Source organism: Aythya fuligula, chromosome 8 (assembly GCF_009819795.1).
Source record: "Aythya fuligula isolate bAytFul2 chromosome 8, bAytFul2.pri, whole genome shotgun sequence".
NCBI lineage: Eukaryota > Metazoa > Chordata > Aves > Anseriformes > Anatidae > Aythya > Aythya fuligula.
In genome coordinates this window covers 4,756,182-4,827,880 of record NC_045566.1, presented here as the reverse complement: position 1 = coordinate 4,827,880, position 71,699 = coordinate 4,756,182, and the positions used below count along the sequence as shown (strand labels likewise).

General features: G+C 47.2%; 1 protein-coding gene across 1 annotated transcript; it reads right to left on the bottom strand.

Annotated features, from left to right (window-relative positions):
• Positions 1 to 30,271: 30,271 nt before the first annotated feature.
• PLPP3 (phospholipid phosphatase 3) lies at positions 30,272 to 71,306 on the bottom strand. The gene is made up of 6 exons (XM_032192534.1): positions 70,955 to 71,306; positions 47,578 to 47,735; positions 42,183 to 42,466; positions 41,361 to 41,418; positions 34,741 to 34,917; positions 30,272 to 30,843 (listed from the first exon to the last, which is right to left on the bottom strand). The coding sequence occupies exons 1-6, from the start codon at positions 71,091 to 71,093 to the stop codon at positions 30,718 to 30,720; spliced, it is 942 nt and encodes a 313-aa protein (XP_032048425.1). The 5' UTR covers positions 71,094 to 71,306; the 3' UTR covers positions 30,272 to 30,717.
• Between the last annotated feature and the right edge of the window lie 393 nt (positions 71,307 to 71,699).

Genomic DNA, 71,699 nt, shown 5'->3' with positions numbered 1-71,699 from the left:
AGTCACCTCACCTACTGCCTGCATTAGTTAGGTTCCATTTTAGTCAACAAAGAGATGCTGGTTCCTCAGGAAGGCAGGTCATGGATGTCCACAATGCTCTGGAGATATCTCGATGTCTTTGCTGAGTATAGATGTATGCAGGGGGTAGTGAGATGAAATCTGCCTTAGCTAAGGGACCACATCAAATATTTACAGTGTATAAAGGTATTAAATACTCCTCTCCCACACTTCTGCGTTTCATAGTCATTTCTTCAGAGCCCCAGAACTTTCCTTTGAGACTCAGAACTCGGTAAGGAAGAGATCCTTGAGACACCTGTGGAGAAACATTTGCAGAACAGAGGTCAAAGTGTTATATACCATGAGAATAAAGGTTCTCAAGGTTTCACTGGAGGAACAAACAAACAAACAAACAAAACCACACAGATCAAGAAAGAATAACTTAAAGTTGAAAGTACTTCAAGGATGATTACTACTAGGACTACTGCTGTACTAGGATATGCCTCTTCTATTTCATAAAGCAGGGCATATTATGCAGCTCTGAAGCGTACAACTAGCAATCACCCTCCTGAGTCAGCAAGCCATTGCTCTATGGAAAGACACATGGCACTTTTTAAGGATTAGTAATCACAAATCAGTTGATTTCTTCTGGTCCTATCCAGGGTTCATCTAGAAAACTAAAGATTATAAGAAACTTCTTTGAAAAAGCACTTACAGTTTTTCTTTTGTGAAGGAGAAGGGGGAGAGATTTACAGTCTTTTATAGCTCCTCTAAGGCAATCTCCAGCTCAGCCATGCAATCTCCAACAAAAGAGGGAGACCCATGGTGCTTGGTGTGCTTTGTCTCGGGGATGTTGATTCAATTTGCATCTTGGCAAATGAATTTCATTTCTGCAAAGTCAGAAAAACCCCATTTAAGAGCGTTTCTGAAGAAGACTGGATCCACAGGAGTGCAAAGGAGGGTTAGATATCAGGTCTGCATCCAAACCTCCGTCAGTGGAAAAAGGATGACATCTCCATGATTACATTTCTCCAGCCGGTTAGTTAATCCCTTTGCCACATGGACGTAAAGTGCTACTTCCTCCTTCCTCTGGAGAATTCAATCATCTGGTTTGTGCACCAACGGTGATAAAAAATGTACTGTTCAAGCTAGACTCAGGATGAAGATATTCAAAGATCAGCAGGCTGGCTAAGGCAAAGGCAGTTGGTTATGGGAGACTGCTCAGGGCCCACGGGGAGAGGCTCATTATCTTGAGACTCAGTGTGAATAATGTTTCAGGGTTTGTTTGTTGGAGCTGATTTTCTGAATGGCCCCAATGCATGCTTTTGTGTACACACAGGCACAGTTGTGTTCTGTCTCACTGGGGCAGCTCCTGGCATTTTTCTTCCAATGCATTGCACACAAGACAGCATTTTGAGGCTACTGGGACCTAGGAAATCATTTCTCATCCAGACCATAACTGAAGAAAATTCACAGCCAAATCACTGCAGCTGACTCCATTTGGCAGTGTAGACAAAGACGAATATTAGGCCAGGGTGGTGGGAATGGAGAATGGTGGTACTGGTAAACTAAGAAGAGTTATGCTTAACATGACACCATGCTATGCCAAGTTTTGCTGAATGCAAATATCCATGAACAGGAAAAGGGAAATAATAGGCTTGAGAACTCAAATAATGTGAAGAGTTTCCAACTTGGTGCTGGAGAAGCTGGTTAGTTCTGCACCATTTGGACATGTTGTTGAGTATAGGAGATGCCATCCATTTGAAGGCACACACCTGAGAATTTCCTTTAACACAATTTAAATGAGCTGCTCAAACCATCAGGGAAAAACAAACCAAGCAGAAAAGCTAGGAAGCAAACTCTCCTTCCAAGACAAAGCAGCAAAGTCATCCCTGAAATATGAGCAGCAGACATCAAAGACAGGATGATGTGATTTTCAACACACCTGGATGTCACTTCTCCCCCTTTTCCCCCCTCCACATTCAATGTACCATGTCAGCTGAAATACGTTGGACCCCTCCAAAGCAATAGCATAGACTTGGGAACAGATCCAGCACTCAGTGAGAGCCTTTCAATAACTGCAGTGATCATGAGCTCAGGCCCAGTGTGATATTGTATTGGTTTGCTCATTTGGATTTGGTTTCTCAGGTAAAACTTTTCACCTCCCCGTTTGGTGAGAACAAGTCATTCGACATTTTTAGGATCTTGACTTGCTTGCGTGAGTTGACAGCCCAAGAGTATTTGCCAAAAGTTGGGAAAATGCCAAGTTTTCATTAAACCTCTTGTAAACCCCAAACTGCCGTCCTGCGAGGCTGCATCTGGCAAGGAAGCCATCTGCGATTCGTATAGTCTTGCTCCAACAAAACGACAACAGTGTGAAAAACTCTTTTCTCTGGTCGGCAGTGAACTGTAAAAGTAACATTAGTAATAGCTTCTGCAGGCTCAGTAATGACATAATTGACATTGGCTGAAAGCACAAGCCCCAGCCGCGGGGTCCTGCCAAGGCTCTGGATTGATTCATATCATCCTTCAAAAATACAGGTCATAGTCAATAGCCCTCTTGGACGCCACTTCTCAAGTTGGTGTTGAGACTGCTCTCCTTTGGAGCGGTGTCTGCAGTGAAGTCTCGCAAACAGAGTACGAGCCTCCTGACCCCAGCCCTAGCCAAAAAAAAAAAAAAGCAGCTGTTCTGCTTGACTGAAGCCATTTGCTTGATCCATAAACAAGGTCTGTATTTCCAATTGTTTAAAAACCTGCAGTTTCACAGAGAAGTGCACATTGCACCTAGTAATCTCTTATATCTGTAGCAACATGACCCGGTGCATTTTATTTAATGCAGAGCCCTAGTAAGGAGACTGGGCTCTAAGCCATCTGCACATATGTTTCTTGGATGCCTGATATTTTCATTTTACTTCAGATGAGCTGCACTGTTAGGGGGCTCCCATTTATAGCATCCGGGATTTTTTCCAGAATAAGTTGTGCTCACCCCGTCTGCAAACCTCTCTTTCCCCCTCTACCCCCTTCACCCCCACGGCTCAAAAAATACAAACCCCAGCAGATGTCCATTAAAAAAAAAAAAAAAAAGGAAAAAAAAAAAGTGAGACAAAAAGCACTGATTTGCTCAAATCTCTTGCTAAAGAAACCATTCCCCAGCTCCCTTTGTGTTTAAAAGCTTGAGGCCCCTGGTTTAGAGAAATCCTAGAAATATGATTTTAAAGACCTCAGTGGGACTGTGCAGCACTGAGAGGCTGCCTGCTTACTGATGGGGAATGTTTAGAAAAACAACACCTAATGCCACCAAGGTTTCCATTCGCACCTCTCCTGTTCTACACATTTTGTGGAGAGCCTGGCCTGAAATGCAGGAGCTTTCTGTGCCTTATTTAGATAACTAAGTGACAAAAAAACACTGGATCATAGCCTGAACATTTTACTAAGTCTTTAGGTCTTCCTGGTTCAGATGAAAAAGATTTTTTTTTTTAATTTTTTTAAAAAGGTAGAAAAGAACTATCAGGTTACACAGACCTTAGTGCCTGGTTGTGACTCGCCCCTGTGGGTGAATCCACATTTGTGAAGATCAGAGGGGACTCTTTGCTGAGTGATGTGCTCCAGGATGTGGGAGCTAGGACAGAGCAGGACCAAAGACCACTGATAATGTCATTTTTGTTTTAAAACATGTCAGGACCAACTGGCCAGATCCAGAACTGGTGTCAAGGGGTACAGCTGTCTCAGATTCCTTCCTGCTCAGAATGCCCAGGAGTTTGACCAGGAAAAAAGTGAAAAAATCAAAGCCTGTGCCTGAGCTGAAACCTTGTGGGCCAACTCTTCTTGCTGGTGAAATTAATGAGGGCTGGGCTGTGGGAATTCTCTCACTACCCTGCTCCACATCCTCTTGGGGTCACCTCTGCTCCTTCTCTGCAGCCACCTCATCGCAGCCTAGGGCTTTGTCCCCACGCTTGCAAGGCTCCCAGGGCCAGATCAGCCAAGGAATTTCTCTGAGCTTTTACCTCCTCCTGCCAGCCCAATGCCAGAGGCAGAGCCCACACAGACTGCCAGACAGTATTTCCAAAGCCAGCACTTGAAACCAAGGTCAGGATGCTGGGAACCGGCCCTGAATATGCCCTTCTATGGCTATAGGGTCCACTGGCTCTTGCCTTTGGCGTGGTTTGAAGCTCCCATGGGCCGTAATCTGTGGTCTCTTTTTTGTTTTACACTGACTCTTCAACATGGGCCTTCAGGGTATGTTCCTGACCAGCTTGTTGGGTGGGAGACACGGAGTTCATAAGCTTGCTGGGGTTTGTCTGCCAGAGCTCCCGGCTGTGGCAATGCAGCGCTGCTCCACAAAGGGAAGGTCGTGGTCCCTTTTCAACACGAATGCTGCTGGACGGTTACACAAGCCCATCACGAGGCAGGGATGGGTCCCCAACATGGTTTTGTAACATGGGTATGCCAGGACAATAGAGCTCGACTGACGCCTTCCCAAAATAAAGCCATCCTCTCCCACGTGCGGCCTGCAGGACACAGTATTGCAAGGCTCCGGCTCCTCCAGCACAGCTGCTGGCTGCTGAACACCGTGTCTCTGCTGACTGAAGCCAGCAGGAAGGGCAGACCCCGTTCATATAGTTGGGACTACCTGAGGACAGTGCTTCTTGGTGTTCTCAGGAGAGCCTGGAGCTTTGGGGCACCACCGGTTGGATTTCCCCAGGCCCCCCCAGGAGGCTGCCACCCCAGAGGGGCCTTTCTGGCCCTCCAGAGACCCCAGAGCCTCCAGAGGCACTGCAGATTTATCAGATTTATTGCTGCTGGATGACACCCTGTGCCCCACTCTTCAGGAAGACCCCATCCCCTCCAGACCCCTGCTCTCACGGGTTGGTGGAGCATTAACGCACCAGCCCAGCTAAAGCGGGATCGGAACCGATTGCAAAAGGGAAAAATGCGTAATGCAGGCAGGGAAGCTGGCTAAATGAGCAGAAATCTGGTCAAGGGTGGTCACTTCCTCCATTTGTATGAGGATTCAGGAAGTCCATTACAAACTACTTCATCACTGTCACTTCATTCCAGCTAGATTACAAAAGATTAATGGGTCGGCTCCTCCTACCCTCTGCTGGTGTGTCACAGAGGGTGGTATTATCAGCCCCTCGGTGTGTGCCAGGTAGAGTTTCCCAGGATTTCAAGGAGCTTTCTTTTGCTCTCTAATACCTTAATAATCTGAGCCTGATCATCGCGGGAGCCATTAAAATCCTTCCAGGCACAGAGATGGAGGAAACATACGGTGGAAACAGCAGACGACCAACGTCGTGTCTTTGGGAGGCAGCACTGAGGCTGCGATGTCTACGAGCGACCTGGCTCTGCTGTCTGGAGCAGGGAGCCTCTTTTATTAGGCTGCTCCTCAAGCTCGTGTTACTGTCACAGCACGCCAGAGCCCATTAATAACTCCTGGATACAGCACCAGGGTGATAAGCAAGTCCATTACACGCTGCATTCCTGTGTTTGCCCCCAGCCTCGTGGTCCCAAGGAATTCAACCTGATCTCCAGAAGTCTTAAGATGATTTATGGCCTCTTCTTTTGCTGTTCTCCTAATCTTTTCCCAGGTAACCTGACTGATGTGAATTAGCTTTGAGTAGGAAAGCCTTATCCCAAACCTAAGCAAGCACAAACAGAAGCGGGCATTTGCCAAAGCCCTCACACTTCTACTACCTATTTATACATGCTGGACTCAAGCATCAGGTAGCCTGCTGTTATTATCTGGGCATACATTTACTCTTCAGATGACACACATCATTTCTGCTGCTCCTCCACTTTCCCCCAGGACTACCATGTACTGCATCTGGCAACTCACCAGGTAAATCCAGGTAGCCTGGGTGGGGTGTTGGGATGAAGGGGAGGCAGACCCATGGGATATGTGGAGGTCCATGGCAGACCCATGGGGCTCAGCTATATCTGCTCCCTGACTGGGGCAATTGAAACTATCCAGAATTGGGGTAAGTTTCTGCAAAAGTTCATCCCTCAAAATGGGGCTCTGGGGAGAGAAAGACTGTGAGTGGGTTCAGATCTGGTAAATAGTTTCTGTGACAAGAGGGAGTGCTGGACCTGGAAAATATTCTTACTTTTATATCAGTTTCTTAAGTGTAAATATTGGCCATGGAAAAGCTGCAATGTTTCCTTTTTTTTTTTTGTCTTCAGACTTGAACCATAAGAATAAGATACCTAAAATGATTTTATAGGCACTAAATTAAGTAAGACATATCTCACATTTAGCAAGAAGTTTTAATTAACGCACTATTATTTATTTTTTTTTCCTAGGGTCTCCTCGTCTATTTTCAGTGCTAAAACAAGGCAGATCTGATTTCTGGGCTGGACACAAACTGTTATTCCCTCCCCAGTGACTGGCAGACTGAAGAACCTAAAGGATAAGAAACATAAACCAAGAAGATATATTATTAATATAATTAATAGTACTGCTGGTGTAGTAACTACTGGTCCTTGGCTGTGCAGGCAAATCTTAGTGGTGGTAAAGATGGATGCTCCCTGCTTTGGGAATCCAGTGGCGTGGACCTACCTCTATCTGTTCCTTCAAGTCTGGTCTGACTGCGGATGCCAAAATACCTTGTGGCCCCTTCTGCTCTGTCTGCTTGGCTCCCACTCAGGACTGCGAGCAGACAGATAATGAAAAAAAGGGTTAGATAGCTGGGAGAGAAAAATGTTAGACCAAAGATCTTGGACGCAAATGTGCAGGTTGTTCTGATCAACCTCCTTTCAGAAATTGTCTGCTGAAAGATTTGGGCGCTTCTGTGCCTTATAGTTCACACATAATAATTTATGTATATTGTTCAGGCTTTTTTCATTGTCAAAATCATATAAAGGGTCTTGGATAGCCACTGAATTTGGATTTTGTGGTCATAGCAAAAGCAAGGATAAGCCCCCCACTGTAACAGAAGAGCATGATCACAGAGCCATTCCCATATGCTTCCTCAGGGCTGGACCTTAGCTCACCACTGGCCAAAAAAACCCCACGAAGATTTTTTTTCTTCTTCTTCCAGAGTTTCGTATTCCACTAAGGACATATTATTATTTTAAACTTAATGGGAATTTAATCAGAAAGGAGTGACGCAGCGACTAGTCACCAGCTGAGCTCTGCAGAGCCCTGATGGATGGGGCCAAGCCCACGTCCAGCCCGCCAGCGCTCCCTCATCGTGTGAACACTTGCCCTTTGCCAGGCTTTTGGGTTTGGAAATCATTACCACTGCCTCCCGCGGCTGTGGCAGCTGATTACAGTAATGGGGGAATTAAAACCCTTCACCTGCTGTGGCTCTTGCTCAGCTCCCCTCCCTGCCAAGTGCTATCTTTGTCCATAACAGCCTGCGAAAGCCCACCACATCTTAAAACAGCAGCAGATGTTTTGTTTTAATAGGGGGGAAAAAAGGGGGGAGGAAAGGGAATCGGTGACAGGCCGTGAAAAATAAAAATGGGAGGAAAAATAGCAAAATGGAACTGTCCTGTCTGCCTTTATTCCTCCATTAGCTGGCACAATAAATAAGGTGGACTGGTTTATCTGGGAGTGATGCTGCTGCGAGCAAAGCAATCTGCAGGTGTCCATCGGGTGCTTCTTGCTGAGTTAGACAGAGTACTTCCAAAAATTAAAAAAAAATAATCCAGAAAAGCCAGGAAGGTACCCAAATTTGACCTTGAGGCGAACTTCATCCCACGTAGTGCCTCAGTAATATCAACACAATTTTCTGTCTTGTTGTCATGCATGGTGCTAGGCCTCTGAGTTCAGTTTGAGGTTTTGTTTTAAATGCCTCTGAAATTTGCAGATGTTCAGGTCATGGGGTTTGCTTTGCCACTCACTTAACTTATTGTTCCTGTGCCACAGGGGTCTGAGAGTATTTCCAGGTTTAGCAGGATCGTTTCTTCTGAAAGTTGCTCTCCTAACCCAGCATTTTTGTGTGCATTGCTGATAACCTATGCCTAAAATAATGGCATGACTGAGCGCTTGGCTGGGATCCACCTGCCTGTAAAAATACATGTCAGAATTGCCCATTTTTGCCATCTATATTTCCACCAAGGAGGCTTCTGAGTTAATAAAGACCTATAGAAGTAAGTAAGCAAATCCCCAGTGAAGTGCTAGGGAGCTTCAGACCCAGAGTCTTGCAGCAGAGGTTGTTTTGCTGAACATTTCTCGTTTCCTCCTACATCCTCAGGTGTCTCTTTTCAGCCAGCGACGTACCATTCTTCTGGTTGCCTGCCCCCATCGACATCTCTGAAGACATCCTCTCTGTGTTCTTTGGCTTTGACACTCCCAAGCCAGCAGCAACATCAAAGAAATATGCAGAAATTCCCATGTTAGCAGCAATGGAAAGGAAATGTGGGATGCCAAGGTTGCAGTGGTATGGTAGGAAAGTAGGAAAGTTTTGTCAATCCACTTAGAAGAAACTGCAGACACAAAAAGCCAGCGCAGGCACCAAAGAACACTTCCTAGAGATCTCCTGCTTACAGGACTCTTTTAGAAGACATACCAATTCTGTTGCTTTTATTTATTTTATTTTTAAAAAGAGAACAAAGATGTAGCCTATTTGTTCTTGTGCAGAAGAAGCAACTTGATGTGGAGAAAAACCACCTGCTTTCCATTTTTAGGGCGTTTTTCCATTCTTGGGAGAGACTGTGGACAATTGTTTAACTATATAAAAGCTGTTTTATTTCCCCTCGATTAAAAAAAAAAAAATGATATTCAGGATTTGCAACTGTTCTGAGGACAAATTGTGTGACAAGAATGAATGACTCCTTTTCACTAATATGTATGTCTTTTAGCTAAGCTTTTAGTGGAAAAACTGCTCTGAAGAAGCATAAATGTGACTTGAAGTCTGATGCTCTGCTAACTTGGCAAATACCAGAGGATAAAGTATGGAGAAGAGCTAACCTATAAAGTATCCTGTATTTTAACAGCCTGTTTCTCCATTAAGCATTTTTAGACATCAATAGAACAAATCGTCCTGTATTGTATGTTACATGTCTGTGCGCTGTAAAAACATTAAAGCTTTTGTCAGCTTGCTACTTTAACCCTTAAAGACGTTACCGATGACTGGTGCTCCTGCAGTCATTGCCTTCTGGATTTTTTTGGAAAGCTGCTGTTGATTTTATGGCTGTGCAGCCACGTCATCATTAGTTTTCACCCTCAAGACAATCCAGAAACTGGTGGTGATTTTATTATAGTTGCTGTCGTTATTTGCCTGTGAGCTGCTCCATGGACGAGGATATTCTCAGATAAAGAAATGCGTAAACATGAAGCAAAAAGACCCCAGAGGCTTTTTGTGGGGGTAAGTTCAGCCTCACCAGAGTTGGTTCTACAGGGCAGGGACTTCTGTGCAAAAAGTTGGTGAAAAGGCATCCATAGACCATTACAATAACATGCTTGTCCACAGTAAAACGCAAAGCACTGCAAATGTAATTCTAACCTTGGCAGCTGAAGGTATAGGAAGGGCATAGGGGAAGGTGGGGTGGTGTTAAGAGGAAGCAGTGTGGATTTAGGACTCACACTAGGGTACGCTTGGGGCAGGCATCGATGCAGCCCTGGCCTCCCCTTGCTGACGGGGGTCATTTGCACTGGCCGGGCTTTGAACCTTCCCACCAGGATTTTCGGCGCCATCTTCATTTCTTCCTGCTTCGTCCTGAGCTTGGGCAACTCCCTGCTTGTCCTGCTGACCTGGGAAGCTCTGATAGCCCCGCCAGCAGCTCCCACTCACACAATATTCACGGCGTCCTGGTGGCTTCCTGCACGCCTGACCTTGAGATAACCACCGATCAGCCCGGCGGTGGGGACGGAGTCCCAGGCAGGTTCCCACCGTGCACTGACAGCACTCATGGCTTGCACGGTGGCTGCTCTGCTGTAATTGTCCATGTGCTCCTGTTAATCTGCAACAAGTGCACGCTAACTTGCTCTAGTTTCATTGAGTTTGAGGACCTTCAGGTCCCAACACTGTTACTCTGGGACCGTTCGGAGGCAGGGCTGTCACACTGGAGAACCCTTCAGCTCAACCCTATGACCATGTCTGCCACACAGCGTGACTGTGAAATACATGTTTTCAATCACTGAGTATGATTTCATGATATGATGGCTCTGCTAGCAAATAAAAATGAACAAACAAGCAAATAAGCAAATAAAAATAGTCAAAACACCAACAAAAACAACAAATTAAGAAACACTTTCCTGCTGCTTCCCAGTGCCTATGGATTGCATGCTCTCCACAGCTGTGTGTGTCACTGTGAAGAAATGTTCATCACTGAAATTAATTAATTCTTTCTTCCCCTAACAATACTGTTTATAGCACAGATCATCTCTAAGATCTGGCTCCTAAGCTGTATAATTCAGACAAGGGGGATGGCGGAGGCAGCACTGTTGTGAAGATGCAGAAGGTGGTTAAGCTGAGGTTATATCACAGCACATCGTTCACTTTAATGATTTAATTATTCATGATAGCCACTGGGGAGAAGGCAGAAAGCAAGAGCCTTAGGCAGGTCTCCCTTTACCACCCACCCAGCAGTCCTCGGGCTGTGCCTGTGGGTCGTTGGGGCCCTAAGACGTGGGGAGAAGGGCTGCAAAATGACTGCAGCCTTGCCTCCCCATGCTGGACCACCAAACATGAAATCTCCTCCAGGCCTATGTTCTCAGGAGAGCAAGCAAAGAGCTAAAAGAAAACAAACTAGAATTTTTTCAGGGGAAAATAAAATAAAATAAAAAAGGTGCAATAAATGAATATGCATGTTAGCTTTGTTGCTTACTACTCTTATTTTTAAAAAGGGGAATCATGATGGCATCTGCATCAGATGGACTCTGGATCTTCCTCAAAAAGGCCCTGTGATCCTTTAGGTGACAAAAATATTGAGGCAAACGGAATTGCTCTGGTACTTATGCCAAGCTTTTAACAAGCAAGGGGCAGCAGCTGCAAGAACAACCAGGAAATCGCTGAGGAGCCGGTGCTTGACCAGCTTGTGGAAGGTGTTTGTGAGGAGCCGGTGACTGAGCCCCGTGACGCAGGTGGTCCCTTCCAGTCCTACGTGCCTGGGAATGGTCATGGCTCCCTCCCAGGCGCCATCGGCACTGATGTATTTATGTTCCTTGCCGCGGTATGTGAAGCAGCTTCTCTGGAGCCAAAAAGTTTTATACCTGGAAGTTGCGCAGGAGACTCCCACACAGATCTGAAGAATGCACATAAGGATCGAGAAGGCAATGATGGCAGCGAGGGCTGCAGACAGTGCCACTGTGCCATTTGGTGGGGAGAAACCCAGCTTACACCCCTCTGCCCCAGTCCTTGGTGGGTATTTTGCTCTTTAGCTCCAGGAGCTCTCTCTGCCTGCTGAGGAGCGTTGAGCATAGGAGTGAACGGGTCCACCTCTCTCTTTGTGCTCAAACATGGGAGTTCACATCCTCTGCCTCTTCCTCTCCGCCACTGGCCCCCTACAAGAGCAGAAGCACACCCCAGGGACCGCACAACAAACAAGGGTGAGGGGCAGCAGGGCGAGAACAAAGCCCTGCGGCCCTGTGAAAAGCTCATCCTGGAAAAGGGAGTCGATTCCAAGGCAGTACCGGTAAGGGAATTGAAAAAGCACCAGGAAAGCAGAACAAAAGCAAAGATAACAAGGCTTCAATGGTCTTCTCGTGCATGTCTTAGGCTTCATGCGTACGTGGGTTTCCATATATATATTTCCAGAAGGGAAATAGGAGCCTTGTTTATAAAAATTATGGGCTTGCTTCAGAGTTAAACCTCTACCCTTTAAACAGCAGCCTAAACCTCGGGACTGCTTCATGCAGGGTGAAGTGTTCCTAGCCCACTTTGGTTTTGAAAAGAATATGCAATTCAAGACATTCTCACCCTCCTGCTACCTTCTTTTGCCTTTGCTTTAGTGAAAGAAGGGACAAAAAGCTTCAGGAGTTGCTGTGATTGCATCATTCCTGTGTAGGAGGCCCCATACCTGCTCCTCTTCCTGTGCCCTTCACTCTCAAAGTGCCAAGAGCCTGATAACTACCTCCGTTATGTACCCTTGTAGCTACCTCTTGTAGTTCCCCTTGTGACTACGTCTTGTAGCTATTTCTTGTAACTACACTTTGGTTACCCTTGTCTTGCTGTAGTAGACACAGCTCCCAAAAAACACTTTGCCCCAGGCACTTATCCCACTGAGTGCTCCAGTTTCCAGTTTCCCTTTAAGAAAACCTTTCCTCTTATTAAATACTAAATTGAGTTATTAAGAGGTGCGGTGGTAAGCACTTGAAGGTATGAGGATTCAAAATTCTCCTTTGCTTTTCATCTGCCTCATCGGATATCACAGGGTAGTGCAAATTAGCACCCTACCCAGCCTGGGATGTAAGCCCTCACCCAGGGGCTCTGGTTTGGCACCACCATGAGACCCCACCCCAGACTTAAGGAGGATCAACATCATTAAAATTCATCAACGCTCTTAACTGAAAGAAATCAGTTGTTGCAATAGTGGTCACTGCTCTTCTCTCAGGCAAAAATCCTGCTGGGAGCACCCAAAGGTTTGCCCAATCTTATATTGCAGCATCTGGGTGCCCTCTAACAAAAGAATCAAACCAGAGAGTTGCATAAATGTGAGTTTTCTTGCCCTGAATCTGTTGTTTCAGTTCACATGATTCATCAAATAATTCCATTGGAGCCTGTAAATAACTCCCCCCCCCATTATTACCCTAATAATTATCCTGAGATCGAAAATGTGTTTATTTTGACTCGGAGATTGTAAAACCACAGGAATAAAACAAGTTTAGGCTGCCAGCACTTTATTTAATTTCTTGTTCTTTTGCTGAAGCTCTGAGAATAACTTCTGTTTCCTGCTGAAGAAGGAAACAGTGTTTTCCTTGACTTATATAAATACGACTTCCCTGCTCGTGCATTTTCCCAGTGCTGGAAATAGGCAGAAATCTTCCCGGCAGCCCACGTTTGCAGCCTGCTTATAAAATTTTGGCCTGCACCAGCTCACTTTGGGCTGGCTTGGCGGGTTGGGGTTTCCCCCTGGAGGTTAAGCATCTGCTGAGTCCTTATGGGCACAGGGAGGCTCAGCAGAGCGAGGGGAGGTGCCACCAGCCCTCCATAAGGACCTGCCTCCCAACTGGAGCGCTCTGACTTCATTTTGACCTCATTTTGCTCTTCTGCGTACATTTTTTTCTGTGATTTAAGTCATTCAGCCATAACATATAATCAAGACTTCCCTTACCAAGAAGAGCTGCAGCAAGAACAGAGGGAGTAAAATATAGGCTAGCCATGTAATGGGAGCGTGTGAATGTGGGATGGGAAACGCAGACGGGAGGACAGGAAGGCAGAGCTGCAGTATAAAAGCAGCACTGACATTGGGACTTATTTCTCTGGCATGTATATAATCATATGGTAATACCAAGTTGGGAGAACGTGGTAGAGTGTTTCAAACAAAGGACATGGCTGATGCCTGGAGCTCCTCTGCATATTTATTACATCAACATAATGATATAGAGAAATAAAAGAGAGACAGAGGCTGGCGTTATGAGTGTGGCTACTACCCTATATAGCGCTGCTGGGAACATGCCCGGCTGGGGCTTGGCGTGGAGGCTGGGCTTTGGGGAGGATCCTGGTGAATTAGTGAGAGTTCAGGAAAACACTTCTGAAAACAGCTGTTTGAAAACCTTGTTGTGGGCTGAGCATCTCAGGAATCCAAACCATTGAGCTTCCCAAGGAGGATGGTGAGAGGCTGGTTCATTGCAACCAGCTGGTCCCCAAAGCAGGGAGAGGAAAGGGAAAGGGCTGCTGGTGGGAAATTGATCTTTCACCAACCCAGCAGAAGTGATGGAAGAAATAGTAAACCCTTTCCAGTTGTGGCCCTTCCTAATGGCAACCGCAGCGATTGCCAAGGGAGGTGAGCACTTCTCAGGGTGCTCAGGTGGGGGCTTCTTCTCAAAGTCATACCCTAACACAAGCAGGGAATTACAGGCTTGATGCAAAGATTATAAAATTTAATTATCTAGCTTCTGTTATGCAAGAGGCCAAGAAAGATAACCTTCCTGCCAGGCCTTTAATCAATGATGTGCCTATTTACAGTAGCACTGAGTGATCTGAGGCTCCCTTGGTTTTAAGGGGTTCTGCGGCAAGATGCCCAGATTTCCAAGGCTAAAGATGATGTTCCCTTCATGTCATAGACAAGTGAACTGCAGATCTAGAAACTTTAAGCCCCTTGGAAGCCCTGAACCCCAACATTTTCATAAATACAACTACTTTCCTATGGCTTGACTCTTTCATATGAAGATTTCCCAGTGTTGTCCCCATAAACAAACATTTACATCTGAAGAGGACATCTGTCTATTTCCCTACCAGGGCCATTTTTTCCTTCCAGTGTACTCCCAGCTATCTCACAGATACTTATCTATTTTTCAACTTTTTTTTTTTTTTTCTAATTTTATTTTTAATTTCTATTACTGCTGAGGTGATGGCAATACCCTGTAACAATATTATTCTATGCAATTTATCATGATAAGTCTGTTCCACTAATGCAATGGAGTTCTTGTTTGCTAGAAAATAAATAAATAAATAGAATTCACAGGCAAGAAAAATCAGTGCAAGCCATACAGAACTTGCACACTACTGCGGCAAGAGAGCTGACGGGGAACAGCTCGCCTGCTGCTCATAATCAGTGCAATGCATCACTGCTGTGGTCTACTCATAACCCTTGAAATGAGGTTTTAATTCCTGAAGTCTTGCACAAACAACAGAGTTGCAGAGAGGGATACACTGGGGTGGGGAGAGAGGAGCAGTGACCTTTACAAGGGAACACCCAGGGAAATGACACACCTCAGCCCAATCCTGATTTTTATTCTCAAAATTTGGCTGTTGGACACCCAACAGTGCTAGCTGTCAGACACCAGCCAGATCCAGCAAGCTTGGCTATTTGAGCACTTAAATCCAAATGAGGCCTAGTAGCACCCAAGTTTTAGGGATGGCACTGCATCTTTTGGCTTCTGAAGCTCCATCTACCCAGAGATCCCCTGTACTCAAGAAATTGAAGAAGGTGACCAAAGTGATGAATAGGTTTTATGGCTGGAGTTAATCTTGCCCAAAGTCTGGGCCTGGTGCCTTTGGGCACTGCACTGATTTATTTACAGGATCTGTTTTGTACAGAAGACTACAGATCAGAACATCCAGAAAGAAAAACAATGAGGCATGCAGCCAATTTATATTACATAACTTATACTTTCTGTACGATGCATACAGTATTAAGATGCCCACTATTTTGATGGTGATAATCCATGAAAAATAATGAAGAAAAAAATAGGATCCCCCAGTTTCTGTGCATCTTCTCCAACTTCTCTTTTTTTTTTTTCTCCCTTGCTTAGGAAATGAAACAAAACTGTGGTGGGCCGAGGCTCCAAACTGGGGGTTGTTTTCCCATCATTTTGCTTTTTCCCTCTTCTAAAAAGCCATTAATTTCCCCCTTGCTGCCTTTTGTCTAGGCTTCCCAGCAGGAGCACCAGGCACTCTTGCCCAATGTGCCTCCCTCTGCGGAGAAGCTGCTGTGTGCTGCTGCCATCACCGTGCATCTGAAGCAAGCAGAAACACCCAAGTTGCCACCTCGTTGCTTTCTCCATCAGCTCCTTGTCTCTGTTGAGAGAGCTCCACTGCAGAGTTCCTCGGGGTGAGGCTGTGAGTGCCGGGAAAGACACATGTTTCCCATTAGGCGCCTAAGTCTTCGCAGAGCCCTGGTGACAAGAGATTTTACAAAATAGCGCTTGGTGGAGAGGGGCCACAGGTGGGGGAGGGTTCTCCTGTTGCAGGGGAAGATTTGCAGGGGCTTCTGTTAATTATAAAATAGGGGAGGTGGGGAGAAGGTGACAGAGCCACAAAGGAACCCAGACTTGCAGTGTTCATTTTATCCCCAAGAAGCAAACAAAAAGAATTAACTTAATAAAAAGCTCTCCCACGCTGGCCAGGTCCAATGATGTGCTGTCCAAATCCATGCTGTATCACTCGAAGCTGCTGCAGGAAAGAAAAAAAAAAAAAAAAAAAAAAAAAAAAAAAAAGAAATAAACCACCCTCTGTTTATATAAATCACTTCATTTCACCAAAGAGTCACTCTCAGCACTGCTCTCACGCGCCGCTGTCCTGTTCCCTCGCCCTGCTTGGAAGCACTCCCTTGTTTCCAGGGTTGTATTACAATCCCATTTGTTTTTCACTATAAAACCAGCTCATTACGTGGCTCTTCCCATCCCTGCTGTTACAATACAGTATGCAATTTTGCATTTGCTTATGACACATCATGATCCGAGCAATATAAATATCTTGGCCGATCTGGTGTTAATCATCTCGTTACCGTCTGATGGGAGGGCAATTGAAAATACACGACGGCTCTGCAGGTTATTCATAGCATCAGCTCACTAATTTTTACTGGAATACATTCGCATGTGAATGACATGTTTATTGGAACTTCTTCTGCAGTCAAAGAGAGTTATTGTGGGCACGGGCTAAACGTATTTAGCCATTATATTCTGCAAGCCGCAGCTAAATGCCAGACTAGGGTTGTGCTGAGTTTGAACAGCCTATCTATAAAGTCTCCTCCAAGTGTCACTGAAACAGTCTTGCAAAAGAGTCCACAGGCTACCAGCTGCATATTAGCCTAATTCATTAGCTCTTAGCCCAATAATGAAATAATAATAATTGTCAGCGGTATAAACGTTGCGGCCAGGCAAAGAGTACATGGAAAACGCAGCCCTCAAAGAGAGCGGGTCATCGGCCAAGAGAAATAAATTCCCTCCAGCTCCCAGCACGCCAGCTGTGTCTGAATCAGCTGAAACGTGCAATGTCCGCAGACGGGTTTTATCTGCTTGGAAGGCGAAGGAAGGTTTGCTCGATGGTGGATGACGATAACGGGTGAGGCTGGAGCGCCCTCACGCCCCTCCAGCCTCCTGGCTGGGCTCTCCCTTATCTCCCAAGGAAATCTGCCTCCTCTTCCAGTTCTTGGCTCCATATCTGATCCTAAAGCACGTGGAGGTTGCTTTGCGTGACAAAGTCCTCCCCGTGGCGTGCCCAGCTCCTGAGCCCGTCCCTGGGGTGGGTGATGAAGTAGGTATTTGTGAAGTTAAATAAAAGCAAAAATCCTCTTCTTTGAGGGTTTTTATAGCCCAAATGTGTGTTGCCATGGTGAATTGCTATTTAGATGGCTTCCATGAGAAAAAGACATTCCCATCAGGATGGTTTTATTGGGAATATTCACACCTCTGCACCATGGTTTAATTTCTCTCCCTACCCTGGGGAGCTGTGGACAGCAGAAAACAACAGGCACTGCAGGTTGCCTGGGGATTTGCAACCCGGCAAGCCTGGCACAGAACTTGGTGGGGACACAAATCTGTCCTGAAGCTTCCAGCAAGCTCAGCCCTGGCCCCCCAGAATAATCACCATTTTTCCTCGCAATAAAACGGTCTGGTGCTGCTGCAGGACACAAGGGCTTTTAACCTCCGTTGTGGGATTTGGGAATTTACTTCTGAGTTTGTGAGCCTCACAGTAGGCCAACTATTTTGGGGAAAAAAAATCACTATCCTGCCTTTTCACAAACCAGTGCACCTGGTTCTTCTGCCTCTCCTCATATGCAAAATGGAATGAATGGAAACCAACCTAAAAAATTAAAGTTGCAAAGTGCATCTTTCTTATTTAAAAGAACCTGGGATGCCAGCTTTTTTTTTTTTTTTTTTTTTTTTTTTTTTTTTTTTTTTTTCCCCTCTTATTTACAAACTACCTATTTTTAGGATATGCCTGTTTTAGTGAAGGAAGCCAGGACAATAATAGCCATACAAGTTTTCATGGAGTTGATTCAGACAACTATTAAATCAAACTGCAGACTTGCAAAATTATGACAGAGAACTTCATTCCATCCTTGAGATCTCAGCCCCTTTCTGACACCAAAATGTGAATCAAAAACTGAAATAACTCTTGGTGGGTTATTTTTGCTGAAACTTTGCACAACTGCAGGCAGAAGCCCAAAGCATTGAAAAATGCAAAGCACAAAGGACTTCATGCATTGTAAACCACTCCAGCTCAAGTATTAGAAGAGCTGTTCAGAAAGAATCAAGAGGAGTTTTGTTGTTGTTGTTGTTGTTTTCTTCAAGAAGGCAATATTTCTTAATAAAAGAAAAAAGAAAAAAAAAAAAAAAAAAAAGCTGTTTTTCCCAGTGCTTAATTTTGGAATGAAACCAGAGTCTGATTAGAAGTGATGTGAAATGAAAATTGGATCTTAAGAGGACACAGCAGACGACATTTTCGCAGGCTCGTCTTTTTGTTTTTGCTCTCTTTTGTTTGCAGCCCTCTTGTCACGGGGAACAACAGCAGAAAGAGGCCACGCAAGGCTTAAATATGGGCAGGAAATTTCCCACATGGGGACAGGCAGAAAAATTTGCTGAGATGTCAAAATGTAGCCCCGCTCGCCTGGAAGTGGATGTGAGACCAACACCTTTGAAAGCTGTTAGATAGGAAGAGCGCTCGTGTCTCGTCTCACAACTGGTCGCAATCCAGACATGAGGGGATATAAGGGATTTAAATCCTTTTTGGAGAAACAGTTAAAGCAGGAGTCTGCTGGTGTGTGAGATGGCTAACAGCTAGCATTTGGGCTGGATGAACCATGCATTTTGAGAAACCCCGACCAGCTGCACCACACCAGTGAGACCGCAACCAGAATCTCATCAGGGACTGGGGAGATTTGGCCATGGAGGTCTGACTCAGACACAGGTGGGACTCAGGTCTGGGGTTCCCACATCCCCACCACGGCCCGTCATGGCTAAACACACGTGTTTCCTGACCACAAAATGCCTTGTGATATCAAAAAAAAAACCTTCCCCAGGAACGCTTTGTTAGAAAGTGCTCTTTCCTATGAAACCTTCCATTTTGAAGATAAAGTAAAAATAAAGAATGAAGCAGAAGTTTTTCATCCAAAACTTCCCAGACATCTCCTTGCCAGGGGGTTTTGGCCAATCCCATGCTAATCCATGGTCAGAAGCTAGGGTTTGTCCTTTCAATAAGGACCACAAGGCTCCTATTTCCTGCCACCCCATCACCTGATGTCTGGTTTGGGACAAACAAGGTGTTTCCCTCCCCTGCACCTCATTTTCTCTACTGGTAATGATGGGCAGTGGTGATTGCAGCCTGCTTTGATGAAGCATCCTGTGATCTACAAACGAAATGCTCCGTGTAAATGCGAGGAACATAATTATTGTTATCAAAAAACAAGCTGCCCGGTCACCTCAGAGCTGGTTTATATGTTCGTGATTGGTTTAGATCAAAAAGGTGATAAAGCAACGTGTTTAAACATGCCATCACATTCCCGATATACCCAATCCAGTCTTGGGGGACAGTAAATATTGCAAGCGTGGTTAACCCCTGTTTCAGGACACTGCAATACCTTTGCCTTTGATAATCTTCTGAGCTCCAGCCGCCCTGCTGATGCTGGGATTTGGAAATTCCCAGTCGATACTCACTCTGCCATACAAGTCAGGTTAGTTTTCAGCCCATGTTTTGCTAGAACGAATTGTGTGCAGACCTCAGGAATGAGAACCAAATACTACTTGACATTTACAGTGGGTATTTAATTTCAGAAAGAGCCTTTGTGTAGAGCAGAATCACACAGCAATGAAGAGCCCCTTCCAGCCTGAAAAACAGCTGCTATTTAGTGTTTTATAATCACTTTATGCCGCCCTCTAAAACAGAGGGTGAGGATTCGAATGCTGCATCCTGTTAAAATTACAGAAGTCTCAATAGACTGAAAGCCATTTTCCAAATTGGAGTTTAGCTGTAATTATGGGTCAAACATCTCCTCTTAAGTAAAAAGCCCCCTTATTTAATGATGTGACACAACATCGCTGCAGGGGCTTTGCTTTTCAGCCGTTTTCCTACCTCTCATTTATTATATTAATCTGGCCAGAAGGAGAAAACAACACAGCCATGGGAGGGCTATAAATCTGCCTGTTTTTGAGCATAACTCAAGCCCTAAATAAAGAGAGGTTGGGAAGCCACTTCCTCCATCGACAGGTTATTCCATAATTATCCTCTCCTGTGCTCTCTCCGCCTTCCCCTGCAGCCTGGAGCCAGGATGGGGCCGGGATGCTCGGCACAGTGGACACAGGGCCAAGCCCCACACTCCCCAGCCTTGTGCAAGGCAGCCTCTGTTATCAGCGTCCACAGCATCTTCCCACAGCTCAGACAAAAGCTCTGCGGTTATTTGTAGATGTCTGTAATTTGTGGGGTCCTCCCATCATCTTATTTGCTCGTAAATATAGGACTGGGAACTCCTGCACTCAGTCGTCCTCTTATTGCTTGATGTTTCCTGTGTACCGAGCGTGCTGGCCAAACAAATATTCCCCTACCCTTGTTTACTGCACTCAGCTCTTTGGCATGTCATACATCAGGCCCAGCTTCCTCCCCTGCTCCTTATAATTGTGATTACCTGAATTGGAGCTATTAAAGGCTTTTAGCAGTCCTTTTCCTCCCAAGAAAATGAACCCAAATCTCCAGAATGTCACGTTCCGCTTCGTTTGTACAAACGGTGGTCAGAAATCCTCTCGGGAATATTGGGATCATCTGTCATTATCACCCAGCCCATCTCGCTGTAGCCAAGCTGGCTCCTGGCTGGTTTCCTCCACAGATATTTAAAGGCTATCACAGTATTTATCTCTCTTTCCTTTGCTATTTGTGTGCTAGAAGATCCTCAGGCTTACGTTTCTTTGCTATTTTCATCGCTTTTCCCCTGTTTCAGGAATAGACAGTGCTTGCTCTGGAAGTGGAGGGTAGGCGACCTGAGGACAGGCTATGCGTGGCAGGGCTGGGATTGCTGCACCCTGCAAACTGCTCCCGAGGGCTTCGCAGGGTACAACCCACACACATGGCCCGTGTGCCATCTGTCCCACACCATGCATAGCCTCTGACATGGAAACTAGTGAGGGAGCTGAGCTCGGGGGGAGTTTTCCCCACTTTAGGGCCACTGGCTATTCTGGACCTGTGAGCTGCAAGGGGACGAACCTGTTGATTTTTCCACTAAGCTGCATAGGCCCCTCAAACAGCTCCGTAATGCAAAACATGTGCTGCTGAGCTCCGGCAGCCAGTTCTCACTTCGGCTTAGCCCATGTTTGTTCAAACTCTGAGTGCCATCAGACAACAGAGAATTTGGGGTGAGGAAAGCAACATTCCTGGAAATCTTGTTCCTGTAAGAACGTGCTCCAGCTGGACACAGGACCCTTACCTGGAAGGTTATTTAGCCCCCTTGCTGCCATTTAGCACCAGCTCCTGTTAAAACCTGCCCCTAAATAAACATGTAGAGCAACGCCGAGGTTCACAGGGACTTTAGGTGCCTAGCATGTGCTGCACAGCAAAGTGCATGGGGAGCATCACTTCACCATCATTGGCAGGTTACCTTCCACATTGCCTGAAATGTGCCCTTACAGCCAATATCACCATCTCCAGAGGTCTCAGTATGGGGAAGGCTGCATCATTTTCCACTACACACTTAGGAAAGATTGGCTCTGGGGGAAGGAGAGAGGCTACCCCTGCCAATGGACCCAGCAGCTATGCCAGGAGCATCTCATTTTGCTGAGCTTGGGGGCCATGCTCCAGGCAACACCTCACAGGCTGGTGAGCCACGTGCTTGCACGGCTGTCCCTCGGTGAGCATGAGTGGAGCTCACCACGTTCCTCCTGCCACCCCAGCCAAAGGGCTTCCCAGGAGCAAGCCTTGCAGCCACGCTTTGTTAAAAATAATGAGTCTTCTCTTGCTGTTTGCATTGTGTCTTGAGGTACAAAAGAAAAGGAAAACACTCCTCAAGCACTTTGAGATTGTAAGTGATTTTGGAGATAAGGAGTTTTTTTGTGTGTGTTCTTGGTGCCTGCAACTATGTAGATCTGCATTGTAACTGGGAAAACAGATTTGAAAAAAATTGTTTAACATTTCCTAATGGGGATTCGTATTTTGACTTTCTGCCTCAATTCAAGAGGAAAATAGTAAAATATCTGAATTTCTCAAGGGATAGAAACCCCACATTCAAAACTGCCTTAATAAAGTGGGGAATGGCTAGCAGAACCCGCCAGTATTTTTGGCAACTATAAATACCAGCAGATCTTCTTGCTGATTATGTACCTTGGCTGATGGAGTAGCTGGTGGGACATACCATACAAATGTGCCTTTAGGATGTCCTTCCCTTCTGACTCGTGACATCTGCCTCAGTTTCCTGGAGTCACTAAACCCAAATGTGAAAGGTTTTCCTTGGACCAAGAAGGGTGAGTGCCTTAGAGCCAAAGCCATCTCAGTGCAGCAACCTCACCTCACTCCTGTCCGCCTTGGCACCACACAATATGTAGATATAGAGGTTGTATTTGCCTGTTGTGTTCTTAAGCTCATTTTTTGTTTAATAAACCTCTTGATTGCATGGCTGTTATGTGCAAAAAATGCACAGTTTTCCCTGTGCAAGGAAAGATAATGCACAGCATCTCATGTATGGACATGACCCACCCCAAAAGATCTCCCCGTGTCCATGTAGATGCCCCAAGGGCTGCAGCAGTGTGTGCAGGGGCAAGTGGAGCTAAATCTGTGCCATTTTTCCCCCTTTCCTTACTTAAACAGAAATAGCTGCTCATAAATATAATCAAATTGGGAGAAAACGTCTCGAGGCAAACTCAAAGCTCATTACAGGTCCCATGCTGGAAATGTTTGTGTTATGTTGCCCATAAAGCACAACGGGTATTTTGGTAGCTTGGCTCCAAGCAGCCTGCTCCTGATCGAACCCTCTGGCTGCTTGCAGAGGTGCCAGCTTGTCGTCAGCAGTACCGCTATGTGCTAATATCTTCTCCCAGAGAGGTCTGGCGGGTGGTTCATTAGCTTAAGCACTAATCCTCGCTGCCTTGGATGTATTTGTACAGAGACCTGCTCTGCAAGAGAGCTGCTTTCCATGCTCTTTCCTCTGAACTGTTAATCCACCTGCTCGGTGCCTAGCCTGGCCCACTTCCGCGGGGAGCTGCTCTCTTCTTTGCAAGATGAGACATGCATGGCTTAATGCCTCGAGTGAGCTTGCCTGTACTATTCAAATCTTCCTGCAAGGGCTTAGAAATACAATTGCCGCCTTATTTTCAGTGCCAGTTCAGACAAGGAGCAGGCACACAATTATTTGAATATTTTGTCCTTAATAAACAAGACTGAAGCTGTAACCCCAGCCTGGCATCCCTCCCCTTGCCCCTCTGGCCTATTTAGCATACAGTGGGTGGAAAGTCTTATGCAGGCTTTTGTTCGGCTCTTGTTCGTCGGTGTCTGTGCAGATAACTGTTATCAGCCCCATGTGCCGCTGTTTACTTTCAGCAAGGTCACATCTGCATAAGTCAGTTGCACTGCAAGAATGTAGCATAGAGGTAACCTCTGGTTCCTTCGTAGCTCCTCTGGAAAGCTGAAATGACTATAGGAATTTCTGCTGTGTGAATTTTAAGGTAAAGGTCAATATGTGGCAAAGCTGTCTTTCCGAATATATCTTAACCCTCCAGCTTTGCGTCAACCAAAGAATCATCTCCAAACCTCTCAAGGTCTTTTGCCATGTGTACCTTAGGTCATGGGGCCTGGTTCACACCCTTAACAGCATCACACCTGATTTATACTGAGTATAAATGAGCACGAAGTAACTTAGCCCCCCACTCCAAGCTTGGAAATGCAACCAACCTCGCCAGCATCACCTGACGAATTGCATCTTACACATTGGCATGGAAGTCACTAATGCTCATCTTGCAAAGAGGCCTCTTCTGCAGCTATGGACAACCCAACAAGAGTGCAGTTATCCTTTCCCCAGAGCACCCCAAGGTCAAGCAGATAAGGTGCCTGACAGAAGCAGGCATGAAGGAGGGCAAATGCCATCAAGCGGTGACTCTCCCGGGGCCTGGTAGGGGTTAGGACCTGATAAGGGATCTCCTCTTTGACAGTGTCAGATAAAATCTGACCTACAGGCAGAAGGTGCTCCTCTCTAATTGCTTCTAAAAAGGAAAATTGGTCCTCAGCTATTCACTTCCCCACCGGTTTTGTGTTAACTTGCAGCCTTTCTGACATTTTTGAAAAGCGAGGAAAAACCTGAACAGAAAGTGAGCAGGCTTTAAACTTAGAAGCATTATTTACAAGCAAGGCCCATGAAAAGCTAACTAGGGGACTTAGCTATGGGAAAATGGTGTGATTTAATAAGATTTTTTTTTTTTTTGATAAATAAAAACAAAGGGATATGGTACTTGAGAATACAGAGGCAGTTAGTAATGAAAAATAAGGGAGTTAACAGCACATTTTTAACAGTGAGGCCCAGGAGCCAGTGGGATAGCTGGCCAAGGCATGTGGTAAATCCTACGCAATTTGGCACCTTTGCATCAATCCTGGATGACTTCCTAAAGGCCATGCAGTACCTTAGCCATTGCTATCAGGCTAAACACAAAAGCTGTGGGACGATTTCTGAGCAAAGGATGGAGTGTTGGTGTACTGTTGGCCTCAGCATCAGTTAATTTGTTTGCCATCCATGTTGACGACTCCTGGAAATCCATGAGTTGAAAATGCCATGTCCAACCAGCCTGCACCCGTTCAGGGGAACCCTAGGCTGGGTGTGCTGAAAAGCACTGCCTCTCTTCAATTAAGCAGTGTTTTTTCAGCTGCTATTGTCTCATCATTTACAAGCAGAACTTCCATAGACTTTTTCTAGTTTTTATTATTTTCCCATGGCAAGAAATACTTCATAAAGAAAAAAATATCAAAGCAAAGCCCATTTTTTGTTTTAAGGAAAAGCTTCAATGGTATTTCCCCCCACCCCCCAAGCCTTGGTAGTTATTCTTGCTTTAATTTGAGCAAGGCTTATATCAGTTGAAGTTATACTTGTGCTTACTTGACTTCAGGTAAACAGGACTAATCCTGCTTAAAACTAAACTAAGAATATCTACACAGTTTAATGAAATGGATTAAAATTTTACCTCATATTAAACATTAACAATCTTTCTTGTTCAGACAAGCCCTGGGAGGCTGGAGAAACATTATTTATTTGCCTTCTACGTCACTGAAATTTCCTTGAAAAGAAGCAAATTATGCACTTGTGTAGAGGGCCAGGCCCTTTGATATAATGGTGTTACATCGGCTTGTGCTCATGGGAGATCTGGCTCCCTTCCTCTGTCGGATGAAAAGAGTGTTTCTTTTCTTTTTTAGATTTTATTTTATTTCTGAGTTCCTTATTAAAACAGCACAGTTCTTCCTGTTCCATTTGTGAGGTTTCTTTAGGGAAAAGATCAGCCTAGCACGTATTAAATGCTCTTTGATTTAATTTATATCTCCAAATGACCTCAGCTGGCACGCACCCACACCACACACCTGGAGATGGAGATGTCAAAGTTTGGGTGGAAAGCCAAGATTTTCACACCGGTTCCTGTACAAAGTGATGGCTTTGTTTCACTTCTCTCTTTTTCAGGGTAAGTGAAGTCACATTATTTCAAGTTTTGGTGTAGCTTTAATTACTTCAAAGACTGCAGGAGCAGGCTGAATTCCCATTAATTCCCATTTTTCCCATCTGTGTATATGTATGTGTACGTATATTTTGGTGTTTGGTGGTTCTTATCCTCAAATTCCTGCTGACACGTGAGAACACTAAAAGACGTTTTTCTTAAATCACAACCCATTGTTCCTGTTGGTTGTGAATCCTCAGTACAAAGCAAGATCAAACCCTGCAGAGCTCGTGCCTTTGCACACCGCAGATGCTGGTGCCTTTGCTACCAGCAGAGAATTAGCCGGCGGCCTCACACTTCACGTGTCCCAAAAACACAGCACGGAGAGTCACCTGATTAGCGATGGAAAAAATGAAACACACCAACAAACAAACAAACAACAACAGCAGCAAAACACCAAACACCAACACAAAGACGGTCATATTCTGGGGGAAGAACAAAAATTAAACGTTTCACGCAGCCGCGCCTGTATATATTAAAAGCAGCGCTGCCTGCGAGCTACCGCCGCGGTCGCAGTCGGCGGCTCTCGAGCAGGGCAGGAACAGGCCGAACGAGACTTTCTAAGGAAACCGAAGGGCACTGGGAGATTTTTCCTCGTGACTGCACTCCCTTCTAGCTACAGATAGGACGGGCTAGGTATTCGTCGCAACCAGTCTGATCACTGCTACCCAAACACATGCATAGGTGTAGTCTGTGCCCCGAGGAAATCATAACTTAAGACAAGCTCACGCAGGCACTCCCACGCCGGCTGGTGCCAGCGGGGGTGGCGTGCAAAGGTGATAATTGAAAGTTGTTGGGTTCGAGGGTTGTTTTGTGTGTGTTATTTCCCCCCCCCCGCTGAGTCAACAGGTTGTTGTTTTGGACCTCCTGCTTCCTTCAGTGAAGGTGGCGACTTGTCTTCAGGCTCACAGGTCTGAGCCCAGGCCTGGCAGGCCCCTGGCACCCCGTCAGCAAGTGTCAGGAGGTGTGCAGGGCTGGGCAGCAGCCCAGGTCTGTAAGGAGGCCCCCAGCCTGTGTTTACAGATGGCAGGAGCCAGGTGATTCACCTCATTCATAAAATCTGCCTCTCCGATCTCGGCCCCAGAGGTGAGGCTGAGCACCAGGCCTGCCTTTTGGGAGGGGAGCGGTGGGTGAAGCCGAGGGTGCGGCAAGAGAAAGGGGACGTGGGGTGAGAAATGCAGCAAACACGGGGTGCTGTCTCCTGAGGTGTCCATGGTGTGGTCGGGAGGCTGAAACCAGCTTCCAGCACCGAGCTGGAGGAGCTCAGCCTCACAGGTCCTGTGGCCCTGTGGCTGGCTGCTTGCTGGGTCGCTGCAAACAGCTGGATGAAACCTCCGGCCACCCAAACGAGCCAGGTTTGGAGCAGAGCACAGCAGGTCCCTGCTTGCAGGAAGGATCTCCTCCCTCTCCCTCCCTTGATTGAAAACTTCATATCCAAAAAATCATCAAGCAGAAGTTCAACAGCTTCAGCGTCTGAAGGCTGCCAAGCATTCTTGCTGAGGGAAGCTGTTTGGGTACACCGAAACACGGCCGAACCTGGGGCTTGCGTAAACCTTTCTTACCTTGGAACAAAAGATCTGCTCCCATAGCAGTCAGGTGCACTGCATGAATCGTGTGAAAACACGCCGAACCGGTCTCTGTGCAAAAAAAGACAGGTTTGACTGGAACAGCCCCTTGTGCAGAAAGGACCTGCCAGCATCAAAGGCAGATGTGTGCTGGGTGCTCCACAGCCTCCGATTAGCATCTGCAGGAGCAGAGCCCACGTTTTGCAGCACTGAAGGCCACAACGGGCACCCAGCCTCGGGCTCCAGCAACGTGCCTGGTTTGCATAAATGTGTTTGAGTCTTTTCATCCATCAAACTCACTGGGAGAGCTGCAGCATGAAAACCACCGTGCTGCCCAACCCAGCCAGCCACAGTCTCGTGGCTGCTCCCCATCCCCGCTGATGTGCATGAAGGACCAAACCTGGCACGGTGCTTGCTCCAGCAGCATGCACAAACTCTGCTCAGGGACTGCCTGCAGAAGTGGTTGCCTTCAGATCCTAGAGCATTTATGGTTTGGTTTTAAAAGTGTTTTTTTTTTTTTTTTTTTTTCTTTTTTCTTTTTCCATTTCACTCTTTTCTCTTTCACTTCCTTCCTGCCCCGCAGGAAGCGATGATAACAGATATGCCCCATTGCTGTTCTCATGGCTCACACTGCCTGCTCAGATCCAGCCACCCCATTCAGTCTCCCCTCCACACTTGCGGTGGTGCCTGTGATGTGCAATTGGCAGCTCGCAGTGCTGCTGGATGCCTCCCACACTGGTGTCCAGCATGACCCTGCCACTGCCTGGACCAGCATGCCCAGAACTCATTTCTCCTCTAGCACCTATACACTCACTCTTCTGCTAATCGGGACAGGGCACTCTGGACTGTGCTGCTGGCAGTCATCACTCCCCTTTGCTTATTTACCAAGCAGTCAGCAGGGGTGAGCAGCAGAGCCAGAAATAGGACACGGTGCTACTGACACCAGGACACACATTATAACCTTAAAGCCTGCTGCCTTGTCCAGAAACATGCACTGACTGCCTTTCCTGCCCCGTACCTGGCCTACACATCCCACACAAGGCCTCCAGCATCTCACCACCTCCCCAGCTGCCTGATGCTCCCCAAGCCCTCCTCTGTCCCCCATATATCTGTACACCTGTTTCCATACACCCAACACTAGCAAAGCTCCCTTTACATTTAGGACAGGCACAGGTTTACTAAGTTGTTCCACACGTAATAAAATACTACTACTAATTACGGTAATAATAGCAAGTGCTAGCTGAGCTCTGCCTGCTTAATTTCCACCTGCTATTTATTTTCAGTTTGATGTGGTATTCACTTCCTGTCATGCATTCTTGCAAATTATTTCTGTGCTGCGTTATCTTGCCAATGTGGTTCACCCAAGGAGTGGCCGAAACGCAGCTCTGACTGAGGGTGTCACCACCAAGGAGTTAATTTTGTTCTCAGATCCTGTAGGAGTGGGGGAAAAAAAAATCAAGCCTGAAGTGGAACTGTACGCTGTGCACGTGTGTGTATGTGAGCACACGCCACTGTGGGATGTTTTTTTTTCCTCTTTTCCCCTTCCACCCACATCTTCACAACCCATCAAGCTGCAAGGCTTTTGGTTCAGTTGCAAAATATCATGAGGTTGTTTCATGGGAAAGGTGTTGGCAGAGTTGTGAGCCCTCCTGGGAGACCCAGCAGCCAGACTCTTAAAAACAAACAAACACAAAAAAAAACATATTTATTTAAATCTTAGAATATTGATGGAGAAAGGGATGCAATCAATAAAAAGAAATGTCTTTAAAGCCTGCGCATTGTCAGGAGCAGTTCAATGCAGACCTGTGATTGCAGCCACCATACCCTCTCCACCCAGAAGCCTACCTATGGTGGCATCGGGTCCCCTACATCCAGATGACTCGTGCATCAAGTCCCAAAGGGTGACCCGAGTTCCCTGGGCAGGAGGGCTCAACCCAAAGGCAGGACGCAACACACGTGGGGCTGTTTAGTTGTGTTATGAGCTTTTATTTAAAAAGCACATTTATACAGCAATAATTTCGCAGATACAAATTTTAATTTTGTATTCTACAAAAGTCTTTGAATATTCTTCTCTTTACAAAATGGAACATTACAAAAATACAGACAATTTAATATGATTTTTTTATACAAATGTCTCTAATTGTAGTTATTTTCATTAAAATATTACTACCACAGAACTACAATATTTTAGTCGACTATAAAAAATTAATTCAATGCTTTTTTAAGCAGCAAAATGTAAATAACACAGGTCAGGACACAGTTTATAGTCATAGTGGATATATCTAAAATTGTTTCAGAAATAATATTTTACATAGTTAATTTTTAAGGTTTTATACATTATTTATATAATATTTATATATAAAAAAATCATAGCTTGCTATAGTTGAAATGATAGGACGGATTCTGTACGAAGGATGTGCAAATGGCCGTTCTGCATGCTTTGCGTGATCCCTTTGCAAGCGCGCTCTGTGAAAGGTCTGCAAGCCAAAAACCTGTGGTTTCCGGGCAAAAACAAAAACTAAAAAAAAAAATTAAAAAAAAAAAATCACACTCGGCGGAGGCACAACTGATTTCCCACCGGCGTCCCCGAACAGAGCACTCCGCCTGGCACCCGCAGCGGCAGCGCACACCAGGGCGCCAACGGGAGAAGCAGGGGGGGGGGATGCACGAACCGACTGACACCCAGGCTGGGACGTGCCGCCCAGCAGCCCGTCCCAAAACGGCAGAATTAAAGTTTCCCCGGGACTCAGCCCCGAGGTCGTAGTGCGAACGTGCCTCCGGCAGAGCCGCCACTGCCCAAACCGTGAGCGCACAGAAAATCTGCTGCGATTTTGAGGGGGGGGAGGACCGGGAAGCGGAGGATGCTCTTTTCCATTTTAAGGCCATTTGCGGCTGCTGCATGCGCCCGGTGGCTCAGGCAGGATGAAGCCTCGCCAGGAAGCGAGCGGGAAGGAAGAAATGTGGCTTTCTGTGCCAAGGGTGGGTTTGTTCAACCTCGCTGCGTGTCTCAGGACTGCTTGTGAAAGGTGTGTAGTGTGAACAGAGACCCTCCGGAGATCTTTGACTGGGCAAGCTTCTTCTACGCTAAGTCACAGTATGGAACAGAGGAGGCAAAAACAAACTAGCATCCGATAGGAAAAAAAAAAAAAGCAACTCTTACAAACCAATCCCAGATCTTGACTCAGTGCTGTTTCTCATACATAGTGCTATATAATTCAATTGTGAGTTGTTTTTTTTTTTCCTCGCAGGCATTGGACATCTTCATCATAAAAAAGAAAACAAAAACAACTAAGATGGCCTGCTTTCCAAAATCCCTTAGTGTTCATTACGCTATGAACAATTTGGCGTTCACTACAACATGAACACTCAAACCAATTGCACATCCAGGACTCCGGCAGCTCTCTTTGCTTGTTCATCTTTTTGTCGTGTGTCTGTTTCTCACTGTCGCTTCTGACTTAGTTGACCACCACCCCTCTCCTCCAAATGTCGCAAGTTGAAAAGACCACAGAGTAAGACTTTACCGGTCGGGCAAGAAAGTCTCTCCCTACATTCTACTGTCTGATGAGATTTGAGAGCAGCAGGTAGTTGCTGTCAGCAGTCATTTTTTTGCAAAAATAAAAAATAAAATAAAATACAACGCCAATCCGATCTCTCAAAGGCCTACACCATGTTGTGATGGTTATTGCGTTCAATGATGTCCACAGGTGAAAGGATCTCCTTCCGGATGGGGGGCGGTGGCAGGCAGGTCTTTGTCTTGGGTTTGAAGAGGTCTGAGACGTAAAACACCTGGGGGAACAAGAGGGAAAGGCAAACTTAGCCCCACTGGGAGATGCTTCATTCACAAATTTGGTTTACAAAGCACGTACAAAGCTGCAGGCTCAAACGCTTCTTGTGCTGTTGAATTCCTGCATGTAGCCCCAGCACCTGCTACCACCTTCCCGTAGGACACAGAAGGCTCAGACCTCACATAACACAGCATAAAAACATGACAGAACAATTTCATTTATTGCTGTGTCTTCACCAAGAGCAGGACCCCAACCCCACTGCTGAGCGGGTTAAAAAGCCAGGAAACAGACACACGGCTCACACTCACACAAAACAAAGGTCTCCAATGAGCCTGCCTGACTCATACAAGCCGTTTTAGGGATGGGATCGATGTGAAATAACACATTTAGGCAGACACCAGGTAGGCAATGAGACGCCCTCAAATCCAAATTGTACTAAACGTTACAGGCAGCAAGTCCAAAGCACACGATGGATTTGATTTACATCTTGCCCTTTCCCCACCAGCCCAGAGAATAGAGGAGGAGCCATTCCTGACTGCTTTTTCCTAAATATCCCGTGATGTAAGCCCTCTCCCGGATGTGAAAAAGCCAGCGCTTGGCAATTTTGGGAGGCAGCAACACAATAAGAAACAAAGTGCTGGGAGGAAACTTCCACATCCTCCCTTGGCAGCCACTGCACTGAGCTTATCAGCACCGTCAGACCGGGGCACTTTCTCCCATGCCAAACCTCAGCCCCACACCAGGAGGGAAAAGACTTAGACAGCACAGATCCTCCAGAGGTAGCAAAAAGCAGCCAGAACTCTTTTTTTTGTTAGCTGGTACCAAATCCCAGAACTTCAGTCGTGCCATCAGTGGCTTCTGCCAGCCCGAAGTCGCTGGCTCAGCTTCAGGTATCATCAAGCGCTGGTAACTCAGAGCAAGGTGTGGGTTAGCTGAACTGAAGCCCTGGGAAGAGCAGCATGTGGCAGCTGCAGGAATTAGCAGCACATTTGACTTTTCTCCTCCAGTACTCAGATCCAACATCTAAGCAACAAGATAAATGAGGGGGGAAAAAAAATCCAAGGTGCTCAAATGAGTAATATCAGATTTACACCTTCAGGCTGGGTAACACAGGGAAGGAGCTGAGACATTCCCCTCTGCCTCTCCACATTTTCTAGCTACCCACAGCCTCACACGGCAAGTTTAGTTGTCCTTGGAAACAACTTTTGCAAGTCCATATCAGCACAGGAAGATAAGGAACTGAGCTGAATAGACACCAAACCTGCTATAAATGGCAATTCACTCCTACAACCATAACTGCGGATTCAGGAAGCCGAGCTGTTGCTGCTCAGCTTTTATTGCTTCACAGACAGGCACGGAAGGAGCTGACATGCAAAGTGGCTTTTTCCTTGGGGACATGTTGGTATCTGGCTGCCTGGTTTTGTAACGGAGCTGGTAAAGTCATTTACAGGGCATCCAAGCAGCAGCATTTGCGCCTCTATTTCCATCACAGGATCCAGCTGAACCCACAGAGGATCACAAGCCTGGATCTGGCCTCTTGCTGCCGCATCTCAGAGCATGAGCATCTTGAGCTGCTCTGGTGATGGTTTTCCTCTTGGCTGTTAACAAGCGTAAAACCTCCGCTCGGCTGGCTGCTGGTGCCAGCGCTCTCGCGTGCCCACCTCGGAGAGCTGGATTCAATCAAAAAGATGTCCAATTTCTGCACCGACACAGCCATGACAAATTGATTTACGGGAGGAGAGTGCTCAGTTCAAGAAGCATATGGGGATTACGCTGAGCCTGGTCCTTGTTTTGGACAGGAGTGAGTTATGGTGGAGTGTCATCCTGTGCACTTCAGCCTTTACTGTGCTGCTTGCTGCTTTTCGGGGTTTCATTCAGAGACTGGGTAAGAGGTTTCCTTTCTCTTTAAACTGTATTTCACTTCAACGTGGCTGGAGGTTATACAAACACTTATAGGAATCATGAAACATGATCTTTTGGGGTTAAAACAGTGTGTTAAATCCTCCTAATGCTTGAAGTGTTTAACACAAAAAAGGACTAATAAACGTGCAAAGTTTTTCACTTGGATTAGCTCCATTTCCTGTAGAAGGTGCTCTCCACCCATAAAGAAAACTTGACAGCAGAAGACTGAGCGCCTGTTGTACAAAGCCAATATCTTATATTGCCACTTAGCAAGTCATATTCCTTTTCGGTATGCCGAAGAATTCCTTAATCACAGACAGAGAGGTTAAATCAACCTTCTGATCAAACCAGAGCAACACCAGGAGTGTGTCCTTCTGACACCTCCCCTTTTCTCTCCATCAGAAAAGACATAAACTGCACGACACATAGCAGGCTGCCTGCGACGTGCATAAAAACTATTTCCATTTAAGCAGTCCTCATTATATTTCACCCTGGAACCAAGTCCGAATGTTTCATCAGCTGGAAGCGCTTGACACTAATGTCTTCTGCTTGTTATTTCAGGCACTGGAGGACAAACGCGTCTGCTGCAGCACAACCTGGATTTAAGTCCTGGCAGTCCTCGGAGGTGAAACCCACAATCGGTTTCTAGCAGAAATTATAGCCTGATAACTACGGTGTTTTAACGGCCATCATCCGGCGTGCTGCTGAAGGCTGTGCTGCAGGGAGGGGAAGAGCAGCAGGTCCCTGCCTCTGCTTTGCAGCATCCCCTGCATGAGCACCTGAACCCAACCTGGGCTAGCAGCCCTGGGACACACCAACAAAACGCTCTAAGACCTCCACCTACCCCAAAGAGTCTGGGGTGAGGCTTTCCTGGCCTCCAACCCCTGTCTCCAAAGGGCATGGAGATGACCAGCCCTTCCACAAGCTGGCTGGAAAGGGCAGCACCAGCAAACTCGTGCCCACCTGTGAAGCTCGCAGGCAGCTGCTTCCTACACTGCTTTGCCTCCATACAGGAAAACCAGCCTAGCGCTGCTGTGGCCTCCCCTTCCCAGCACAGCTTCCATCTGCTGGGGGGAAAACGGCCAGATCTGCCGCTGGCCCCAGCCAGGAAGCCTGGGGATGTCTGCACCAAGCATCCGGAGAGCTGCTGTCTTCCTGACACCGTGATCCGGGCAGCCACTGCCCTATATCCCAAATACTGCTGGCATATGGAAAGGTTAACTGCACCCCTGTAACACAGCCTGGTGATGTGACCCGGTGTCTGGACCTCCTGCAAACCCCGCAGAGGAAAAGATGACCAGGATGTGTGGAAACACCCTGGCAGTATTGGTACGGAAGATGCAGGAGCTGTGCTGACGCTGGCGGCAGGGTTAAGGCAGCTGCCTTCTGCATCTGCTGGCTCCACGTGCCTGAATGGGACTTTGGCATTCAGCAACGCCACAACCCAACAACCATTGCCCAGTGGGTTAATAATGCTTTATAACAACTTTCCAGACATGCCATTTTTGACTTAGCTACGGATTATTATCCGCGAGTGGAAAGTATATACACAACCTATTTTCTCTCCCTGAGAAATAAAGCATTAGGGAACTTAATTCCTTGCCTTGTTTTGCATCACTTTTCCATCAGTTAAAAAATAAAACAACAAAAACACCTCTAGACCAGAAAGTGGTAAGCTGTTACAGCCTTGGTTTGGGGAGCTTGTACAAAGACATGAGTGACCCCAGCCCCTTTGTTTCCAGGCAAGGCAGCAACCCTGAGAACAGCCCCAGTGCCCCCCACCACTTCCATCTGTCACTTCCAGTTACGGGTCCTGCAGTCAGGTCACTCCTCAGAGAGTAAATTGCATGAGAGCAGCCCAGGCTGCCACAGACAAGCAGACACAGCTTTTGTTAACAGTTTTCTCACGAGCCCTTCCGCTACATTAAAAAGCCGAGCTCACAGCAGCAGCACCAGTAACCCCTGCCCCAGAGGCCCCCCCTGCAGCAGCACTCACCACGCAGTAAGCCACCAGGGCTCCCTGTGCAAAGCCTGCCAGCACGTCGGTGGGGTGATGCTTGTGGTCTGACACGCGGGACAGGCCGGTGTAAAACGCCATCATGATGAGCGTGAACTGCAGCAGGGGACGGAGCAGGCGGGCGCCCTTCCACGTGAACCTGGCCTGCAGATAAAACTGCAGGGAAGAGAGAAAAAAAAAAGAAAAAAGGGTGAGTTAATTTGAGGGTCCCACCTGCACTGGGGTAGATGCAGGGGCCCCATGGAGCAAGGAGGGGGAGTTTTTAACACAAAGGATGCTCTCTACAGGCCTGTGACCTCCTGCCTGCCACTTTGGAGCCTGGCAAGGGGCTTGATACCCATTTACAGCCCCTTTTGTGCACCCAGAGCAGTTCACACTGCCTTGAGACAGGAGGGAACGAAGCTCTCACCAGAAACCCCAAGCAGCTTAATAATACCATTTACCTACTGAAGCAGAATTAATTGGAAAGCTGATATGGGGGAACCCTGTGTTGGTTGATTTAGTGTGTCTGGCTGTTGCATAAGCATTCTATTTACCCCTTTTTGGAAGGAATACACACCAGGCTTGTTAAAGGAAACGAAACATGTCATCGGAATGGAGCAGATGCTCCAAATTACCCAAATTGTTAGCCAATTAGCATGGAAGAGAGCAGCACCAAAACAGCTTGGTGCTGGCTAGCTCACATTATGATTCTGGGGAATATTTCTGCAAACCAGCCAGAGTCTGGGAACGGGGCCACATCCCCACAGCACACACCCCACACTGTGCAAACTGGTCCACAAGATGCTGGGGGACAAGCTATGGCTCTCAGATCCTTGTGGCACCCCCCACTGCTGCAGTCTGGTGAAGTAAATGTCTCAGGAATACTTTCGGGTCCAGGGTACAGTGCAAAGCTCAGCTTCCAGTATGTCGTTGCAGAGCAAAAATAGTTCCATGTACTATATCTTACAAACTGTTACCCTTAGTTCTACCAGGGGGTTTGAAACTTAATGTCTTACACTTCAGGCTGTGTCCCACTAAAGCCATTAAGAATGAAATTTGATGCTGGGTAACCTGACATTTGTCCCTTTAGACCACCCCAACATCCCCTCAAATCCTTATATCCCACAAGCTCGAACTAGATAGGTCTAAGTGATGAAGCAAATTTTTGGTTAAAAATTAGCAATAAAAAACTAACACTGAATTTGAACATGATAAAACAGACACCTTTTGGAGTCTGAAGTGATTTAAAAAAAAAAAAAAACACAGGAAATTCTATAAAACAAGGAAAGAAATGTCTAACTTGTTTGAGATTTGTGCTTTGGGCAAACCATTTTATCAACTAGATTATACGGAGATTTTACCTTTTCTTTAGAAACACTTGCAAAAACTGCCCTCCCTTCCCCTGCCCAGCCTCTGCCCCCGTGTCCTCTGGCCCCGGTGCCTCCTGCTCCAGGAAACAGCCAAGTCCGAAACCACTTGGACTTGGAGCAAAACTTGCATGTTTGCATCGCGATGTCCCGTTCCCCTACTTCCATGCAACTTGCACTCCATCCCCACTGTGCCCTGCTGAAATCAGCCCAGGAGTTCAAAAGTTATCACAAATTGCCAGGCAGATGCAGACGGCAAGGTCACGCAAGCCCCGTTTCCTTCAAATGGTGCAAGGGGCTGTTTGCATACTGATTCCCACTTTCCCCAGCACAACCCTGGTCTGTGCAGCTTGTGTACACCCTCTGGCCCTGTGTAAGGCGTGGAAAGGCTGAGCAGCACTGTCCTGGAAGCCACCGGAGCACCCAGCAACGACTCACACCCACACTTGTCTGAGAACCTGCTTTGGAAGCAGGCTGGGAGCACGTACCGAGCGATGCCTGCTAAGGACTGCCAGGTTTGGGTGGGAACGTGGGGCTGGACAAAGCTCTTCCAGGGAGGGGACGGCGGAGCAAGACCACAGCCTGGGTTATCTGCACCACAGACTGTCACAGGGCAGCTAAAGGCAGGAGCAGCATCAATGGGAACAGCCCAGAGAAGGGGTGGATGGAGAGAATGAAGCGAGATCACAGCAGGAGCTGTCTGGAGCTCCCACCCACTGCCTGGCTTCTGGCAGGAGCCGAATTACCACGGAGCAGATGGCTTCGAGGGCATCGCATAGCTCTGCTCCTGCCAGGGGACTTCCACAGCGTCGGCGGGGACAACCCGCGGCCACACACAACCCCTGAGCGAACCCATTGGGGAGGAGCTGGCAGGGGACACGGGCTGAGAACCTCATCTCCAGCCTCCCAGGGCTTTCTGCCACCCAGACATCCCATCTCCTTCACGCTGCCCCCACCACAAGGCTGAGCTCCACCAACCACGGCTCTGAGTCACCCCAAGGTTTCCTTCTGGGAAGCAGCCGGTCTTGTTTCGGAGTTAACCTGACGTTACCTCCTCCAGCCCCATCTGGAGCAGTAACTGAAACGGTGTGAGGCCAGAAGTCCTCAAACCCTCGATGTAGGCAGAAGGATAAAGACCTCCCAGCACCAAGTGGACGAGCTGATTGCCTCTTCCCCGCCTCTGCTGGCTGCACAGCATCCTCCCACCCTACTGGGAATATCGCCGTCTGCTCGGCAGAGAAGGTCGCACCTCGGCCCCAGCCTCTGGTATAAACCACTTTTTTCACGTACTTAGGTCACCACTAAGCCTCAATCCAAGTCCACAACCACCGTGGAGCTTCCCTCGTACACATCATCACTCAGCAGCACGGCAGCATCGGGAGCTTCTCTGCCCTTGGCAAGAAACGCCAGTGCAAAGCTCCATGGTCACCCAGGCAAAACCAGAAGCACCTGTAAGTTTCCATACAAACAGCAGACCACAATGAAACCCCTTCTGATCTGAAGGCTTCAACCTCACCCACCGAATGGCCATTAACACCTAAGCTGCTCTGTTTCGCTCTCATTTTCTCCAGAATCAGCCAACGCTGCTGAGGGATATAACTTAGTTTTCCTTCACCCTCTGAGCGACTGGCTGGGGTTTTGGGGACGTTCTGGCTGAAAAAAAAAAAAATCAGCATTATAGTCTCAGGTACCTGATGGGAGCAGAAAACCCCATTGCTCCCCTCAAAGCCTCCCCACAAACCTGAGGTGTGGGCTGGGTGCACCGTGAGCTGTTACAGACCTCCACCTTCCTCAGCATGCTATAAATATGGGCTATGGGCTCGCTCAGCCAAGGAGCAACAAAGCAAGGAAAATTAAGACAAAGAGGATTGCCCAAGCGCAATTTCCCCTTTTAAATTTTTATACAAAGGCCTGATGTTAATTGGGTATTCTTGGTGACAAGGAGGCTGCGAGAAACTTAGCCCTGAAGTCTCAGGGCTTATAATGAAATCCCAGGAGCTCTGACTGTGTGGCAAACGCCTTTCTGTGGGACTTTTCCACCAAAGCCCTCCAGGGCTTGGCATCAATTCACAGGTCCCTGTTGGGATCCCATGCCCAAACCAATAGTGCCCAACAGAGACCAGCTGGCCACAGGGCTCAGTGCTGAAACCAGGCACTGGTCACCCACCGCCTCCCTGTTCCTGCCCAGCCTCAGACCCTGCAGGACCCTCTGCAGACCCAACACACTCCAGCAATGATGGATTCTGCAGGTATTTTCCCCAACGGAAGGCATTTTGCAGCATCCTTGAGGTCTCCAGACAGACCCCGTTGGCCACAGATCCCACCAGGACATACAACATATTACTGACCATAAACTTGTTTCTGCACGGGGTTTATACACACCAGCACATCACTGGTGAGCACACACAGAGCAAACTTCCATCAAAAATATCCCCCTGCCCACGTGTGGATGCTGCATTTTAAAGGTGGCTTGACTTCAAGCGTGGGGTGATGTAATATCTTTTAATAGACCGACTAAAGCTTTCTGCACCCACAACCTCCATCGCGTGGGACACAGGACTTGAAGCCATCGTCGTGCAGAATGGGCTGCAAGAGCCATGCCAGGGCATGCCAGGAAGTGACTTGTTCTTGGAAAATGAAGTATTGTTCAACACAGAGCTTGGACGCTGCACTTAGGACACGGCTGGCCAGCTGAACCTCTGCAGTTCTTGCTCAGCTCCAAAATGCCCCCAAAGTGCCTTCACTACCACCAGTGCCTCCAGTTTGCAGAGGTCCCCCGCCAGCTCCCAGTTGCCACTGCTCCAGCAACAACCTGCTGCCATGTTACAACATCACTGTCCCTAGCTAGTCTTCCAAAAATCCCCTCATGCATTTATGGCTGAACCCTGGGTGTGATTTTTTCCCGACTTTTTAAGGCACTGCACAACTGAACAGCCGGTCAGAGGGAGCCTGCTACCAACCTTATCTCAGTAACCAGACAAGGTATAGTTTAAAACAAAGTCATTCTTAGGGGACAAAACTGCTCCATGGAGAGGAATAAGGGGAGCAGATGGGGAGAGAAGCAGCGGCTGCTGGGTGCTGACAGCTCCGATGTTCCCATAAAGGGAAAGGAAAGGATAGTGAACAGATTGGAGCTGAATTTTTGCTCAGAAGTCATGGCCCCCATAGTTACACAGGAGCACTTCCAAAGCCTGTTGCAAAGCTAAAAGAAAATTAGGCTACTTTGTATTAGTGCAGGCACTAGTACAAAGCAGCATTGGAAAATGAGCCACGTTTTTTCCACATGTCCTAAGGGAATGCTACACGTTACTGCTTTAGGGTCTCCAGCGCACCCCCTGCCACCAGTGCCTTCCAGGCATCTGAATTCTCATTTTGCATCTCACTTGTTCCATAACCACTGTTTTTTCAGAAAAACAAGGGACAAAAAGTCCTGGCAAAGCAGAGCAGTCTGCACGGCGCCCTTTGGAAAGCGGGTCAAGCCCTGGCAGTGTCGGCCAGCTATGGCCAAAGCGAGCGACTGGGAATGTGGGATGGGGCTGGGCTCTCCCCGAGGCACTGCCTGGGAAGCCCAGGTTTGTCCCCTACCCTGCCACAGGCTACGATGCTGTGAAAAGGGTGAGAGGTCGTGCTGGGCTTCCAAAAAGGCCTGGGAGCTGCCTCTCCTAAAAAATAAAAGTACCAGTAACCTTGCTAAGTATTCGAGGAAGAAACACGACCGACTTAGTGGGGACTGGCAGTCCTTGCTGCCTCCAGATGCCAGGCCAACTTATCTCCCTGCCTGCAGAACACTCAGAAATAAATAAATGCCCCTCCCGAGGCAGTGAGAGTGACAATTTCCAAACTCAGCTCGGAAAGTTTTGCGAGGGCAGGGCAGGAGGGCCGAGCCTCCTGCGAAGCATCACGAGGCGGCTCCGGCACGGGGTGGGGGAGATGCTGCCAACCACCATGCTTCGGGTGCCCTGGCTGGGGCACAGGAGGGCCATTTTTGTGCAAGCAGTGATTTTTGTCGGTGGGAAAATGGAAAAAAAAAAAAACAAAACAAAACACCACACACGCTGCGGCAGGGAGCTGGTTTCTCTTTTGTTTCCTGCCTCGTCCTCCCCACACTGGCTTCTGGTAAGGGCAACACAGGGGGTGCGGGCTGCTTCTCCCCCAGCCTAGCACCTGGCAGAGCTTCAACCTCATTATTGTAACGTGGCTGGGAGGAGGAGATGGCCAAACTGTTTCCCAAAATATTTCAAGAACAGATTAAAAAAAAAAAAACTACAGGGGGAATGAGGAAAGAATTTAATACACTCTCCCCATACAGCCTGGAAAGCTTAGTAATTAAATTACAGGAACAGCGCCCAGCCCACGGAGGGTAAATCCAGGGATTAAAAGCCAGGAGGGAGCTGCAGTAATTTATCTTTTCAGAGGAGAAAGTAGAGGGACGGGGGAAGCACTGCTAATAGATAAATAAGAGTTCATGTTTAATGTTTTTACAAGCACTACAAGCACAGGGCTGGTTCTTTGCTTGCCAGTCTGAGCTTACAGGAGATGGGGAGGGGGGACAAATCTTGAAAGGAACCTGAAACCTTTTTTTTTTTTTTTTTTTTTTTAAAAGCACAAATCACTATCCAAATCCCTTCCACAAAAAAAACTCAGTGCGGGACCTTTTTGGGGGCGCGGGGAGCGTGCCTGCGGCAGCCCTGGCAGGAAGCACCTTGGCACGGGCCCCGCGCAGGAAGGGCAGAGCCATTTGTCACCGACAAAGGAAAACGAGCCCCAGCCCTCCACGACAGATCCGGCCGGGCAGGCAGCTTCACCTGCTCCGCCAGCCCTGAAACACAGCCTAGGAATCAACCCACACCCCTGATGGAGATGCCACGGTGCATCCCCCCACCACCACCACGGCCAATGCAGTATTTTGGCACCCTCAAAATTCTCCCTGGTGGAAACCGCAGCTTGGGGTGAGCAAAAATGCACAAGTCATCTGCTGGGGTAGCAGGGCTCGGATTTAATTGCAGCCTTGGCTACATCCAAAAGCTGCACAGCTCAGCTATAACCCGGGAGTTTCCAGCCCAAATAACACCGCAGGGTCCAAAAGTGAGATTTTTTCCACCATTGGCGTGTTTGGGCTCTTGTTTTCAACCAACGCCCCCATCTCTAGTCCTCATCTCACTACTATTGCTACCGAACGGGGGGGAATGCCTTGGGGTGGGGGTCAGGGGTTGAACCAGCTCCATCTCCAGTAAGGCTGAGGTCACTTACCACCAAATACAGCATGGTGTAGAGGGAGAAGGACGCGTGCCCGGAGAAGAAGGATTTCCTGCAAAACAAACAGGTGCTAAGAACCAGCCACTACCATATTCTCGGTGTCACAAGATTACACATAACAGGGTAACTTGCCCATTAGCTAGCGAGATGGCCCCAAAGCAGAGGGAACCACAACTCCCCCATCTTTCGGGTTACAAAAGCCCTGTTATCCGCCCTGCTCGTTCCCGAGGCCGAAAACGAGCGGATGGGCAGGATGTGCGCATTGTTCGTCCCTTCCTGGTCTATTCGTGGGACAGTGCAGCTATTTCCAGGACAGCACGATAACTCATCGTCTCGCCTCAAATAACCAGGAAACCGTGAAGAAATGAAAAGCAAGCACTTCTCCGGTCGCTTGATTACGGCATTTAGGCGCCCCTCATTTAGGTTCCCCCTAAAAATGTCAAAACTGGGCATGGGATGAGTCTGATGAGGAGCGTGAAAGGGAGGTGCTAGGGACCTAAAGGAGAAGCCCTCCCTGCACAGCGGGACGGATGGCTGACATTAACTCAGCTCTTATGGTGAATTCCCACATTGAGCAACCTCTCACGAAACAATAGTGTAGGAGTACAGAGAAAGGAAGAAGAAAACTATTCAGGCGAACCCCACGACTCCCGAGGGAAACCACCCGTTGCTGCAGCCTTCCCAGGGACAGCAGCAGCGAGATCGTCTACTGCTGGCAGAGAAACCCTGAGAATATTTAGCGTGAGACACCGTTTTGGCATCAGCAGCCCATTTCTTTGGACGCTTTCCCCCCGACAGGGACACAAGGGCTCTCACCTGGCTTCCTGGACCTTGCTGTCGTTTCCCCTGCAGGTGTAGTTCTGGATGTAAACCCCCTTCCCGCAGCTGATGGTGGAGAAATCCAGGTCGCAAACCTCCAGGAAATGCGGCCGCAAGCGCCCGACGGACACTTTGGCAATGTCTGTGAAGGACTGGCTGATGGCACAGCCAAAAACGAAGCAGCCCACCTGCTTGTAGAGCGCTGCCACGTAGGGGTTCTGGATAAAGGAGTGCGACTTCTCCTTCAGGTAGTGGATTCGGTACAGCTCTCCCGTGATGATCTGCGGGGATCAAGCAACACAGAGGGGCTGGGGTTAGAGAGAGGGAAGGATGCTTTGCAAAACCAGCCGAGACAGCAAGATGAAGATGTGCCAAGCTGCAAGCCAGGAGAGACAAAATTCACTCTTACAACAGGCTGCTTAATGATTTGCTCTTCTTGCTCTGAGCATCTCAAACCAAGAATCTGTTGCCATAGTGAGTAAAGCTTAGTCCAGAGGTTGCCACCTCCTGATCCTCCTCATCTTCCGCTTTTTACTGCCTCTCAAGAAGAGATTGCACTCCTCAAAGTTTTGTTTATAGAAAATTAAAAAAAAAAAAAAAAAAAAAAAGCTGGATTTTGGTTTAGCATGTTTGTGTATCTTCACAGAACTGAAATAGTGCCCCATTCTATTCTATTTCAGTGTCACAGAAATAAAAATTCAGCATAAAACAGATACATAACATGGGATTGTTTGGGAAGGAGAAGCCAGATTCACTGTCCCCACATCAAAGTGACTTTGGAAAGGAAAAAAAAAAAATGAACAACTTCCCAACCTGTCTCTCTTCCTCTTTGAAACCCATGCACACAACAGGGCATGACTCAGAAAACGCTGAGCTTCCCAGATTCTGGCCCCAAATTTGCCACCACCAGACTCCATTTCAGCCATGCAAAGCCACCACACACACCAGGTATTGCTGGGAACCTCAAGGGATCCCTAAGTTGCATGGCAGCAAACGATGCATTTGTGGTGCCACCAAAGGCTTTGGCAATATTGCCATCGCAGAGCAGAGGGCTGGCTTCTTGTAATCCCAACTTTTAAAAGGCAGCTTAATGAAAATCTGGCTGTGAAACCAAGTCCAAATGTCTCACCTCTCCCAAAGAGGCAAAGGCTTAAGTTGTTCTCTGTCACGTTACACACCTAGCTTTTGAGCTCCAGATTTACAACTTCAGGATTTCATTCATTACTTTAAATGCTTTTATACCTGACCAATAAAGCAAGGCAAGGGGTTTCTTTGTTTTGTTTTGGCTGCCCCGTCGTCTCTGCCCCTCTCTGGTCTGGTCACAAGGACGGCGATACGTAAATTCAACCATCAGGAAAAATGCCTTCATGTTAATCCCTTTCTGGAGCAGGCAGCAATATTCCTGCTGGCGTGGCAGCCTGCCAGAGGCGTTCAGGAGACAAGGCTCCCCTGCCTACCTTTTTAAAAGCTTGGCACAACGTTTGGAAACTAATAAACTGGAAAAGTATGGCAATTAGGCCAAGAAGAGATGAAGTTGTATCACTGTTTGAACTCACTCGTACCACAGCTTGGAAAACAAAGGTTGACCTAAGGCGTCTGAAATCGCAGCTAAGCAGGGTTTATCAAGAAGAGATACAAGTACAATAATGAAAAAACAAAAACCAAGCCAGATCTTTCAGCAGCTGTACACAGAAATACATCAGGCAGCTGCACTGTCATCCAGGGCTTACACGTCAAATCTAATATTTACTCTTGGAAGCCTGGTCGTGCCCAAGAGCTGCCTGGGGAGCTGCAGCTAACCAGCTCCATTTTAATCCTCACAGACTCCAAACCATCATTTGCACAATCTTTATCCCCATTCTGGGCTACCTTCAAGCCCAAGCTGGGATCCAGGAAATCTCTTTGCATGAGAACCACAGAAGAATGTCAGAGCATCTCCTGCTCCTCTGCCAGGAGGCAACACTTGGGCATCCGGAGTGGATGCAGATGATGGATGCGGATGGTCCTTGGGGCTGTTTGGAGACTCACTCCCATCCATCTGCATCTCCCTGGGCTCATTCTCATGCTGGTGACAAAAACCTGCAAGTACCTTGTCTCTGCCTTCATCATGCACCCAGCATACAAAGGTTTCTGCCATGCACACAGGGGCACAGCCACTGCCTGCAGCCTCCTAAACACCTAAATCTGCAAGAAGGGAGTTTTGAGCCTCGCAGCTCTCCAGCTCTTGCAAAGGGGAGACGAGCTGAATTAAGGGCGACATCTGATACCAGCTGATGTGCCATCGCTCCCAATGCACAAACAGCCACGTAAAGCTGAGGCTCCTGGCCTGGGAAAAGGCATGTGACCAACATTTTTAGCAAGGACCAACAAAAGTCTGGGGATTAATATTTTTTTCTCACCGTTGGTGGTCTCGGTAATTGCACACATGTAGCAGATTGTAAATTGGAGACTTCATTCCCTCACTAACACACGGCTGGGCAGCCGTGAGCCCTCCACGCTCAGTTAAAGTCATGGCTCAAGCTTAATGAGAAACTAAAATTGGGTAAACTTGTTTTTTTGGCAGTGCCGTCCCAGATAAAGCAGGATGGTGGAAAATTAACGTAGCACAGATGTGCAGGAACTGAAAAGACATCCTGAAAATGAGCAAGTCAAAGCTATCCATTCAGCTCTGCTCCTGCCTCGTGTCCCTGGCGAGCCATCCACGTGGGATGAGCGCCGTGACTGCCACACGTGTTCAAAAAAGTTGGCCATTATGACAAAGGCAATAGCAAGCTCTTCTGTCTGTGCATGCCTTTTGCACATTTTCAGTTCTCATGCCCATTTCACTGTTATCACAAGGTATCAGCTGCAATTCAATTAGCCTGTGATTGCTTAGAGTCTTTCGAACCCTTAGGTCTTTGGAGCATCGTTCTCTGTGCTTAATTGCATTGAAGCCTATCACCTCGAACTGCAAAACAGTCAGCTAACCTGGATGTGAAACTCATATTACCCATGAAATCCACCTCCTTAGGTATTTTCCACAGGTGTTTACAGCTCATCAGGTGTCAGGGCTGGGGCCACACTGCAGTGGTGCCTGCACAAGGCTCAGGAAGAAGAAAAGGGCATTTTCCATCCCAGTGAACACCAACGTGCTTCTTTAATCCAGGAAGATCAAACTGACAATTTTCTAGCAGAAACAGTCAGAAGAGATGTGGGAGCACACAGCCCACAACTTCAGGGTCATCTGCATGGGAATTTGCCTTTCATCAGTAAATACGTAGGTATTAAAGACAAATGTGTATCTCCTCACAGCCTGATGGAAGCAAAGGTCTGTGGCTCTGTGTTTACTTAACTGGAGCTCTGAGTGTCCTCAAGCCATTTAAAACATGACCTGGACCTTTTGCCCAGGGCTAGGCTGCCCATCACGCCACGTAAGGCAAGGGTGTAAGATTTTGGCTTTGCCACCCAACATGCCATCCCCCTGGCAGCCCTCCTAACCGCTGTCCTGCCTTTCGAAGGCAAATGTTTTGAGCAAAAAGGAACAGAGTCAGTGCTTTGTGGATTTGGAAGGAATTCCTATTATGCTACAATAATTCTGGTATCTGGGTTACATCTGAAAAAGAGGTCAGACTGACTTGAATTTTCCACACGTGCTGCCATAGCACAGAAATCTGTTTCTTCAATTCCTCGTTAGCCATTTGTATCACTCACCAGCAAATAACGGAGCTTGTGAATTTACCTTATTAAATTACATTTGTTGTGGGCACAGTGAAACCAGTGCAGAAACATCTAATTCTTTGGGGATTTTCTTTTTCTTTTAATTGACCTGCTATTTCTTGGTAGAAAGCTGATGGATCACATAGGCAGCTGATTATGTTTCCAGTTTCTGTTCCAACTCCTCTATTTGCCACCGCCTCATTACTGATCCGAAGCACACTCCGCATGCAGCCAGCATGACGATAGCTCAGGCAGTAATGTGAAAATGAGGGGCTTTCTCATTTCGTTTTTATGGCTTTTCCACACTCGGGGGTAATTCACCTGCAGGGTAAAATTCTGCTGCACTTATGGAATTAGGGGGTTGTCACCTTTTGGGGGTTGCTTTGAGTAGGGAGGGAATAAGGAGAAGGTGTTTTGGGGACCTATTCTGCTAAAGTAAACGCACGTGGTCAGGGAATGATGGAGGGATGGGCACAAGCTGGCAGATGTACTGCACATCTCGCTGCTGCCTGCGAGCAGACTCATGGCCTATTGGCAGCAAAATGAAAGGAACGGGATGGTTTCTGCTGGCCCCAGTGAGAGGGAACATTGGCGCTTCATGAGCGCCCAGGGACAACACAGGGAGGCTATTCTGGGGAACATTCATTGGACTCCAAGATCTTCGAATGTCCCTTCCAACAGAACTGTTCTGTTATATTAACTACTCAAAGCAGCAAGGCTGGGGACAAGGTGTTACTGGAGCAGGCACCATGCCACACTAAAATATCTACCAGCCATGACATTGCTCCCACGAGGGAGGATGGAAGCCAAGAGGGGAACAAGTGCTCCTGACCTCCCCGTCTCCAGCATGGAGCAAGAGGAAGGCAGCATCTTTGGGAAAGCACCTGAGCTGTGCTGCCAGCAGGTGAGCAAGGAAAATGCAGGTACTTTTCATTAAATAACTCATTGGGAATTTCATCTGCAGATGCAAGTGTTTGACCAGCAGCCAGGAGACGGCTCCTGCCCAAGCATGAGACACGTGCTGGTGGAAGGAGGCTCAGCTCCATGGGCTGAGTTCAGCTTTTTGGCTGAAATATAAAGCTCTCACTGTACAATCATCATCTCTTAGCATAGCTCTAGGAAACCTGGCAGGAAAAGAAATGAAGACGTTGGGAAGGTGGTGTATCAACTACCTTTTACAGTGAGGGCTCTGGGAATATGCTCCCCGTGGAAGATTTTAATTGTCTTTTTAATATGCCTGTATTATACAATCTCTTAAAAATCTAATACTAACCTGTGAAACTTTTCCAGGTACTGGTTAGCTGAAAAGGTTCATCTTTTTATTATTTTTTTTTTCAGCCTTATAAAATAGGCAAATACCTAGAGTTATTTGAATAGGGACAAACCATGCCAAGTCCTCACTGACACTCAACTCTTTTTGCTTCTGCTCTGAACTCCTACCACAGGGTGAAAAAGCTCTTGCAGAGCTCCCAGACTTGCCCAAACAGCTTTGGGCCTGTTTATGAGCTTCGAGAGTAATCTTATTCCTCCCATTACCAGCTTTCATTTGCAAATGTTCACTGAACTTACACGGAAGTCAGATAGCCGCCGAGGAGAGGTGCACCTCAGTACATAGCACGGACCGGCTACAGAGGTTAAAAAAAGCTGTCATGAATGCCCAAGGGGCAGGAGAGGAGGCTTCAAAGATGGTACTTACAGCAAGGATGGCAATGAGGATGCCTGCAGCACACAGCACTGCATCGTTGATCGTCTCCATCGACTTCAGCGGGTACCTGATGCTGTCATCGTCGCAGTAGAAGCCCCGCTGGTAGGGCTGGATTGTGCTTGTTTCAATGATGAGGAAGGGCAACCCAGCTAGAAAGAAGGGGAGACGATAAGCAACCCATCAGTGATACAAGGTAAATACAAACAAGCCATAAAAATTATACATATATACATATATGTACACACATATAAAATAAAAGTAGAAAAACCCTTGCAAACCACCCAGTGCCATTCCTGATGCTTCTCTTTTCGTATTGCTATCTTTCCAGAGGGGATAGCTTTGGGTTTTGTTTTTCCAAGTTGCTCTTGTGGGGAGAAAGCATCTCTCCTGTTATGGTTATCAGATGTCTGCTCTGCCTGGTTTCAGTTAAGCCTCATGCACTGCAAATATTAACTTACAGGAACGGACCCCAAAAGCAATCCCTCGGCAAAAAGCCATGAAAGCAAAGCTGGCACTTTTCTCCACGGTGGGCTGATGCCCCACCACAGCGCCCTGCCGCCAGGCAGGACGAGCTGTGCAAACAAACACTGAGGGATTGGGTATCAGCACTGCATTTCCTACCTGACTGGCCCAGCTAAAGTCAACCCACGTTCCTTTTATGCCTTGGAAGCCTTCCCTTGGCTCCCTCCTATTTACAGGGTACGGGCATGCTGGTACCCTCCCATGCCCTAAGTCTATGTGTTTTGGGCAGCCACAGGACATCCGTCCTCCACCCATCCACACAAGGGTAACCTGAGCTTGCACCCAGCTCCAGTAGCTACTGAAAGCCCATCAGAGCCCATTCCCCTTCAATCACACTAAGGCCACGTGAAAATCTTAATAAAACACCATTTGAAAGCCCCTGCACAAGTCAGATGCATCCAACCAGCTCAGCTGGAGCTCTGCATCAGGTGCTGGGCTCAAAAAACAGACTGCCATGGATTAGGACACACAAAAGGACACCGAGATTGCTGTGCATGTGAAACTCCATATTCTCCTTAGTGTTTTGGTGAAACACAGCGTTACCTCAAAAGGTATTTCCCAGCCACAACGTTAACTTGCACAGGGCACACACATTCCTCATGCCTCAGTCTCCCCATCCATCTTTGCTGTTAAGCAGTACATCCCCATCAAAGCAAGGCCCTAATTCTCTGAACCCCGTTCAGAGCAAATCACAGACCACAACGTGCAGGAAACCCTCCTCCCACTCACAGAGCAGAACACTGGCAAGAGGAAAACAAACAAGGCAGAGCACCTGATGCAGCACAGCAAGAATATGTAAAGGATGGGGCCAAGGCAAAGCAGAAAAACCATGAGCCGTGGCCAGTGGAAAGCACAGGGGATGCCATTTAGGTGACAACGCAGAGTGGCTCAAGCTTTGGGCCAAAATAGCAAGTCTTATGCCCAGACCTAGTAGAAAGCATGTGGGAATGTTTGTCAACCATCAACTTGCTTAAGCCCCCCTTGGTTTGTTAGCACAGCTAGAAGTCCAAGAGATCAGTGGTTTTTTTTTTGTTTGTTTTAACCAGCAATGAAAAAAATAAAACAATTTTTTTTTTTTTTTTTTATAAATTTGGATCACAGTCCACTGAGCGTGATTTGCAAAGGTACTGCTTGAGGAGTTAACACATAATCAAAATAACTTTCCTCATCTCCACGGGAACAATTTTTGTCCTTTGTTTGCGCAATCCATTTTGGCTCCCTTTGCTCTCTGTTAACAGGTTTACCTAATCCAGGATTATTAGGGGTTTTTTGTTAGCCTATTAACAAAAAAAATAAAAGAAGATAGTGCCACTCATCCGCTGCCTGCTCCAAGTGAGCAGGGCCAAAACCACTCATACCCAAAGCCTTTTGGAAGTAGCCAGGGCCACCACTCAGGACTCCTACCAGATCACCTCCAAAAGCTCCAGAAATGGGTTAATGGTGAGCATTCAGCCCTGCAGTGCTTGGCAGGACAGGGCAGTTTCCAACACATGTGAAATGATAAACCAAGGTTTCAGACCTGCATGCCCATCTCGGATTTGGTAAATACGATCGGACATCTCGTGTGAATCCATTTGATCTTCATTCTGCTATTTAACTGTTCTGAGGCATAGCCAGCTTGGCCCTGAAATGTGCCTCTGATGCCAGCAATATGATATTAATAGGCCACTTAAAAAATCCTTAGTTTCCCAATGAAAAATTGCAGTAGAAGAGCTAACGGCGCTCGGTGTGATCCAATTTCACATGCACTTGAAGCGGCAGCGTAACAGTTGAACTCGGGGAGTAGACATGCCACGGTTACGTGGCTTATTGTTATTTCTCCAGTTCCTCTTGTTAATAGCTTTCACATGACAGGTCTGTAAAACACATGTTCCCACAGACAATAAAATACATCTGAAAGCTAAAACTGGCTTAAAATAAAATAAAAAAAAAAAAGACAATAGTGTTCCTATATATTATATGAACCCAGGAATAATAAAGATTTGTTTTCCCTTCATTCACTGAACAGCATGGGGTAGTATTTCCGCATTTCAATTATATGTACGCTTGCCACAGCTATAATAAGAGCATAACTGACCTATATGGTATACATTTTCTTTAAGCGCGCATAGGCATAGTTCAGAAAATCCAATGGTTTTGTTTTCTCTCCTACAAACTTGTGGTTTAGTGGGATATTGCCAATCGAGTCTTGACATTTTTCCAGCAAAACAGTAACCTCAGATTCCCTTTTTTTTTCTCCCCTCCCCTTTTTTTTTTTAACATGAGAAACATAAACACACTCCATAGCTGAACGGATATTGCTTAGAAGACATAACATGCCCTTGATTTCGAGGGCTGGGTAAGAGGCTGCTTTTGCAGCCATAATTACCCAAGCAACAGAAGACCCTAGCCCCAGCCTGTGCTGAATGGTAAATTGTGCTAAAGATGGCTCTTCTTCCAAGAGATTATTTCTTGGAGCATGGGTTGTCTACTGGACTAGGTCACCACCCACATTTTTTTGGCAAGGGGGTTCCAGCACGGAGAGGCCTGAAGCAGAGCCAAAAGGCGTCCAGAGAATGGGTTTTGCAGAAAACACTACAGAGGGAAGTCTGGAAGAACACAGAAAATTAAAAGCGGAGCAAGATGCCTTTGAGATCCCTTAGAAAAACACCACAGAAACTTTATTCACACTAGGAGGCAAAGGTAGCCAGAACTGGAGCTACAGCCCATGCACCCTTGGAAAGGCAAGGCAAAGTAGTGTAGGGTTATACCAGAGAGATCACATTTTGCCTCATGACTTCTTATGCCCCAGTGTAACTCATTTTAGTGATAAAAAATTCAGGTTATGAATCCCTGCCTGCAAAGATTTGCATCAACAAATTCAACAGCTGAACTGCCCGCAATGGTGCTGACTTTCCAACCTCTACCACTTCCCATCTCCTCCACCCTTCCCACTTCCCATCCCCAGCCACAGTACAGAACTACTGAGGATAGATGAGGTACGTCTCAGAACATGCTAACAAGTGGCAATTTGCACTGAAGTGACCAGTAGCCCTACAAGGCATACAAAAAATTACACTGACTTAGGGATGGTCCACCTTCTCCTAAAATGGCCCTATTTGGCCATTCTGCCTGTCGCTATAAGGCACCTGTGTTCTCAGATCACTTGCAAAACTTTTAATAGCACTGCAGAAGGACTTCACATCCTTCTTATTACTGCTATCACCATGCTGAGATATTTTACGCAGCAGCCAATGAACCATCCCCTAATGCATCAAGACCACCCTGGCATATTCATATGGGACCATGTAGCCAGAGATGGGATTATTATCCCAATTTTTCAGACAGATAAAACCAAGGCAGAGTACAACAGAGGGATTTGCTTATTCCAAAGTAAAAAAGGTAAATGGAACAGAGATTGCCCTTCTGAATTGTAACATCCTTCGTAAGGTAAAGGAAAGGCTTTTTCCCCCGTACATAAAGGGGAATTTCTGCTTTAATAACAGAACAAGGAAATCCCAACCACATGCTTTTATCTAACTACACTGCAGGAGATCAAACAGGGCTCCAAACCATGAGCATAACAGAAATCTCCTGGGGGCTGATCCTGCCCCATCCAAACCCACAGGGGTTTGCCATGGGTCCGCGTGGAGGGCGGCACAGAGCAGGTGTGGACACTAACGAATTGTGCGAGGCACCACAGGATGCCACGGGGCTGGACGTTGAAAAATGATGTTGCTTTTGTTGGGAGGAAGTCCAAGTGACTTCGTGACCCCAAACCGCTGGTGTCCCATGCTAATATTGGAGGCTTTCAATTTATTTATCTTTCCATTTAATAAAGCCAATCAAGTTTGGAAAATCTAGCACCAAGGGAAAAAAAAAAAATCCTTTCCTTGATCAGCACCTTTATCAACAGGCAATTAATAGGCAATAATCCTGGGAAGGCTGGCAGGGTGCAGGGGAAAGCTAAAACCTCACCGCCGAGCCCAAACAAAATCCCTTGCAAAACCCCAATGTACTCTCCGACCAGCTTGAAACGTGCAGAAAATCAAAGGCAGAAGAAAGGACTCAGTGTTGGGTACAGCACTTTGAATCTTGGAGCCTTTGAAAAGTTAGCACTTGTGCGGATTTAATGAGAAAAAAAAAAAATAAAGGGATAAGCTTTCCTTGGCCACCCATTGGAAAAGTTATGGAGGGAGCAGGAGGGGAAGAGCCATTTTGGCAGTGACCCACCTATGTAGCTCTCATCTTCCCAGCCCAAACTTCACCTTTGCACTAAATTAAACACCCTCTCAGTCTATTTTTTTTTAATAGTTTGGTTTTGATGGAGGTAGGTTTTTTTTTTTTTTCCAGAAAAAAAAATTCTTTAAAGAGAGCAGGTCAGTGGGATGTTGCTGGCTATCTCAACAAAGCAATGATAATTTCTAGCGCTGTGATGGGTTTGGCTGCCAGTGTCCAGGCCGTGGGCATGTTTTTAAGGTTTCAGTAGATTACAGGTCTAGCTTAGTAAGTGAAAAAAATCATTAAATAATTTGACAGGGCTGAGTGGGGCATCTAATTCCTCATTCAAGATACATTGTGTAAATATTTGGGTTCCAGCAAGAGACAGGCTTTCTATTTGAACTATTTAGTGGCTGATCTTGGGTACATATAAACCTTATTTGGTTTACAATATTTGTACATATTTTATAATGCATAAAACTATATTTGGCTACGGTGAGCTTTTACTGGGGCTTTAAATGTTGGCTTCCCCAGCTTTTGGAGGAAAATGGCAGCACTTCAGATGAGAAATAAACACATCAAGCTTTGGCAGCTACTGCAAGAGTGAATGACTCTTGAAGACAGTTGACATTATATAGATACAAATATATGTACACACCGATAAAATTTTATAACACGAAGAATAAAACTATTTCCACGTTTTCATCATATCAGGCATATGCTGACAGTCACTATAGGGCCTGACTCTGCACCAGCACCAACAAAACGGATGGAGGAACAAACAGTAGGAGGTTGGTCAACAAAAACTACATCTCAAAGAACCTGATCCATAGTCAAATGACAGCTAAAAGAAGAATCATGCTGAATTATGCTGGGATCTTCAAAGTTCTTGAAAGGATCAGTGAGTGCCCCCTCAATGTTTTTTTGACTGAACCTGGATACTTAATGCTCATATCTTCACCAGAAGGCTAATATCAGAAATGCACAATACCTTCAGCCTCACATTTTATTAGCTGCTCAGTTGTAATTGTTCTTCACCATGGTTCCAGCTGTCCAGAAGACCGCTCTGGGCATCTTCCCGTATTTTGGAAACACATTTAATGTCTTTGTTTTCAAAACAGATTCCCATTCAACTCACTCTATTACGGCTCTACTACTCAGCTACGCAGAAACGCATGGGGATAGAAGATTCCCTAAACATACATGTACAAACAAACCCTAGACTTTACTGTAGACCAGGTACCTGCTTTAGAATACCGAAGAACCTACAAACAAGGAGCAGTACGCATGGCATTTCACTGATTTGACCCGTTTGGAAAAGTCCCAACACACAAAGGGCTGATTTCCACTAGAACCAAGACCCTAGTCCATTTTCTACCTGCTGTAGGTTCTGCCAAGTAGCTCACACTAACCTTTGCGGCTGCCTATGTCAATCTGTCTGGTGCTCTTCCTACCTATCAAGACAGCGACGCTTCCATCCACTTTATAATTATTAGTTCTATTTCAGCCAATTCATAGGGACTACAATGTAAACCTCACCATTTTTAGGTCTACCAGGTCTGCTTCCTGATGGGCAGACACAGGTTCATTGTTCATTTTGACCTAGATGATGATATTTTCTAGACTTTACGTTGTGTTCCCCACAACACCTCATTAATAAGAGCTGGTTATGCAGGAATGCTGGGCAAAATGCCTTCTCATGCCTGTGAGAGCAATGGCAAATGAAGAAAGCAAAGAGCACTCATCTTCTATATGGACAACCCTGTAATATTTATGACCCCAAGCCGCACAGGTATTTGAGAAGTGCCTCTAAAAGGAAGTGGTGACGGTGGCAGGAACGCCACTGGATGACTGACAGCTATCTCTACCTTGAGACCAAAACCATTATTCAGCAGCACAACCCATCTTTTGCAATAAGTACTATCTGGAGTACGCTCATTGACCCAACCATTCTGGAGGACATTAAGAGAAAAGCTCTTGGTCACAGATACTTTAAACCAAATGTGAAATTATTCTCACGCACTGCAAATTCCTCTGGATTCGAAACCCCAGCAGGAAACGCTTCCTTATGTGGCCGGAGCTCGCTGTGCCAGACCCATGCACTCGCTCTCCAAAGGCTCCAGATGAACAGGAGCGCTGCCATTGCTGTTGCTGGGAGGAATTCTGCTCTTTCAGAGAGTACCTGTTACCTATTTCCAGAAGTAAACACCACGTACAAAGGAAAAAAGGAGAGAAAGGAATTCTAAGAAGTATGTTAAGTTGTTCCTCCTGGGAGTTTGGCGTTAGCTGATATATTAAAAAGAGCTTTAATATAAAGTGTGCATATATTTTTAATACCTAAAAAATGCGTTAATAAGAACAAAAGCTTATCCAAGTCACAATATCTAGATGCATATAAAATTCTGCATTTGTGGGGTAGAACGGATCTAAGCCAGACTGGCCAACCCGCAAAAGCTGGAGAGGATGATTATAAAAGACATTATAAATAGGAACCCAGAGACGGCGCCAATCAAGCATGATGGAAAAAAAGCCATAAGCTCACATTGTCTAGAAAAACAAATAAAAATGCAATGTGCCATGAAAACCCAAGGCATCAGATCTTTTGATGCACCTCTATATGGCCAAGTGCTGTGGAAGGCCTTCCAGATATGCCAAGTCTGACCTAGGATGACCCAGCTCAAATAGAGAGGGGAAAAAAATTAAGAACACATCCTCAAACCCTGCAATACCCAGGGCAAACAGAGCGTGTGAAAAACACGCTGTGGCGACCATTATGTTTTCAATTAGAAATGAAGCGAGCCCAGTTTCCTCTGCCAGTCAGTGGGGTTTGGAAGGAGCTCTGCCTCGCCACGGCTTCCCTGGGTCTGCCTTCGAGGAAGAGCTCGCACTGGCCCCACTGACACACACTGCCATGGGCACCCTCCAATTTGCCCTTATAACAAGGGGTCTGCTCAACTCTGCCACCCCCTACTCAAAATTAAAATTCTGCGGGCTGTAGGTCTCACGTTAATATACAAGAATAATGAGCAGCGACTCCTTACCTCAGCTCACTACTCCAAACACTGCCAGGTATAAGCTACTTTTCATTGCACAACCATGACAAACCTTAGCAAAAGCTTACAGTGGAAATATAAAGCTGCAGCCAAAGTGATGCAGTTGACCAAATCCTATTATTTTTTAAAACAGTAAAGGAGCAAATGCAGGAATACAGCCAGCTCACCTGGTCCACATCAGGCCCCTTAAAACAAAAACAAAACAAAATTCATCTGCTAAACTTCCCGAGCTTCCTCCCTGCTTGCCCGGAGCATCCTGGCCAAGCTCTACAGCCATAATTGAGCACGTTTTTGGGAGCAACTGCTCCTTTGCAGGAGGAGGCCGCGAGTAGCTTTGTGACCCCGTTCTGTCAATGTACCTATTGTAAATGCAAAATCCTGCTTCGGATTTGCAGCAGCAGCCACCTGCACAAATAATGCGGGGTTATAACTCTGTAACCGAAGACAAGCACTGAAAGCTTAAGAAGTTTGTAGTCCAAAATGCACTTCTGACCTCTTCCTTAAAAGTTCACTAATCACTTTTAATTCATAATTTATTTCCTCTTAATATACTCGCTTTATATAATACTCCCTCCTCTTATTTTTTTCCTTTTTTCTGGAAGTTCCCCAGGAGAAAATGGTATTACACAACTCCCTTGATTAACTGGAAATGAAACTTTTCCCCCTCGGTAGTCGTGATCTGGTACACTTTCCAGGATATAATGCACGGCGCTGAAAGAAAATCAAAAAAGCATGAGTGCAGGTGGAAATGGTTCAAGAGCCCTTCAAGTGATGGGGGTTTAATCTCACTGGTCCCATAGGCAAAGCCCCACAAGGCTGTGCCTATGCCCAATGGGTTAAAAAGATCCAGGATTATCTCATTTCTTCCTCTCCTGTACTTTGACTGAAGTCGCACCATGAGAGTGGCACCCTAATATACGGCAATGTGTGACATAGCTGAGACTGCGCTGGTATCCAGGTAATATTAAAAATATATATAAATAAAATAAAATCATGCAGTTAACTATACGAGCTTCATATTACAGGGAGGGCAAGCCTTGTACATGAAGGCTTCTGCCTTGGCCTTGCTGCCCAGTTGTGTGGGTTAAGATATTTTGGTGAAAAACAGCTGTGAATGGGCTACTTTGGTGGTCACCTTGAGCAACAGAGGTGGCTGCCCCGTACTACCAGCAAGGATGGGATGAACTACCTCTCTGTAACAGCAGCTCTGTGGCCAGGTGACACTACATGGCCCTGTTCCCTTAGGGCAGGGCAGAAATGGGGCCGGATCCGAACAGCACAGGCAACATCCAGGCTCCTTATTTACACGCACCCAGGGGACACAATGCATACAGTGTTCTTTAAGAGCAAAAAATGGATAACTCCCCATTTCCCTTTCCAGCCCCCTCGTAACAATGCCCTGCCCCGCTGTCAAGGAACGTGTGAATAAATTGGGGAAAAAAGGTTAAAGAAGCCCAAGGGAATGGCAGTCCCTTTTTCTTTATTGCGGTTAATTTTGACAAAGGCTCTACTGTTTCCCTATTTTTTTTTTTTTTTTTCTTGAAGGGCTTCGTGCCAAGTTGCATTATTCCTCTTCACCATGGTACTGCCATGAAACTTGCCTGGTATGTTTGCCTGAAAATTGCAGGTTTTCAGGGAAATTGTTTTTTTTTCCTTCAACAGCTCCCTTTGTCACATCCATCATGAAAAGAGGAGAGGGGCTCAGGCCTGACCACAGAAACAAAATGCCACAGAAAAGCACCCCCAAGCCTCTGAACCGGGCACCCTACAATGCCACTGCTCAGCATCACAAAAACCTGCAGAAACCTCCAACACCCCTTTTCCCACCTCCTTTGCAATCTCAGCCCCATGCAATGTGCCGCAACCCACTTCGCACAGCCTCTTTTCTAAGCGCTTCGACGCTTGGGAAAAAGCCCATTTCTCCCTCTACCACTGGCATGGTTGTTTGGAAGGATGTTTTTAAATGGAAATAGTTTCTTTTCTTGCAGCCCATCGTGGCAACCAGAGCCCCCTGGCTCCTGCTGCCCAGGCAGGAGCTTAGCAGCTCGTAGGGGGTGTCCTCGATTTCCAGCCTATTTACTGCTCCGGTGAGAAAGGCGCCTATAGATGCTCCAGTTCTCAGATCAGAGCTTGGAGGGACTCTCTCATTCAACAAACCAGCTCTTTCTAAACGCTGTCAAAGGAGTGATTTGATGCCTTTCAGCGCTCGCTATACAAAACACTGAAAGACCAGCAAACTTCAAAAGCCGCAGAAGCAGAGCTGGAGTTTGGCAGGAGTTCATTAGCTGCCTGTGTCCTTCTGTGTGTGGCTTGTAATTACATGCAGACCTGATGCCAAATCCTAATCTACCGAGGGGTACCAATTAACATGCTGCTGGATGATTCACAGGTAGCTAATGTCGAGGTTTATACAGCCAGCATGTCAAATAATGCATGCATTTGTTGGGGGGTGGCAGGTTGGTTGTTTGGTTTTGGAGGGGGAGTAAGCTGGTCTTTTTTTCCTCCCTTCTTTCTGAGTTAGTGTAAAAGTGAGGTTCTGGCAGCAAAACTGGGATTGTCCAGCTCGCTCCCAGGCCACACACCAGTGGGGCTAATCCTGCTGTCACTGGGGGATGTGCACATCCCTTGGTGCACGGTCTGGATGGAAACCACTGGGGTTTTGCTCCTACACTACAAGCCATCAAAGCTCACCAGAAACATATTTCTTTAAAAAATGGATGAGTGGCATTAAATAGTTCATTACTGCTCTTTTGCTTCCGCTCACCCCAACAAGGGCTTGCAAGTTGAACCACCTATCATGTTCTCCCTTCACATAAACACTACTTTTCTGCTCCACAGAGGGAAAACTCTACAATTAAGGTGCAGGTTGCACTCCATACTTGCCATTCCTGCTGCTTTCACCCTCTTGCTGATGTAGGTAGTAAAACAGTGACAGCAGGAGCTTGAACAGCAACTGGAGAAATTGAGGAAGCAGGTACCTGAAGATAATTCACCTCTGGAGGAATAAATATATACAAAGCTCTATCTCCTGCAAAAGAAAATATAGCAGCTACCAGATCGTGGGAGCAAAAAAGCCCTTCTCTAACTTGAGATCCGCGTCCCTTCACAGCCAGCTGGCTCCCGGAGCAGCCCTTGGCAATTAAACCTTGGGAAGTCAAACAACGGCACGGAAGCTAATCTTTTGTCTTCCTGCTTTTTAATTCTTGTCCTGTATTTGATCTCTGAGCAGAAAACACAGGCATCGAGTTCTCAAGCAAAGGGGAAGCCACAGCGGAGCAGGTCTCTGCCTGCCGAGCCCCTCGCTCTGTCGAGCAGATCTCCAAGCACCACCACTGGTTCTCCCATGGAGAGAAGGAAACCTAGCCCTCATCTCATTTTCCTACTTGATTTTACACTTTCCAAAAGCCAAGGCAAGTCCTCTGAGCCTCTCTTCCCCCTGGCATGCTGTGGTTCAGTGGCCTCCTGTCCGCAGAGGCACCATGAAACGAGTGGCACACAAGATGGGCAGCAAAGCTCTCTGCCACAAAAATGCATGCCAGCAGGCTGTCCCATCACCTACCACCCATCAAATGGGTGATAAAAATGATGACCATTACAGCTTGGAACTGTTAAAACGGTCTCTGGTCTCTGAGATGGGCTAGCCAAGCACGGGACTTTTTCAACATGCATCTGAAGACATATTTTTCCATTTGCTCCCAAAGAAGTAAACCTTATTGGAAACAAAAGCAAAGGGGATAGGGATAACAGTTTGTTCCTGGCTGCCTCTCTGCCCAGGAGCCCTATGGATCTTTATTTCAGATTTACTGGAGGTTTGAGGCTGCTAGCCAGAAACAAGGCTGGACGTGTTGAGAGGGAATTTGCAGAACTGGTCAGCCCTGGTGGAACATTGCTCCTGGAGGCATCAGTCACGGGAGAGCTATGCACTCAAAAATCATGGTTTGGTTGCATTATGGATATAGCACCCAGAGGCCCTCATTAGCAGTAATTTGATAAATTTTGCTCTTCTACCTTTACCCAACAGCCAATTTCTATACAAAATTTTCCAACAGCTTTTAAGCATGCAGACGCCCATGTCTCCCACCATCCCTCCAGAAACCCCTATTTCCCTACATTTGTATTTCCCCCTCTCCATAGGGCGAGCAATTCTCCCATCACACTCCTTCCCCCCATACCACTGCAAAAAGCCTTCAGCCCCACAGGGTAACTCAGCGCTGACACCGGCGGGCTGCAAGCACAGCCCAACGCTCACACCACTTTATCTTCCTAATAAACCTTTCAGTGCATTTGACACGATACAGATCTTGTCCAGCCAGGAAAGCTTTCTTGCTTATCAGAAGCATTTTTAATCAACTAGAAGGGAAAACATGGCCTGACGTTTTATTGCTTCCTTGCGCTTTGCTTTGAGATGTTTCAGTTTTCTCTGATTTGTACTATTGCTAATCTCTTTACACGGGGATGGGTGGAAAGCCTCAAGTCTTTCACGGCCAGCAGCTTCCCCCAGATAATTTGGAGGCAGGGCAGGGAGAGGGGCATGGGGCAGTGGGGAGGGCACATGGTGAGGTGAGAGAAGAAGGCACCAGGCACCAAGCCCTCACCCTCGCGGCAGGTCCTGGGACACGGTTTTATCCTGGCCACAATTACAAAACAACAAACAGCGTCTGTGGGGAAGGGTCATAAGAAGTTCAGCTTTCCTCTATTAAAACCATCTGGTGCCTATAAAAATAAAAAAAATGACTGGTTGGTTGAGATGGTTGGTAGCACCTCCTCTCCACTCTGCTCTTCCTGACATTTCTTAAAAGCTCAGTGGCACTTGGAGGTGCCACCAAAAGGGAAAGGGCTTGCACTGTGGGCCGTGGAGTGCCCTGCCCTCAGCACAACAGCAGTGGGGCGCCTTGTGGATGCACATCCCACTTTATCATGAAGGTGTCCTGGTATCCATTTCTCCCTGTCTGAGCCAAACACTTGCCCACCAAGGTCCTGTCCCCCCAGCAAAGGGTTTCTCCAGGTTGGAGACACCACCAGGTTCCTCTTCGGCACCAAAACTCCGGGAGCTGGAGGCAAGGACCTTTATTTTCCCTCTCTTTAAAAAAAAAAAAAAAAAAAAAAAAAAGAAGAGCCTAAACCTCCCCTTTGTTTCCAACAGAAATAAAGGGGAAAAGAGAAAAAAAGAAGAGAGGGGAGCACTTACAGGCAGGTCCCCAGCCTGTAACACAAAACCACGCTGTGCTGGGAAACCTTACACCGCGCCGCATCCAGCTCGCGCACTCCCGCGCTGCTCACTGCCTCCCGGATGCTTCCCCAAGCCCAAACTGCCCTTGAGAGAAGCCAAGTCTCAGCCTCTGCTGAAAAGCCTCTTTGTTTGGATTCCCTTTCCAAATCAGCGTATCCTGAGATTGAACTCCCTCCCACCCCTCTGCAGGGCTTTTTAATGTTCGGGTGCCTTGGCAGCAGCCAGATTCGCCAGCAGGTTTGCGGTCCTGTAATAACGTTCAAAACCTCGGCGCTGGGGCACGTACGGCGCTAGCAGCTTTCTTCACGTTAAAGGAGGAGGGGGGAAAAGTATTGCAGAATTACTTCAAACAGTCCTTTAATCGTGAGTTGTGACCAGAGGAGCTAAGTTCTCCTTAATTAAACAGCAGCTTTAATCAGGATTCATTAGGCTGCGTGAAGACACAGCAGCGAGCTGCAGCAGATTCTCAATGGGATGTTAAATCCACTTTCCTGTACTAACCCACTCTGTCTGCAAGCTCGGGGGAACAAGTGTGCTAAACCCACACAGATGCAGCATGCAACTTGGTCTCCTATCTCTCTTTAGGTCTGCAAGCACCCCGAAAATCCTGCAGTGCCCCTAGGACGAGAAGATGCAGTGCATCCAGGACAGGACCTCTGCACTAGCACAGCCCCAGCTGAGGCCCTGCAGCACAGATGGCAGCGAGGCAATAATTGCAGTTACCTGGAGCTAAGCACACCAGACCTCACAGCAAAGGGCTGCAACTCGCCCAAGAAGTCCCCTGGTGTGCCAGCACCAAGTCCTGTGGTGACTCTGGTGTCACCTAAGCACAAAGCAAGGGACGGTGCAGCAGGTTTCCCCTCCACGTGGGTAACTCTGCCAATGCCAAAGGGAAAACGAACTTTCTTCCCTGAAACCCCACACCCAGAACCTGAAGCAATATCACTGGGAAAAGCTGGTTTTCCACTTGCAGTGAGCTTTTTCATCGACCTCAGCATTATATCTTTCCCTGTGAAAGCAAAATGCTGAGCGTTCAAGCAGGTGGATTTTCAGACTGTGGACCCAATCCTGCATTCGTAAAGCAACATCCAGTTTTGCAGATGACTTCAGCAAGAGCAAAAGCAAAGTCTCATATCTGCAATCCAGATGCATCCTATGGTCAAACTCACTCCCACTCATCTGACCATTTCAAAAATGTGGCACCCATAGACCCTGCAGCAACTTTAGGCATTGCAGAACTTCTTTGTGCCCGTGCATGTGATAATTTATCAAAACAGGCTCTCTCTAAAATGCTATTTGACTTTTCCATGGTTTTGCATTTCACAAAGATTCATGCCAGCTCAGTAAGAAAAATAAATGCCACAAAACTTCTCCTTTAAGGAAGAAAAAAAAACAAACACAAAAAAACCAACCCTCCCCAGACCAATGCTTTAGAAATGCTTCCACATGCTAATCAGCCTCCTATTCAGCTCCAGACTGAATAGGACTCCAACAATGACAAAGAAATACGCTGAACCTATTCCACATTTCATCCCCTTCACTCAAAATGTTGCTGTTACCTTGGTTTTCTGCTGCTTTGTGGGAGCTGCAGCAGAATGACCACTGCATGCTAACGCAACAGGGAGGGTCAAGAAATGGGGAGTGTTAGGCAATGAAAGAAAAAGAAACTTATCCTGGATTATGGGTGAAAATAAATGGGATTATTTTATGAGATAGTCACTGATGCTGCAAACTTTTATAAGAAAATAAGAAAAAAGGCAGGCCTCTACTGAAAACAGCCTTGTATTGCTATGCAGAAAAAGGAAATTCTCCTTAGCTTGGCAGTTCTGAGGAAGCAAAAACACCCTCCAACCCCTTCTTCTGTGAACTATCCACCTGTGCCTCTTGTTATCGGTTGGTAGACCTCTCAGCACACCTCTTCCCATGCACCCTTACCAAGAAAAGCCTCAGCCCTGGTTTGGGGAAGGGCCGAGCCAGCTGCAGCTGGTGATCCAAGGCTGCTTCCCTTTTCTGCAGAAGTGGGAAGCGTGCAAGGGGGGCCACCTAGCTACGTTCACATAGGAACCAAGGTGGAAATTTCAGGGGCAGGTGCACACATATCCTAGGGACAGGATTCGGCCTGGCCACAAGAGCCACAGACTTCCTCCTGGATGGCACATGGCTGAGGATCAGCATTCAAAAGCTGCCTCCCTACCCGGCGAGGCCCTGGCAGAGGCCTTGAGCCTACATGAAATGATCAGGAATTAGAGGTACCCCGTTAGCTCTGCAAACCCCACCAGGCAGCTGGGCACATCTGTAATGGAAATTTGGCCTTTGAGGAGTGCCCTCATTGTGCTCCTGCTCCTCACCCATGGGGGCGGATGCTCCTTCATGTTCCCTACATCAAGAGGCACAAACCTCCCCGGCCACAAGGAAGGACAGCAGGCTCTGCACAGGGATCATTCCTTTGGGTCTTTGAGGTCCAGGGCAGAAACCCAGGAGCCAAAGGGAGCAGCAGCTTTGCAAAAAGCCAGGGCCATCTAATCACTGATCAAAGGGCTGCTTCAGAAACCTGATAGCACCAAACCGAGTCACAGCTATCAGCTTCAGAGGAGCCTTGCTGCCTGTCGCCGGCTCACCATCATCCAAAATAACCCACGAGCATCACTCGGGAAAATAAACGTACCCGCTGTTCGCTAAGCAGCATTCTGAGAGATATTTTTGGCTTTCCCTTTGGAAACTATCACTTTGGAGAGTGGTGGGCCTAACAAAAAGCCTTGGAAAGCCTCAAAGCTCTTCTGTGCTGAAATACTTGGGGTGCAGGAGCGGTTGCCACGGCCACTGCGCTGCTGCAGCAGAGACCTCGCAGACAACATCAGTGGGAAAGACCAGCAGGGCTGGGCTTTGAGAAAAGAGCATCAAACCACCCCAGAACAGAGGTGGGGAATAACTTCCCAGGCCAGGAAGCCCAGACCCCGCTTGTCACAGCAGCTTTCAAATGCAGTGGTTCGTCCCGAGGCATGCGATGTCTCAGCCATGAATAAGCACACACTGGATTAATGGCAGTGGAATTAATGTCTGCTTGCGGTGCCTTCCTCCAACACATGCACAATCAGATGAAGGGCACTGCTGTAAAAGCTTTCAAAAAGTGACCGTCATTCTCGCTAATTTACAGTAAAACCAGATGAAAGCTAATTACAGGGAATGCAGCTTGTTGCTTCCTCTGCATGGCAGCAGGCTACAACCCTGACACCGTGGGGAAAAGCAAGCTCTCAGAGGGATCATCATTTGCTTCAAGAGGGATGTCTGCCCAAAACCACTAACCAGGGACTTTCACTTTTTCTGTTTAACCTCGTGGAAAGGAGCACCACACTGTGTTCAGCTCCTCCGATCGGCAAGCTGAAGCAACCCCAAGAGGTTCAGCCATCTGCAAACCCTCAGTGCCATGTAGGACACCTCCGTGCCACAGCTGCCGGCACTGTTCAGGGCAAGGCCCGGGTTTTTCCAGCCTAAACCAAGCAAGAGCACTGCCAATCCATCTTCAATTTGTGTCTCGGCCATTGCAGACTAGACCCATGGGTGTGCTTTAGCAGAAGGCTGCAGTCATCTCCCAAGCTTCTGTGCTGTGCTCAGTGTAGTTGCCGCATCCTTTTGGGGCAAGGGATGGAAAATGATGGGAAAGTACTAGAGGATTACAAATGCTCTCCAGTGATTCAGTGTCAGCAGCAGTCAGACCACACGCAGCTCCATTTGGGCTTTGGCTAGCAGCCCCAGCCCAGTCCCGTAGCTCCTGATGGAGAGCACCATGTGCTCTGATAAGACAAGTTCGCGGAAAGGTGCAAGCTACATACAGGCAGCACTGGAATGGGAACACCCAGCACAAAGAGCACAGGCAGCCTCAGAACATCAGGAGCTCCGGAGTTAGGTTACAGGCTCTGCTTGTAATATTTACTTGACGCGGAGAGTCGGTTTTCAACCCTCTGTCCTCAAAACATCCAACGCATGTGAAAAACAAGCCCACTTACGTGACCAACTTGAAAGTACAAGAGTTTAAATATATTTCTGGCACCTAGAGCTGCCTGGCCAACCTAAGTTTCAAGCTTTTTAATACATTGTCTTGGTGATAAACTTAAGGCAAGTTTTCCAGTGGTTTGCGTCAGGAAACTCCATGAAGACACTTTTAAACTCCTCTTTCTTGGCAGCATCCTTCCTGCTCAGGAGAATTCCTGAGCACGACCTCCCAACAGCTGCCCCAACACAACCCTGCACGCGGACACCTGATCTACACTGAGGAGCTTTTCGTGTGCTAAAATCGTGGAGCGGATCGTGCTTCTGCAAATAGGTGTCACGAGAGAGAGCGAAATGGAAAAAAGGATGGGGTGGCTCTGACTGGGATACGAATGTCCTTCTGTGAAAGGGATCACACTGAGCCCTCAGGAGACGGTGCATGGGGCATCCTCATCCCAGCTTTTGGTGAGACCTCTCCAGCCTGACAGAAATCTGGGCAGGGGCACAGGGCAGAGTCATAGTGCTGGAGGCACAGAGGGCTCCGTTAGCCTCTGCTGAACCAGTTCCCACTGCTCTGCCACACCAGCCACCCAAAGAATATACGAATCATGAAGTGTATTCAGAAAAACAACTTTAGACTTTACCATTACAGCATAAATGCTGGATTCTTCAAGTCACTGCTCTTCTGAGGCATTATCATTCACTTGGGTCACATGTTGTTTTTTTTAAACATGAAACCTGAGCTATCAAAAAAAGCAGCATAACTGCAGCAGCCAGGGCCCTAAGCACCAAAACACCACAACACAGGGCAATGATACCCAGCCCCCAGCTGGCATCCGGGGAGGGGGGTTCCCTGTTCCCCCCGTGACACATTCCCCGGGGAAGCTGCAGCTCTCAGAGCTGGCTGCATTGAGGCTAGGCTAGGAGGGCTTGGAGGCTGCTGCCTCTCCCCACGCTGCCTTCAACAGGCATGCCCTTGTTCGAGGCGAAGGCAGACCGGGCGACCACAACGGTCCCTCCTGGATTGCCACGGATGAAGCGGGAGCATTGTATGAATGAAACGGAGAGGACGGAGTCTGCTCCTCCACAGCAAGCTACAGAACAGGGCTGGGGTGTTTTTTTTTCCCCTCTTTTAACTCATTTCAGACAGAGATGGAGGCATGCGAACAGCCTTCCTAGCTCAAGTATGCAAACCATTTCTGGGCGGTCTATGGAGGCACGAGCATCTGGAGGATGTACTGTCAACCTGTATCTAGGCAAACAAAGTCAGACCAAGACAGCCCCAGAAAGGTATGCATATTAAATCGAGTTTTAAAGGGTATAAAAATAATCTGTTTGATCTGGGAGCGATGTTTATATTATTTTCTGTGCTCACTACAAACAGATATGATTAAAAAAAAAAATGTCGTCTACTGTAATTGCGATCCCATCTCCTGCCTGTCTCAGCAGCAGGTACACAAGATTCAAAGCACTCCTGGCCACGAAGCAGTAGCACGTAATCCTGCTTTCCTGGAGACACATCTTCAGCCTGGCTGAATTCCACCAACTCAGGAAAGCAAGCAGATTTATACCCCCGAGGACTCGGTCTGCCATAGGTACAGCACTTCCTTGTTCTGCAATTAACACCTCAGGTATAATTGTCACTAATAACCTGCTCTTGATACTTTTTGTTTCAGTTTTTATAAAGTCAACACACGCACACAAAAGAAAAAAATATTTTAAACACCTCCAAAACATTTCTCTCATATTTTCTTCCAGTCATCTTTTGCTCTTTCTGTCCTCCAAAAAAGGGGCAAAAACTGAGGATGGATATCATGCTTGGATGCTGATTGCTGGTTCAGTCTTGAAAAATTTTTTAGAAGAAGCATCCCAATCAAGGTACAATGGGATGCAGCCATACAGCCCCTTACCAAGATGCCTCCCCTGCAAACCTGCATTCACCAGAGCACTTCCACAGCATCCATCCCTGAGACAGACCCTGCTGCTTCGTGACAGACCTCTGCCATGAGGAGCTCCTACCAGGATGAAAAGAAGCAATACGTAAACACCAACAACCAAACCTGATTTAGGGATGCTCCAAGCACGATGACGGCTCTCCACCCACACAGCTTCTGCCGTGTGGTGCAGGCCCAGACCTCCCCAGCCCAGGGAAGGCATGGAGAAGACACCACCAAGGCACTGGGACTGCTTGGCTGGTTTAGTGTGGCCAGAGCTCATTGTCCCTCACCAAAAATAAGAAACAGCTGAGTCAGCAGTTTTTCAGGTACCTATAGGAAGATGTTACCTGCACATCTGCACGCCCTGCATGGCAGGGTAGTCGTAAAAAAACAAAACAACAAAAAACAACCCAAACAAAACAGAGTTGCTTAGCTCATCGGATTCAACTTTACAGCCTCCAAAGAACTCTAACCTCATCCCTCATCTTTAATTCCTCCCACTCCTTACAATTAAATGACAAACCCAGGCCTGTTTGTGCCAATTTTTGTGATGGCATGGCAGGGGTTCAGGTGGAACTCAAGCCTTTTTTGCTTCTGGAAGCTGGACAACAACACAATTTTCTACACAGACGAGAGTTAAGAGTAACCTAAACTGTTAGCCCAAATTACAAGATTATATCCCCGCTTACATAAACATTTCAAGGTCCTGCTAGCATAAATATTTACTTTCAAAGTTCATTTTAGCATCAGACTCACAACAGAAGAGATGCCAAATTTGTGAGAAAGCTGAAGAGATATTAAGGGCGTAAGAGGCCTATCAATCTGTTGCTTCAAAACTTCCTGAAGGCAGTAAAACTTGTGTTGTGTTGACTAACTGTGACTGGCAAAAAAAGAAAAAATTCAATTAGAGACAGAGGATGAGAAGCATGGTAAGTTAAGCGTGCTTTACATCTCACCAGCCCTAAATACACATGCCCATAAGCCTGACTTCCACAAGCAGAGGAAGCGGGTCAGCCAGATGAAACCCCTCTATTTTATAGCACAAGCAGGACGTTTGGGAAGCTGCTGTACCTGCGCAAGCTGCAAAAACACGAGCTACTGAAGACCCTAGCGTGCCCTGCTGGCCTTGCTGACGCAGCCTTCCCCTCTTCTGAGATGAAACGCTCGGCTTGGCGCCTGTCAGCAGAGCACAGGTGGCTGCTCACAGTTTGCCTAATGCAAAAAAAAAAAAAAGCAGGACTGAGAGGAGCAAATTTAACCCTAGATGCTACTTCCATGGGAACAGCCTCCAAGACATCCCACCTGAAGGGTCGGGATAGGAGGACTTGCCCCACTGGGCCCACGTCCCATGCAGAAAGGTGATGGCTGGTTGAGCTGCTCGCAACCAGGGCGACCACTGTAGGTGGCGTGAGGTCCTCACATCAGAGCCTTCCTCAAAAACTCTCCCGTTGCTCCTCAACCCATGCCACTGACTGTCTTAGCGGGGCCAAGCTGAGCCCCCCAGGCCGAGCTCCTCAGCCACATTTTCAGATGTGTCGTGGTGACCAGCAGGACTCTTCCAAACCACCAGGCTTGCCTGTGGCCCTAACAATTTCAGGAAGCATCTTCTAATTCTCTAAACAGAGCCATCCCGAGAAGAGGAAGCAGATGGAGAAAGTTATTTTCCCCCCCTCAAATGACCTGGTTTAAATGCACATTCAGTTCTTTTCTGCCTCTTTTACCCAGTTGAACTCTGACACAGTTTCTGGGATGTTCACGGTATCTGTGATGAAACCTCTCGTTGGTGCAAGGAAGTGGAGATTTGTCAGTATGGGTGCTTGGCACATTCATAGGCAGAGTGCACTCATCAGGAGCGGGGTATTCAGAAATATTTAGCCCAATCCAAGCTGGAAATGCGGGGGAAATTGAGGGTGATCTGGTTTGTCAGATCTTCACGAAGCCCACCCCACCAGCAATGCTCTGGCAGCTGCCAAAGCAACGTGCTCCCATCAATGGATTGACAACTGCTCCCCACCATCCCCGAGGAACAGAGATACTAATCTTCCCCTCATGCATTTGCTATCAAGATAACCATTGTAATGACGATGAAAGACAAAGTGGATCTTTCTAACACCTTGCATCAAATTAAAGCTGGAGGAAGCTCCTGATAGCGCTGCTTTACTTATTTTAACTTTCTGAGATGTTTATGATAATTGTCTTCTGGGTAATTTGGTTAAATTTGTATGTAAACAAAGAAGAGTTTGTACACATCTGCTGCCTCACAAAAAGCATGTGTCATTTCTGAAAGGCATTTCAGCCATAGCTTATTCTTTTCATTTCTCCCCATAGAATACTGACTCAGGGCAGACTTACAGCAAAATAACTGCAGCAGAAGCCAATGCATCGTCATAGCCCTCTGCAAATCAAATGACCGCTTTTAATATTTCCTAAAGTGGTCTTCAAATGAGAAAAGCCTTCTGTTTCCCTGTTACTCCGAAGGTGTTTGGGCAGCCACTCAAGGGGCGTAACTCACTTTAACTGCACTGGAGGCCATTGGCCATGCCTACGTGCACCAGCAGAAGACCCTGGCTCAGTGCATCCACCTTAAAACAAATCATTTCACCCAACTCTGCTTCTCATTAGCTTACGTAGGACTCTATTTCTTTACTGGACATGTAAATACCCCTCATCTTGTAACCATCCAGGTTCCTCTTCCAGGCTTCAGCTAGAGCACTTATTTTTCCTCCCTCACCTCCAAAGTGTTTTCCTTGTGACAAAGAAAAATAGGAATCAAGTGCCTGGAAAACTGCGAACTCTTAGTTTTCCCTAGAGGAAGGCAGAGAGAAGAGCATGCCAAGCCTCCTGCGAGCAGGGCAGCTGGCTTTCACAGCAACTCATGCAAAGACATCCACCAGCAGGTCCCATACTGCTGGGCTGGGTGGATTTGAAAAGCCCATCCACAAACACACACCCCGGCCTCTCCATCACATAATCACCTCCCTTGGCACGTCCCACCAGTGCTCTTCACCTGCATGTCATTAGCCAGACCAAAGCTCTCTCCTTCAGCTGTTGAATTCATGCTCTTACTTTCAAACATTCCTCACCCTAAAAACAACCCTTGTGTTTACTCTCTGATTTCCACCTGCAGTAACGTGAAACAAAGCAACAATCACGGCTTTTGGTGTATCACATTATTCACTGCTAACAATACCTTCCAGTGATGCTTGATAAGTTCTGTTTACCAAAACCATCACAAGTAGAATAACACATGTCAACTAATTGCTTTTTCATTTTGGACCCTTAGTCTAGAGAAGGAAAAAAACAATACACAACAACAAAAGTCCTTTACCCATTCAAATAGCACTTACTCATGCCAGGAATGCCTAAAGTCAAGAAAACTTGAGTAAATAAAAGTTTAAAAGTTCTGACTCCTAGGAGTTGTTTTACTAGGAATCCAACCTCCTGTTTCAGTAAGTGAGGTAAGTCAAGCTACATTTCTGCTTACGTTAGTTTCACATAGAGGATACCGAGTATTTTTATTTTTTCCAGATACAAGATGAAGCTTTCTGCACTGGCCCCTATTCTTGTGGGAATATAAAGAGAAAACCATGCCTCTCTTCTTAATATATTAGTGCCTCGTAATATACACCAGATGATCAATAAACTACAGAAAAATTAAATCAAACTGACAGTCCTCAAAAAAACGGGCCCTAAGCAGAAACAATTGTTTTAAAGACTGTGGTGTCTGGAGTATTAAACTCACGTGCTGTTGCGTTATTAATCTCTTTGTTGGAAGCCAGTTGATTTCCCCTGCCTGCGTCTGTCAATTAAATATTCGGCATCGCAGCCATAATTGACCGGTTGATGTTTTGGCATGCGAAGGCTTTTCGGAGGCAGAGCGCTGACAGTTTCTGTGCCTGCCCCACCACTTCCAAAAAGACCAGCGGGCTGAGGCTGGGGCTCCTCCAGGCACTGGGAGATGCCCGGACGAGCTTCAAAGCAGCTTTTTAAACAACCAAGGGAGATGGAGGGAGGCAGCACCACCACCCCACCCAGCACAGAGCAGAGTCAAAGCTTTGCTCCCTGTCCCCGGAGCCCCCCAGCACTGCCTCCACCTGGAGCCCGCAGCCCCCGGGGGGCTGCGGGGACCCTGCCGAGGGCACTCCCAGCGCCGGGGGAGCGCACGGCAGCGCGGGGCCGCAGAGTTAAACAAGTTTGGGCTTTAACAAAGTTAAATAAATTGCAAAAAGAGCTAGCTCGGGGGGTTGTGCACACTTCCCAAGCTTGTGTGTCTCTCTCTCACCCCCCCCCCCGCCTTCCGTAGGGCCCCGCTTTTGTTCGGGAAGCGGCGCGGCCCCGGCCCGGCTCGGCTCGGCTCAGCCCCGAACCTCCCTCCCCAGCGGGACCCGGGGAGAGGATGAGGAGGAGAGGGGAGAGGAAGGCTGGGGCGCCGTGCTCACCCATGACGAGGCAGAGGAAGTCGAGGCAGATGAGCAGGGCTTTCTTGCTGCTGCCTTTGGCCGGGTTGTTGTTCAGCGCCGGGCTGCCCCCGTTCTTGCTCTCCGGCGCGATCGCCTTGTCGTACTTGTAGCTCTGCATTATCGGGGGCGAAAGCCCGAGCCGTGCCGTGCCGGGCCGAGCCGAGCCGTGCCGAGCCGTGCCGGGCCGGGCTCGCACGCGGTGCGCCGGGGAGGTGCTGCCGGAGCCGCTCCCGGCCTCTCCGCTGGGGCCACGGGAGGTTGAAACGCAGGCGGGTCTTCCCCCGAAATAAATAAATAATAGCAACAACAAAGTTTAAAAAATAAAAAAAAAGAGCAAAACAACAACAACAACAACAAAAAAGCACAAAACCACCAGCGAAGGTGGGAGGGAAGGGAGGAAAGAAGAAAAAAAAAAAAAAAAAAAAAAAAAAAAGAAAAAGTTTGCGGCTGTCCCAGCGGCGGTGGAAAAGTCCTGGAGGAGAAGTCGAAGGGAAGGAGAAAAGCCTCGGCGTGCGCCTAGCAGGGCGGCTGGGTGCCGGGGGAGAGGTGCGGAGCGAGGGGCGAGCAGCTCCCGGGGGCAGGTGGGCTCCGCGCTGCGCTGCCTTGGGGGCTCCCGACGCGCCCGCCCCGGCCGCTCTGGGAGCCACCGGCTCGTTGCTGCACTTTTATTTCGCGAGCTCCTTTCCACCCCTTAGAAAAAAAAAAAAAAAAACGAAGGGGGAAA

Excerpts from the sequence above, each read along its gene's own strand:
- PLPP3 (XM_032192534.1), bottom strand. The coding sequence starts at position 71,093 with ATGCAGAGCTACAAGTACGACAAGGCGATCGCGCCGGAGAGCAAGAAC. Across the intron at positions 47,736-70,954 it reads CTTCCTCTGCCTCGTCATGG|CTGGGTTGCCCTTCCTCATC; the intron begins GTGAGCACGGCG and ends CCTTCTTTCTAG. Across the intron at positions 42,467-47,577 it reads TCCTCATTGCCATCCTTGCT|ATCATCACGGGAGAGCTGTA; the intron begins GTAAGTACCATC and ends TGATCCCCGCAG.